Source organism: Hibiscus syriacus, unplaced genomic scaffold (genome assembly GCF_006381635.1).
Source record: "Hibiscus syriacus cultivar Baekdansim isolate YM2019G1 unplaced genomic scaffold, ASM638163v2 tig00116937_pilon, whole genome shotgun sequence".
In the NCBI taxonomy this organism is placed as follows: domain Eukaryota; kingdom Viridiplantae; phylum Streptophyta; class Magnoliopsida; order Malvales; family Malvaceae; genus Hibiscus; species Hibiscus syriacus.
The window spans coordinates 736,355-808,443 of record NW_024063475.1 but is presented as its reverse complement, the minus strand read 5'-3'; the positions used below and the strand labels follow the sequence as shown (position 1 = coordinate 808,443).

Here is a 72,089-nt window from a genome sequence, read left to right as displayed (position 1 = left end):
TCTTTATGGTTTTAAAGCAAGCTCCTAGAGCTTGGTATGAAATATTGTCAAAATTTTAATTGAAAAAGGTTTTCAAAAGGGAAGGTTGACACTACATTGTTTTTGAAGCATAATGGTAAAGATTATTAGTAGTTTCAAATTTATGTTGATATAATATTGGTTCTACTAATGATGTTCTTTGCCAAGAATTTTCTAAGCTAATGCAAAGTGAGTTGAGATGAGCATGATGGGGGAGCTCTCATTTTCTTGGGACTCCAAATCAGCAAAGAAAAGATGGCTCTTCATCAATCAAGCTAAGTACGTCAAAGATGCTCAAGAAGTTTGGACTGGAAAATGGGAAACCTCATGACACTCCAATGAGCTCTTCAACAAAGCTTGATTTAGATGAAGGAGGTAAATGTGTAGATGTTAAATTATATAGGTCAATGATTGGATCTCTACTTTATCTAACTGTAAGTAGATCGGATATTATGTTTAGTGTTTGCTTATGTGCTAGATTTCAATCATGTCCTAAAGAATCACATTTACTAGCTGTTAAGAGAATCTTTAGATACCTTAAAGACACTCCTAGTTTAGGACTTTGGTATCCTAGAGACTCTAGCTTTAGCTTGCATGCTTTTTCTGATGCGGATTATGGAGGATGCAAATTAGATAGAAAAAGCACCTCCGGTACTTTCCAATTCCTTGGAAATATGCTAATTTCTTGGTTTTAAAAGAAACAAAATTGTGTTGCATTATCTACCACTGAAGCCGATACATTTCAGCTGGTAGTTGTTGTGCACAAGTTTTATGGATGAAACAACAACTTTTTGATTATGTAATTGAAGTAGGTACCATTCCTATCAAGTGTGACAATACTAGTGCTATTTGTCTCACTAAAAATCCCATCCAACACTCTAGAACTAAGCACATTGAAATAAGACATCACTTCATTAGAGACCATGTCACTAAGGAATATGTTGTTCTAGAATTTGTTGATACTTGCACCAATTAGCGGATATCTTTACAAACCTTTAGACAAGGAACGATTTTGGACACTTAGGAGAGAATTAGTTTGACCAATCTATCTTCACTGAGTGTTTTAATAATTTTTAGCACTTTTAATAATAAAATGAAAAATGCTTATAATAGTAATTTTTGATTGCATTCATGCTATTAGTTAGGGGGTTTATGATTCTTGACGAAAAATTAATTTTATTCAAATATCTTTTAAGATTAATTGAATTGTTGAACATGATTAATTTTCAATATATGAGTTGCCAATACCACTAGAGGAAATTAATTTAGCATTTTGGATGTTTAAAATCGGATTTTAGCATTTTGGTGCAGAGGGAATCGATCCCCCCTTGAGGGAACCGATTCCCCCCATAGGGGAATCGATACCCCCTAGGGTTCTGGTTTTAACACGGGTATAACCCAATATTTGCTCAAACCTCTCTTATTCCTTCACGCCGTTTCTTCCCTCTACTCTCTCAAATCTCCATTCTTGCCTCAAATCAACGTTTTTAATCGGAATTCACTTCAAATATCATCCTCTAAACCTGTTGGAATCATCAAAAACGTGCAAACTTCATCTAATCTCACTCAAATCCAAAATCATTCAAGGTATTTTTCCAAAACTTCTTTTTATCAATTTATGAACATAGAACTAGTTTTAATTAGTTCTAGGTTGAATTTTTGATCGGGCATTGATTATTTAGTGATTAGAAACTAGATATTACAACTAATTTCATCAAAAACACAAGATTTTTTCAAAATTTTCTAAATTTTAGAAATAAAAAAATTAATTTTCAAATTATTGTGTTTTGATTAAATTATGTTGTTATTATGAAAACTATATATATATTGTTTCTCAAAACCATATTTTTCAAAAGTTTTCCAAAAACTTTGCCCATTAGGATTGATTTAGAGAACCTTGAAATATTGAGGACTCAATTGAGTTTTGGGATTGATTGAATTGCATACATGTGTTTACTAAATTGCAGGTTATCAATTCTATTCCGATTTCCTAAACCATGTCCAATCCTAAACGTACTAGGTCATCATCTAGTCGTTCACACCGTCAACCAAATCCACCTCCAAATCCTCCTCCTATTCCAGTTTCTAATCCTAATCCCATTGATCCTAACTTAACCATCCAAAATTCGTGTTTCAATCATCCTGGTCCTAGAAATCATCGTTTTTGGTATTATCAATATTTTGACTCTTACAAAATCCGGGAAGAACGTATTCCTTCTCGTCAAGCTATGTTAGCTATCAATTTTAAATATCTTCCTCTTTTACAAGAGTGGAAATTTGATAAACTCTTTGACCTTGAACCCATCGTTTACCATCAACTTGTTCGTATTTTCTATTCTAATGTCGTTTGTGTTAAAAACCAAACTGAAACCGAAACCATAGGAATTCGTTCCTACCTTCTAGGACAATTCTTATATATTGACTCGGCTTACATAGCCAATACATTCGGATTAGATAATGATGGTATTTCAAATGAAAAACAAGTTTTAGGATCTCGTTATAAAAGAAGGGATAGTGCAAGTGTCCTAGACCTTCATGAACATTTTCTTCATCTAATGATTTCTTGGTGGTTTCGACCATCCGGAGGTCGTTATTTTACTCTTATAGCCTTAGATTTTGGTGGTTACATTGTTTCGAAAACAATATTAAAATCAACCTACCTCAGATTATTTTTGCTGAAATTGTTGAAACCGTAAATCTTGTTCCTAACAAAAAACTCTGTTCATCTCTTGTTTACGGTTGCATTTTGAGTAATATGTTTTCCAAAGCTGGGCTTAGATTCGGTCTAGATGACGTTTTTCTCCTTAAGAAACAAATTAACCTTCTTTCCTTAACGAGATCAGGATGGATTAAGGATAAGGAAAGCGGTGAATGGTTTCGATCTTCTGCAAATTCTCCTGGAGCTAGTTCTTCACAAGCTCCACCCGAAGCTGACGAAGATCTCGAGCTTGAGCAATTAATGCGAGACATCGATGAAGCCGAAGATGAGCCTGAGCAGCCCGAGGAGCAGCCCGAAGAGCAAGCACAACAAACGCATCCAATGCCTCCATATTTCCAATCCTTTATGGAGACATTCGATTTTTGATACGCTACTATGGATTCGCGCTTTACTTCTATATAGTCCCATTTATCCACAATGAGAGCTCAACAATTAGAAATTCTTCGAGAAATACGTGCAAATAATGAAGCAACCAACGTACGTATTAATGACCTCACTAACGAAATGGCCGCTATGTGAGCTCATATTCCTCCTCCTGATCCGGATATGTGATTCAATGGTTTGCTTTGAACTCCAAACTTGTTGTTTTAACATTTTGAATATTTTGGAATGTTTGAATTTGTGGATTGATTGACTTTGAATTTGTTTGGATTTATGAATGGTTAGAAATTATCTATTTGGTGTGATTAAATTTATTCATGATTGCATCATTTACTTCATGATTAGATATATGACCAATTTTGCCATTTCACATTAATTATGAATATTGATTATGAAACTAATGGCTAACGTTTCTCTTGCTTGTGATCTTAGCAGCTTATATTATATATAATCAATTGGCTAAATGATTTCAAAACCTTGTTTAAATTCTTTAAAATGTCTTTTTGATTTAAAAAAAAAGGGAGAAGTGTGTTAAATGATAAATGGGAGAAGTGTTAAAGTAAGGGGGAGTAATTTCAAAACTTGATTTCAAAATCTTAAAATTACTAAAATGTTTTGTTATATCAAAAAGGGGGAGATTGTAAAACATTTGATATTTCGATATAACAAATTAAGTTAAATGAATTTAAGATTTTCCAAATGATTTTCTAAGTATATTCGATAGAATTATTCGAATATCAAAACATTACTCAAAATCTTTCAAAGATCATTTTTAATCCTTACTCAAAGTGTAAAATTAAGTTTTAATCTTAAAACAATTTTAAAATAATTTTACAAAGTATTTCAAACCATTTCAAAGCCAAAAATTCCAGATTGCTCAGAGGGAACCGATTCCCCCCTAAGGGGGTACCGATTCCCCCCTGAATGGTTTGGCTCCGAGAATTCCAGTATGCTCGGAGGGAACCGATTCCCCCCAGGGGGTACCGATTCCCCCTTGTATAACGGTCGAAATATTTGAAATTTACACTTAGGGAACCGATTCCCCATAGGGGGTGCCGATTCCCCCCACGCTCCAAACTGTTTTATTAATTGTTTTCACACTAAAACGGCTATAGGTGTATTTAAGCAAGCTAGAAGCCATTGATCAATAACAAGAAACATCAAGCAATTAGAATCAAGAGAGAATCAAAGAGAAAGCATCAAACCTCAAGTTTGAGCATTTCAAGCCTATTTTTCATTCAATATTCATTTTTCTTTCAAAAACACTTATTGTGCTAAATTGTATTTATTCTTGAGTGTTCTTTCTTTGTTCTAGAATTGTGCAAACATATTTGCCTTGTGAGGTTTTTCTTGTAAGTTTGCAAATTTGTATTTCTCTTTGAGAAAAGAGTGTTCTCAGAATTGGGATATTCTTGAGGGAGAGTTGTAAGGTTATCTCTTTGGCCTCAAAAGAAGAACAAATGGATAGCTAAGGTAGTGGACGTAGACTTTGGTTGATAAAGTCGAACCACTCTAAATCGCTGTGCAATTTCTTTCAATTTTCTGCAAAAGCTTCCACCAAATTTTTAATTGTCAATTCACCCCCCTCTTGGCCAATTCCGTCAATCAATTAACTCAACAGCCACCGATCACTTTAAAAAATATTTAGGTGGATCGGACACCATCTTACTTGATCCAAGTTTTACCAGAAATGTGTCAGATTCGGGAGTCGGTTACAGTCAATGAAGGATTAGCACTCTTGTACTACCCTTTCGGTACCAATTAATTTGTCGGGTGTCCTTAAGTGCAAAAATTAAAATTTTAAAATTTGATTCAAATTACGTCCCTCCGATTGGTAAGAATTTCTCTTAAATAAATCAAAGAAAAACATAAAAATAAAATAAAAATAATAAAATAAATAAAAAATAACAATAAAATCAAAAGAAAAAATAGAAAAAGAAATAAAAAGAAATCAAAGAAAAAATGATATAAAACAAAATAAAAAAATATTAAATAAATCAAAGGTCAAGAAAAAAATTAAAAAAAAGTACTAAAATAAAAACAATATGAACTAAAAAGAAATAATAATGATTTAAAAAAAATTAAGGTACTGAAATATGAAAAACAAATATTTAAAGAACTAAAATAATAAAATCGGGAATTTAAGGGTTCAAACAGGTATTAACATTTTTTTTGAAATTGAAACTGAATTGAATTAAATGAAAATCATAAAACATCCAACTTACGATTATACAATGACCAAATTGAAAGAAATAAAAATATAACTCTAGCGCTACAAATGAGGAACTCTTACATGACTTGTGTCCTAATTAACCCACAAATTCTATGAAACTAAAAAAAACCCTTGATTTTCACGTGAATTCACTTGGCTTTTTGTTTTTTCTTTTCATTTTCAGATATCAAATTCTTATCATGAACTTTTGATGGAAATGAAGTAAAGCAAAGCAAAAAAAGCTTAAATCACAACCATACATAGCTTCTCAATAAAAAGCTTAAACATTTTATGAATTGGAACAGCAGCATTGAAGCAATAAATATAAAAAAACAATCCTCTCAATACAAGAACTCGGTATCAAAGGGCACTACTGGCATTTGTTTGTGAGGGGAGATTAAGGAATTACCCAATGCAGTTTCAAGTCTCGTGAGATCAAAATGAAAATAAAGAGGAAGAGTATAATTCCACAATTTCACCTCTACTTTGCCTGAGGGTGAGAAGCAATGAACTCAATATCATGATTGATTGAACTGATCTTGTCTGCCTTGTTATCAAGTATTTCAAACCCAAAATCTTCTTCTAGGGCCATCACAACCTCCACAATGTCGAAACTATCTAACCCAAGATCCTTTTGAAAATGGGCAAATGGGCTAACCTTGGAAGGATCAACTTTCTGAAAGTTTTTTACGACGTAGAGGACATGATTGGTGACCTCAAATTTGTCAAGGAAGGAGCCCATGACCTCATCGGAGAAACCGCGTCGTATGATGTTGACGGTAAGGGTAAAGAGGCCGTTACGGGTAGGATTTGGGTTACGAAGCAGGGACAAGGACGTTGCGTTCACCCTCAGGTGCTTAAGCAAAGCTCCTCTTACCTCCGCCATTTCAGTAGATAACCCTCTTTTTTTTCTCTTCTCTCTGCTGGAAACTTTGCCCCCCTCCCATTTTCTTTTCCGTTCTCCCCTTTTATATGCTTTAAATGCCTCGATTTTTAGATGGTGGTTGTTTGTGGTTATGGATAATGGGATTATCCCTGGATTTTTTGGGGTTGGGTTGAATAAGTTATATTGTTGTTGATTAGGCACAGAGATTTCCGGGGATGGTGGCGGTATGCAGCTTGAACGGCGTTGGAACAGAGGAGATATGAAAGTTATTGGCAGTTGTTGGATTTCGGGTTTAAAAACCCTAATACTACCGGGTCGGATCTGGGTTTTGGACCGGTTTGGTTCTCATTCGGGTATGACAAAATTACGTGTCTACAGCTGCCTCTCTTTGCACATTTTTGTGTAACAAAAATAGGGCAAAGATTAAAAGACACAAATTTCGTCTGCCATGAATGTCTCATTAAGTTTAACGTAATCTGTTATGGGAATTGATTCCCATCATATCGAATATCCTCTGTCATAGAGTTTAAATCCGAGGCTATATTTTGTTTGTCAATTCGGTCTGAATGACTCTCTTGCCATGAGGTTGAGTTGAAGTGGAAAATTTTGAGCAAGATATCATTCGTCGTGAAGTTGAAATTGAGCTCAAAGCATTGGGAAGTAGTTCTTGGATTGTATTCTAGTCCAATATACTTTGTTGTGAAGCTGAAAATTTGACCTGAATGAAACAAGGTTTTCATTACTGTGTCACAAATAACTCATTCGTCGTGAAATTGGATCAGTCTTTTGGGTACGATATCCTTCGAAATCGTAAAGTGGCTTCTTGTTTCCAAATTGTAATCAACTTCAGTCTTCTTCTTAGTTTAAAGACCTTGGTTAAAGAATTTGACTGGAAAATAGTTCCTTGACTACACCATGTGGTCGATAGTCTCTTGAAATCGAACTCAAAAATCTTTGTTGACATATAACTTTTCTCGACTTAAGTTTTGCTGCCGGAAAGTGGTTTCTTATCACTAAGGCTCGGCTAACCCAGGTCATCTTCTTGACTTGAAAACCTCGGCTACCACCGGAAAGTATTGTGATTGATGTGTCATCGAGCTGAATGGAATCGAACTCGATAATTTTTTTGACAGATAACACTTCTTGCCTTGAGCTATGTTGTAAATAATGTGCCTTTGAGCTAAGTGTAATCGAACTCGAAGGTCTTTTGTTGGTAGATAACCCTTCTAGCCTTGAGTTATGCTGCAAATGATGTGCCTTTGAGCTGAGTGTAATCGAACTCGAAGGTCTTTGTGTTTCAAGAGAAACATTTGCAAAGGTTTTTTTTTGTTTCAAGAGAAACAATTTCAAAGGTTTTTTGTGTTTCAAGAGAAACTGTCTCCAGGGAGGCAAAATTTTGTTTCAAGAGAAACATATTCAAAGATTGGTGTTTCAAGAGAAACTGTCTTAAGAGAGACAACTTTGTTTCAAGGGAAACTGTCTCAAGAGAGATAAAATTTGTTTCAAGAGAAACTGTCTCAAGAGAGATAAAACTTAGTTCCAAAAGAAACTGTCTCAAGGGAGACGAAATTTGTTTCAAGGAAAACATATTCAAAGGTTTTGTTTCATGGGAAACTATCTCAAGAGAGACAAAATTTGTTTCAAGGGAAACTGTCTCAAGAGAGACAAAATTTGTTTCAAGAGAAACTGTCTCAAGAGAGACAAAACTTTGTTTTGAGTAAATTAGTCTCAAGCGAGACGCCATCTTGTTTCGAGAGAAACAATCTCAAATGCTATCGATAATCTGCTTGTTCCTGCATGTTAAAGAAATCATTTCAGAAGCTCTAAACATTGACTTAAGGAAGTCAAATATGTGGATGGCATGTTTGTTGTGACGCTAAATCACTTCATCGGGCACAATATCCTTCTTCGTGAAGTTGAAATTGTGGATGGCCCATTCGTTGTGAAGTTGAGCCTTGACTTGGATATCCTTCGTCGTGAAGTTAAAATCCAAGCTTGTATTGTTTTGAGTCCAATATCCTTCATCGTGAAGTTGAAATTGGCTCTAACTAAAACTGGGAAGCCCTTTCGCCGTGAAGTTGAGCTTTGAATTGGATATCCTTCGTCGTGAAGTTGAAATCCAATCTTGTGTAGATGGGCACGATATCCTTCATCGTGAAGTTGAAATCATGGATTTGTGGGCTTGATATCCTCCTTCATGGAGTTGAAATCGTGGATGGCCCCTTCGTCATGAAGTTGAGCCTTGAATCGGATATCCTCTGTCGTGAAGTTGAGATCCAATCTTGAGAAAGTTGGTTTTGAGTTGGATGTCCTCCGTCGTGGAGTTGAAATTCAATTTCAAACAAATTGTGTCGCTTCGAGTTCAATATCCTTTGATGTGAAGTTGAAATTGACTCTGAACGAGACTCAAAAAGTTTTTTTGTCAGCAGACAGTCGCCCTTTCGCTGTGAAGTCGAGCAACCACCCTCAACTTTTGAATTTTCTTTTGAATCGAGTATCTTTCGTCTTGAAGTTGACACTTGACTCTAAAAGTTGTAAAACATTATGTATGCTAAAAATGACAAATGTGATGTCTAAGATGCATGCAACATGAATTAATTCATTTTTTATCTCTTGGATGGAGCCTCATTCTTTGTCTTTTTGTTCCTGTATGTGGAGGAAAGGCCTTAAGAAGATCTAATAATTCACATCAGGATATTGAATCCCCAAATATGCCCCAACATTCGATATTGAATCTTCAAAGATCCCCCCATTGTTCCTCATTTCTTGCTTTAACATTGATTCTAAGCATGAGTTTTGTGTCTGAGAGCCACATGTCATTTACCAAGATCCACTCTAGAGAGATTGTCTTGCTTGAAAAAAAATGTTTTTCTTTCTCTTTTATTTTCAAAGTTCTGAAAATATCAATCAAAAGAGTTTTGAAAAATGTTTAATCAAAAGTTTTAAAAATATTGCCCCTTTCACGGTTTTACAATTGAGATGAATCATAAATTAGAGTTCATTGGATATCAAAGAATTAATTAGATTGTTAATCCTTCAATAAATTATAGTTATTTGACAAATGTCAAGATCAAAGCTATCTTTGGGAAATGGTTAAACAAGGAAAAAAAGTCTCAGGTTATTATATTTGGTCAACGGTTTGGCATTTTTGTTTATTTTATTCTCAATGGTTTCATGGGGTAGCTCGCATGCTCCTTTACTGGAAGTGTTCTCTGACTCCTAGCTTTCATGGTCACACTCAGACTGCGCGATGCCTTATCAAGGAATTTGTATATTTGAGCTGCCTTTCTCAGTTTTCAACTCGAATCCTCATTTGGTTTCAAGGTGTAATCAGAATCTACGTCTTGAACCCCTTTTTTCTCTATCATGCATTAAAGATTTTAGAAACTTTTTTAAAAATAAAGATTAATCCTGATGGGCGGGATGAAATCCGGAGATAGTCTCTTCTGTTTATAAATCCATGTATAATTAGAAGGGACTTTTAAGGCACGTAACGTAGGCCATGGTTCATGGTTATGAAAGAAAAGGATAAATAGGCTCAAACAAGTGTTTCAGGGTATTAAACCAATGATCAATTCATTATGATGCCTTCAATCCTGTCTTGCTCAATTTGAATATGCTCATATGTCTTTCTCTTGATTTTCTCTGGATGCTACATGAACTTCGAGTGACGGGATGAAATCCGGAGATAGTCTCTTCTGTTTATAAATCCAGTATAATTAGAAGGGACTTTTAAGGCACGTAACGTAGGCCATGGTTCATGGTATGAAGAAAAGGATAAATAGGCTCAAACAAGTGTTTCAGGGTATAAACCAATGATCAATTCATTATGATGCCTTCAATCCTGTCTTGCTCAATTTGAATATGCTCATATCTCTTGATTTTCTCTGGATGCTACATGAACTTCGAGTGAGGTAATTCTGGAATGATTGTGCTTGATCAATCTCATAATTTGAATCTCGATGCGACATTTGAATCGAGAGAATCTTTGCATATGCGTCTTGTTTTCTTTTTTCTTTATTTTTCCTTTATTTTTTTTTTCTTCTTTTTTATTTTCATTTTGATTTTACTTTGTTTTTCTCTTTTTTCTTCTTCTCTTTTTGTTCTTGATTGGATCTTCGCACTTGGCATTTGGCTCACCTTTTGGTATCTCCTTGGATTGATGTCTTCACTCATGTGAGCAGATTTTCCACCTTGCCCCCCAGTGTGGAGGGTGATCCTTGGTTAGGGTTGAATAAGAAGAAAAATACTATAGGCTCAAAAGGGGACACAAGGGATATATATTTTCTCCTGTTGTGAAGGGATAAAGAAATAAAGTCGTTCATCATTTTATACATGGAAGTCGTCACATAAGAGGTATCCCCAGGGGGATAGATTTTCAGGATTACATGAAAATAGTGTAATTAATGTATGATAGAGTTATTTCGAATTAATTCTTCTTTCTGTTTCTTGCTCTCAACATGGCTCAATGTTCAGGCTCCCTACGAGATGCCCCAAGTTGTGTCTTAGAAGAATGTTCATGTTCGAATGAACAACTCATTGTCGTGGGTTTTAATGGTGTAAAAATGTCAATTTTGAGTCTGAAAAGACAATGGTGTGACTTTATTGACTCAAATAAAGGTATGGGTATGACTTTTTATGTATCTAAAATATAAAAGCAATGTTCAAAATTTTTAAAGGGTGGTAATGTCAAAATCTGGTCTTTTGGTAATGATCATGAGTTATTTTGGGGTAAAGAATCAAGGTATTTTATTTTGGGGTTTTAGACAGGATAAAAAAGGTCTAATCTTGTCATATGTGTAAAATCCATGATTCTTGAAGAATTAAAAGAATCTTTAATTTATTCGATATTCAAAGAACTAAAGATTAAAACTCGTTCAATTATTCCACCTTAGAAGGTAGCATAAATTCAATCGTTTAAAAGATTAAGCAAACATGAAAGATCCAAGACGTGTTCAAACAAAACAATGCTCTAATTGTAAATGGTAGCTGCAATGCCCCCTTCTTCGATTGTCCATGCCCCTTAATCCATCAGGTTTTGGATTTCGCGCTTCAGTGCCTTACAATTCTCAGAGGAATGTCTGGAGCTTTCTATGTGGTAACTGCACACAGCTTCAACATCGTAGTCTTATGATATGGAGACTCTTTTCTCAGATCATCTTTCAGGCTTAGTCTTACAATCAGCTGATCAGGCTCCCACTGTACTGATTTCAGTTTTTCCTTTTAATTGTTAAAATTTTGCTTCCATATGGAGTCATATGGTTAAGACCACTTCATCGAGTCCTCTATGAAGAAATTTCATATTAATGAATTGCTTAAAAATGAAATGTAGATGCAAAATGTAAAAATTCATGAAATGTTTGAGGCATTGATCCGAAAATATGTATGTTATTATAAATAATCTTTATTGGGACAAAAGTGTTTTATCTTTTAAGAGACAAAAATATCAAAGGTATATTCTGACTAAATCCTCTAGGCCCCAAATGACTTCTAACAGGTTGACTAGTCTTTTACCTTTGTCTGTCACCGGTTGAATACCCTATCGAACCACTCTAGCTTCTCTGGCTAAACCGTGCAAGTGACAAGCTGATTTTTGCACTTGTTTCATGGAGTCTCGAATGATTGTATCTCTATATTTCATCCTTTGTTGTGCATGTTCCTAATGAAAATGCCATTGGAATCCTCCATCAAAGGGACTATCTGAAGTTCATTCGCTTGTTTCTTAAATTCGTCAATAATGGCCTCCAATTTCAGCTATCGCTTTGCCATCTTGTTCTTGTTGTCTTTGAAGGGACTTTTCAGGTCAGTAACCTTTTTCTCGTCTTACCCCTGCAACCTTTGCCAAACCATTTTCGAAAAGTGGACTTTTGATGTGCTTGGTGTAAATCTCGATCCATTCTGAGTTACTCACAATACAACAGAGTGGTATACTCATCGATTGTGGGCACCACGTCTTCTTGATTGAACATGACAGATAATTGCCTTGTAGAGTATCTCCCTTTTCCTTCTGAGTCTTTTCTGACCATAGTCGGACCTCTGTATTTTTTACCTCTTGTATTACAACTCCTTTGTCCATTAATGCAAACTATTTACATTTAACGAACATGATTTTATGGATCAACACCTCTTTTGTATGATGTAAATGATAAAAAATAAAGTAAAATAAAATAAAAATTAAAGGAAGAATGTTAGTAAGATAAGGATAATAGAAAAAAATAATAATGAAAATAAAAAGTCATACCCCACATGCTTATTATTCTTACCCAAACATGATCTCTATCCCGTAAGTTGATTTTGAACAAGTCCTAACCACATAAATTTCTAGTTCACATGTTTTGAACAGAAAATAAAGCAGGAAATAATTAAAATAGCCTAGGGTTTGAAATGAGGTTTTGGGGTGGGCTCTAATTCCTTGTCATACCCCGGTTTAGGTTCTAAAAAGGTACCCAAGTTCTCCTTGCTGGTGCCTCCTTGGGCTTGCCAAACCCTTAGTCCTAAGCTCATTACAAGCTCATGTGGACTAAGTTAAACTCGAGGGGATACTGTAACACCCTCAACCCGTATCCGACCCAAATACGAGTTTGGTGTGTCATATTGACTTTTCAAACTTTGACTCTTGACAAAATTCAAAGAATTTAAAACTTTCATTAAAATCAAAACTGTGTATTTACATAAATTGACCAAAATCGATCAGAGCATATTCAGCTCAATCAATTAGTACATGCCAACTATATTTAGATTAACCATACACATTTAAATCATCTATTTTCTGATCTAAAACTTTGTAAGGAAAAATGTTGACCTATCTTGCTCCTCTAAGCTCTTTACTCTTCTCACTTCTGTAACCTAAGTGTGAAACAATCACACGCTAAGTCGTTGACTTAGTGAGGCATAAAACATATAATAAAACTCTAACTCGTAATCATGCTTGAACAATTTCTACTAACATATCACATACAAGCATCATACCCACATATACATATAATAATTCCTACTATGCACCTTTCATATATTCATCTATATATATATATATATATCCACGCATACATATAATTATCTTCTTTCCTATCATTATCATATTATCACCTTTCATATTTCTATTCTCTTGTTTATAAGATCAATTAAGCTCATATCATATATCTTATAGCATATACAATAATCACTAACACACATATATCATATACATTGCATTCCATGTTATCTCTTATCAGCCCATGTGCACCTATGAGAACTGTAGATATGTGAGTCTATTGAGATTGTGCACCGCTATGCTGTCACCACAGCTCATATAAATATCCCGAAGGACCTATCCAGAGGTCACAAAGACCCCGATAACTATCCAGAGGTCATAAAGATCATCGGTAACTATCCAAATGTCATAAAGATCCTCGGTAACTATCCAGATGTCATAAAAATCCTCGGTAACTATCCAGAGGTCATAAAGATCCTCGGTAACTATCCAAAGGTCATAAAAATCCTCGGTAACTGTCCATAGGTCCCAAAGAACCTAGGTAAACTGTCCATATGTCTCGAAAGACATAGGTAAACCCTCGACTCTTGGCATGCCAACTATACCCCTAGCTCTCATATCACATAACATGGGCATTATCTTTATATCCTTTTACATATTCATGTAACCATATCATATCATATAAGCTCATGGTTTCATTCACATATACATGTAATCACGTAGTTCATGTCAATTCTCATATGAGTTCATATTTATATAAACATATGATTCACCTTCACGTATCCCATATACTTTCTCTTTCATATAGCTCATAATGTGTTCATATGATATGTAAATCATTGTCATCTCATCATGTTATCACATAAACATATAATCTTACAATACATACAAAAACACCTCAATACATATATTCACATATACCTATCATTTCATTATCCTTATTATTATTCTTATCATCACAATTAATCCCTTTTACTTACCATATTCATATCAATAACACATATACTCATGCACACATATAAATCATAACAAATACATACTTCTATGAATTCATGTTTCTCACTATTGGAAATAGACTTATCGCAAGTCTTATTTTCCATTGAACCTCATATACTAGAGAATGTGCACTCACCTGAGCCTCACTAAGTTCCAATCCACTTTTATGCTTTCATCTCTTTCGATTGAATCTTGACTTGATAATCGTTATGGGACTTGTTCGTGCTCAATATCTATATGATCATACATTGATACATATCAGTATCCAATTGATATACTCCAATCTATCATTTCTTAGACCAAAAGAAAGGTATAATTCTATTTCCCTTGAAGTGCATCGATGCATAAATTACATTCGATGTTTCCATTTTTAAGGGTGCATCGATGCACTTCCTGCGCATCGATACACACTGAACAATTTCTGGAAATTTACCCTTGATGCATCTGCGCACCTTGAATGTGCATCGATGCACAAAGCCCAGAAATCCAATTTATGCCCGAAAATCCCCTCTTTTCAACTTAATTACTTCATATATCATTCCATTTCGTATTCTTAACTTACTTACTCCTATTCAAACTCATTTATCTCGTCTTGAACCTTAATATCCTCTCCTCTTTATTAACTTCAAGAATTATACCAGATTTCCAACATGTTTCAAAACTCATTTTATCACTTCATATCTCTTAATTTAACCCTTGACAAGTCAAATTTATCTTCCAATTTGAGTAATGAAATCTATTTCAAGATTTCAACCAAGAACCCCCAAATCTTTAATCCCTCTTAACTCCATCATACTTTGATTTTAAGATAACTTAAGCTTTCCTTAAGCTTAGTTATCATCTAATAATCAAAACCTAACCTTAAAATTAACAATTAATCCATAAACAAAGAAACCCACCTTTGAGCTTGGAGATACGGGAGGAGGAAGAAGAAGAAAGAAAACTCTGGATAATTCTCCTTTTCCACGTGGTTCCTTATCTTATAAAAGAAATATAAAAATCTTACTTATCAATTGACCATTTTACCCTTTAATTCATTCCATAATTACTAAATAACCTTCATCATATTTCCAATAAATCATTGAACTATTCAATTATCCTACTTTAATCACCAATTTCTAAGACTTTACAATTTGGTCACCAACCCGGTATTGAGGATGTTACAGATACATTCCCTTATGCCCACACGCTGAATAAATTCACACGAAGACATAAGGTATTTGAATTTCGAAGGTTACTTGCTAGGCCTGTGCAGAGAATAAATTCTCAAGAAGGAGTCGCTTTCACCTCCACTTAAAAGGGTTCAGAGCTCGGGTATAGAGCCTTAGATGAAAAAAGCTTATTAGGCTGAAACAATTGAAAGAAAACGTCAGTACAACTATTTATTTGAAAAATAATAATCAAAGATAAAATATTGGAATCGAATAAATAAATTAAAATTTAAACTTGTAATTTTTCACTCAAAAAGACAACTGGAAATTAATTCCGGTCTGACTCACTTACATGTCCCCAACAGAGTCGCCAAGCTGTCGCAGCCGTCTTTCAGTTGGGCCCAGAATTGGACTTCGACTTAAATAATTAGGTTAGAGTCGCCACCGATCACTTTAAAAAACATTTAGGTAGATTGGACACCATCTTACCTGATCTGTGTTTTACCAGAAATGTGTCGAGTTCAGGAGTCGGTTACAGTTAAGGAAGGATTAGCACCCTTGTACTGCCCTTTCGGTACCAATTAATTTGTCGGGTGTCCTTAAGTGCGAAAATTAAAATTAAAATTTAAAAATTTTATTCAAATTACGTAACTCCGATTGGTAGGAATTTCTCTAAAAAAGGGGTCGAAAATGTTAATCAAAAAATAATAAATAAATGTTAAATAAATCAAAGAAAAAACATAAAAATAAAATTAAAATAAATAAAAAAAATAAAAAAATAAAAAATGAAATAAATAAATAAAAAATATTAAATAAATCAAAGGTCAAGAAAAAAATTTAAAAAAAAGTACTAAAATAAAAACAATATGAACTAAAAAGAAATAATAATGATTAAAAAGATTAAGGTATTGAAATATCAAAAACAAATATTTAAATAACTAAAATAATAAAATCGGGAATTTAAGGGTTCAAACAGGTATTAACATTTTTTTTGAAATTGAATCTGAATTGAATTAAATGAAAATCAGAAAACATCCAACTTACGATTATACAATGACCAAATTGAAAGAAATAAAAACATAACTCCAGCGCTACAAATGATGAACTCTTAAATGACTTGTGTGCTAAATTAACCCACAAATTCTATAAAACTAAAAAAACCTTGATTTTCACGTGAATTCATTTGGATTTTTGTTTTTCTTTTCATTTTTAGACATCAAATTCTTGGCGATTTGACTAAACTGACATATTTTCGTCGAAATTCTCTCTTTCTAACACCCTTTGACCAATATTTCCCGAAGTAGCACCCTTTCAGCTGAGGTGGCACAAAGGCGCATCCTCGAGGACGCGCTTTACCTGGGTTTATGTTGACTGAGATGCCACGGGTGTAAGGCGCATCCCTGGGGATGCGTTTTATATGGGTTCTGCTGAGTTAGATGACACACTGGTATATTTTTTTAATAATAAAGATTTTATTTTTATTGTTATTATAAAATATTAATATATTATGTAAAGTGTTTCGGCTATAATTTAAGAATTATCGAATGTATTTTTTAAATATGTGTTAAAGGTGGAGTGAATTTAGGTTTTAATGCTATATGTTTTAGGGACTTTGGCATTCACCCATTCCACGCGACATTAATCGGATGGAACAATAGATGAAAACCAACTTTGATCTTATTGTAGTTATAGGAAAAATGTATGAAATTATAATATTACACTTATGGTTATATATCTATTTTTTTATTTTTTTTATCGATCTATTAATTTTATCACTTAATTATTTAAATGTTATCAATCTAGTCATTTGTTATCAATATTTAACGAAAATATTGATGCTTAAGTTAATAAAATTAGTATAATTACACATATAATCTTCAATACTTACATATTTTATCAATTTAGTCTTACTTTTAATTTAATTTAATAAATTTATTCCTCCAATCAAAACATGAAATGTGTCATCGTATACATAATTTTTTTTATAACTTTTAATTTGTTAAATTTAATATTTTTTTCTACTTAGAAGGTGGAATTATTATAATATTTTAAAATTAATAATTAATTTTTTATAACAAATAATATTAATTATTATAATAAATAAATATCATAAAATAATTTTTTAAAAAAATTAAAAAAATTATTTAGGTGTACATACATTGAGAAATTATAGAAAATGCAATTACATTTAAATATTAGAAACAAAAACATTCATTTAAATAGAATATTAATTACATAAGGGTTAACGGTTATGTGACGATAAAAGAGCTGGACATTTTTTTCTATTGTGCCCAATGTTTCTACAATGCCACATCGTTTTTGTTCTGTTAACTTCTCCCGAATATCCATATCACAATGTATTTTTAGTAGATTTTGGACGACCTGAGTCCCTCAATAGCAATGGATCTGGTACAATTGTAAGCCAAGTTTGAATCTTATCTGGGTTTCTTTCGTTCCTATGGGCGGACACTCAAATTCATATACCTTGAATAATTGTGAAAGTTGGTATACGGGATCAACATAATTTTTGTAGTCCAAATGCGAATGTGAGCAAGCTACAATGGCATGAGAGCATGGATATTTGAGTGCTTGAAATAAACCACAATTACACCACCTCTCTTGCAGATTAACTCTGAAAGAGTTAGCTTTAATCCCTTACAGCGGACGTGACATTTTGGTAACACGAAACAATTCACGGGTGCGAGAAAAATTTGTAACCAACATCTCATTTGATGCAGCCACTTTTTTCTGTAAATCAGCTACTAGTCTTGGGTGGTAAATATGTCCATTTTGCATCCAAGTAAGAGCTTGTCCACTGAGCTTTACAAAGAGTTGACCCAAACGAAAATAAGTCATTTTGACCAACGCCGTGACTGGTAAATGAAGCTCCCCTTTTAAGGTTGAATTTATTGCTTTAGCCAAGTTGGTTGTCATATGACCATAGCGATACCCCCCGTCATACGCATTTGTCCATATTTCTTTGTTGATGTCCATAATGTACTCGCACCCCTTATTATTTTTGCCAAACAACTCTCGTAGCATAGACTCAAACCTTTGAGGTAAGAGTTTGTAACCTAAGCCATTAGGACTATGTAATAGTTAATATGAAGTATAAATAAGTAATATGAAAATGATAGAAAAATTGGGAAAAGTAACATACCCATCCGTACGACTAACTGACGTTCATCGTTCTTCTTGTATTTTCCGTAATAGTTTGCAGCAATATGACGGACACAAAAAGAAAGTACCATCAATTTGGACAACTGGTTTACAGTACTTGACTGCATTAATACACTGAGGGTAAGTCCAAAAGACATGGTAGAATTGGCAGCGATCGCAAACGAATCGATCATTCACATAATGATGTTGAGTTTCGAACTCAACAATTGTCCCGGGATTGAGTCTTTGCACAACATGAAACCAACTGGGCAGCTCATTGTAAGAGGAATCCTATTCTCCATGAAGTTTGCAAATGGCATTTTGTTTTACCAACCAAGCTTTTTTATAGGAGACGGTGTACCCATATTGTGACTTTATAGCAGAAATCAACACTGCAACAGCTATATGAGAGCTTTGCTTCACAATAGGTATGATTGCTTAGCAAATAATGTTGGAGTCCAAGTTGGGATGATCCTGGTTTATACCTTTTGTACAATACGTATAAGGATCGTTGTATCTGGTTAGTTCCCATAAGTTGTTCTTTTTATTCCTCTTTGATACACGAGCCATCCATTGACATCCGTTGTCACGTTGGACTCAGTAGCAGACATATTTCTCCGTGGTAGATCGATCAACTCGGGACTGAACTGAGTTACGAATATTGTAACTCTTTATTGCCATCATTGCTTCTTCCTTCGATGCGAACTTTATTCCAATATGTAAATCATTGTCGTTGACTGATGACTGAAGCCCATAGTTGCCAACATCAAGAAGATCCAGAAATTCAGGCTCATACATTGCATCATAATCAGCCCCATACATATGTGCAGGAAGTTCGGCTAGTGTTGTATTTATCAGAACGTCATCCTCATTATCGTCAGAATGTACGTTAAACTGTGGTGAGTTAGGTTCAACGAATAATCCCGTTTCAGCACCATCTGCACCTGGCTCCCGAAGAGGTTCTTCTGGTGGAGATGAGGGTTTCTCCGATAATCCAATGTTGAGGTCAAATAAGTTCCCTCTTATGTGTCCTCCCCTTGAACTTGAGGCCATTGTATCATGTGATGTGAATATACTGACGTCTTGATGGCATTTCCATATATAAGTCGAAAACATTAGCAGATGAATATCTGCCCCTTGAAGTAAGAGATGTTGACATATGGATTATTGGTGAAGCCACGTGGGTTGAGATCATAAGCAGTTGCTGATGAATGTCTTCCTATTGAACTTGATGGTATAGCATCTAGCATTGGATTCGCCATTAATGATGTGAATTCATTACAGATCAGTTGCGTCGCGCTATCAACTTGATCAGCTTGATATGCAATGCCAAAGTGAGAGGAATATGAGAGACCACGAGAAGTACGAACCTCAATAAAAGTGGCATACATTTCAATAAGAGATTGTGAACTCCCCATATGAGCATCAACCATCATAGAAACATCATCATCGTTGGAAAGTTGAAATGATGCATACGTGAGTCGAAAAGGTTCAGTAGGAAATCTATACTGAAATAAAGATAGTCTTCTCCGACCAGCTACACGAATCTTTAACAAAATTTTGTGATTAACTCCTCAAGAGTGATATTTCTCTTCAAGGTTAAGGGGATATAATGATCTGACTCAAAAACAATCCCCTCTTCAGCTTCCTTAATTTCTCCATCATATAAAACAACAGCAGAAAGACGACTCATTTTCAGAGAAATTTTGAGAAATTTTAAGTTTGTGAATATGAAAGCTTGTGAACTGAAGTTGGTTTTGAAAGTCCATAATACGTTGCATATAATAGTGTCTATAACCGGGGTACTATTCACGTGAAGGCGCGTTCCTGGGGGCACGCGTTCCTGGGGGCACGCCTTCCATTATTTTGTCAGATAATATGTTATCATTGCCCTATTATGTCACTCATGTCCCTCGGGGGTACTATTCATGTCAGTACCCAAAGTGGTGAAAGCGCGTTCCTTGGGGAGCGCCTTCGATTATTTTGTCAGAGAATATGTTATCATTGTCCTATTATGTCACTCATGTCCCCCGGGGAACTATTCATGTCAGTACCTATTATTTCTGAGGGGACTTAGAAAAGTGGTGAAAGCGTGTTCCCGGGGGCACGCCTTCGATTATTTTGTCAGAGAATATGCTATCATTGCCCTATTATGTCACTCATGTCCCTCGGGGAACTATTCATATCAGTACATATTATTTCTGAGGGGACTTGGCAAAGTGGTGAAAGCGCGTTCCCGGGGGCGCGCCTTCGATTATTTTGTCAGAGAATATGTTATTATTGCCCTATTATGGTCACTCATGTCCCTGGGGAAACTTCATATCAGTACCTATTATTTCTGAGGGGACTTGGCAAAGTGGTGAAAGCGCGTTCCCGGGGGCGCACCTTCCATTATTTTGTCAGAGAATATGTTATCATTGCCCTATTATGTCACTCATGCCCCCTGATAACTATTCATGTCAGTACCTATTATTTCTGAGGGGACTTGGCAAAGTGGTGAAAGCGCATTCCCGGGGGCGCGCCTTCCATTATTTTGTCAGAGAATATGTTATCATTGCCCTATTATGTCACTCATATCCCTCGGGTAACTATAGATGGATGGTGAAATCAAGTAAATTATAACTAAAATTTAAGTCCTTTTTGGAAGTTCAGCAAGTTAAGGATAAAAGTATACATATGGATAAATTTAAGTTCATAACTTAAATTAAAACGTTATGTGAAGTTTGAATAAATTGGATAAAATGTTATGAATAAATTGAATAAATGTGAAGTTATCAATTGGTTTTTTGAATATATTGGATAAAATGTTATGGATAAATTGAATAAATTTGAAGTGATAAGTTGGTTGTGACATTGAAATTGTATGGAATGAGCATCGACATGTTTTTACGAATAAATATAAAGTGATAAGTTGGTTTTAATGTATATGTTTTAATGTATATGTTAAGGATAAAATCATACGTATGGATAAATTTAATTTCAATTTAAGTACTGTGAACTATAATTGGAATATAACTTTTAATTTTGAATATAATTGGAATATTAAGTTGAATTTAATGTTAAATTTTGAATACCATAATTTGTATTTTAATTTTAAATTTTGAATACTATAATTTGTATATTAAAAACATTTAATGCTAAATTTGAATAAAAATAACATTAAAAATATTGTTCTAACAACCATGAAACATTTAAATAACATAACCAAATTACATAAATTTATGAAATATAACTATTTAAATAACATTAAAATACAACTGGATCACCGATGTCGTCTTCTCGAATGAGTTCCACATGGCGGTGGTTGCCTATTTTGCTGAGGATTTCTTCGTGGAACTTGTTCTTCAATCTCCTCATCTTCACTATCATCATCATCGGCATTTTCTTCGGCTGGTGTTGTAGATGACGCTGAAGGGCCTATATAAAATAATGACCCTGGAGGAGTGATACTAACAATCCCACCACTCATAGAAAATTGAGAAAAGTGTGAAAACATTGGCATCGATGTCTGTGATCCAGATGGATATTGAGGTGTCTATGGAGAAGGACCATCAGCCAAATAAGATGCATATGAACCATATGATGGATCATTAAACATAGTCGTATATGCACCTCCATATGGTGTCATAAAACCCTGCGGGCTAGGCATGTAACATGGCGGGCTAGGAATGTAACCCAGAGGGCTAGGAATGTAACCCTGCAGAGATGGCATATAAACTGGTGGGCTTGGCATATACCCCTGAGGAGATGGCATCTAAACTAGAGGGCTGGGCATCATCATCGGTGGATAGGGATGTTGTGGTGGGACTGATGCAGAATCGGTAGCGCCTTCTCTCCGTCCACGAGTCGGGGGACGATGATATTGAGACGGTGGACGTCTCTCTCGGCTCCTAGGAATGTTAACCCCTCGTGCTTTCACCGAAAGTAGAAACGGCTTTCCATTTTCATTAAACCATTCCATATAGTTATCTGTAACCATACGACCAGTTTCAGCGTAAAATTGTCGAGAGCCAAATGTGCATACCGGTTCTCCCAAAGTGCAATCCAATCTCTGTGTCTCACCACCCAGTTAACCTATTTCTTGCCTCGTCTATCAATGTTATGCATGTCGTCTAAATTCCTAGGTTCTCCAGGAATATATTGCATACAACCAAACTGACGGAGCACGCAATCAACTGGATGCCACTCAATAATAGCATAACAAATAAGAGGTACAATTGACATCCAAACCTCTAATGACCCACTTAGGTGGGGTGGGATGCAAGCCTTTACTTCATCGCTCGCATAAGGTATCCACTGAAACTAAAATATAAATATACAATTCAAATAAATATAATATTCTAATTATATCTAACATTTTAAATTAAAATATTCATATTTAAACAGATTTCAAAACATATCTCAGGCCCAACTTTTGTATCAATAAGTAAACGGATTTCCTCTAGTCCTGTAGGTATATCTCTATGGTTCTTTCTTTTCATCGACCACCTATGAAAATATATAAACTAAATACACCCTAATTAAAAATATTTAAACCAAAATTTAGTTCGAAAATTACCTCAATAAAAAGGGGAATACGTATGGTTCATTGACGATCGGGCATAAGAAAGGCATGCGGAACCACACCCATGATTGCAAAAGCAGAAGACATCCACCGATAGTAGTTTTCTTATAATTTGTTGCATGACACATTTCTCTAAAGAGAAATGCCAAAACTGCAGCGCCCCAACTATATCTTACAGCTTTATCAAAATTAATCAGATGCCACAACCACATACAATGCACCTGGTTGCAAGATTTGTCGGGCATCAATATTCCTCCAATGATTCGTAGAATATAAGTCCGAGCACATGCCTTTACTTCATCATCTGAAGCATTTTCATTCAGAACTTCAAAATTAGCTTTCAACCATGATAAAGTTATTCTACCTCCATTAAACTCTGGCGGAGTAGCTCCAAGATACTCCATGCACATTGACTGCCAATCACCATTCGCTATACCACACATAATATTCCCATCGATGGGAAGCCCCAGATGCATAGAGACATCCTCCAATGTAATTGTAGCCTCTCCACATGGAAGATGAAATGTGTGTGTCTCGGGCCTCCACCTCTCAATCAATGCAGAAATTAGGACAGGTTCGAGTTTGCAACCGTCAATAATTGTTGCAATATACCCGAACCCGGTAGAAGACAAATATGACAAAATAAGTTGTGGTGTCGGTATACGTGGGTTTTTAATAAAAGTCTCTAAAATACGATCAGTTTCCTAAATAGCATGCATTATAAAAATTTATAATTAATATAAATTCATTCTAAATTTAAATTAAAAATAATAATAAATATTAACATTAATTATAAAAAAATATTACCATATCACTAAAATGTCTGGAGATATGGTTTGCATCCAATCGCAGTAGCATTTCACTTTCCATTATAATTGTAGACAAAAAAATATATAATTAGCACAAAAAATAATTAATTAATAAATTTAAATAAATAATAATTATATAAATATTATTTTAATAAAAAAATAATATTTATATAATTATATTACTATAAAATATAAAAACTATTTTAAAAAATACCAACTTAAAAATAAATTTATTACCACTAATAATAAATTTAAAACTCAAATAGTTGGAGAATTTGAGTTATATAAGAGAGGAGAATATGATTTTGGTGTGAAGAATGAGGGGTTTGAGAGGGTTTATATAGGGGATGAGGAGGGGTAGTTAGGGGAAAAACGGATGGGCATTTATGGCATTTAATGGAAGGCGCGTCCCCGGGGATGCGCCTTACCCCCGTGGCATCCGACTCAGCAAAACCCCATAAAAGTGCATCCCTGGGGATACGCCTTACATGCGTGGCATCCCAGCAGTATAAACCCAGGTAAAACGCGTCCCCGGGATGCGCCTTTGTGCCACCTCAGCCGAAAGGGTGCTACTTCAGGAAATATTGGTCAAAGAGTATTAGAAAAGGAGAATTTCGATGAAAATGTATCAGTTTAGTCAAATCACCCAAATTCTTATCATGAACTTTTGATGGAAATGAAGTAAAGTAAAGCAAAAAAAAGCTTAAATCACAACCATACATAACTTCCCACTAAAAATCTGAAACATTTTATGAATTGGAACAGCAGCATTGAAGCAAAAAATATAAAAAACAATCCTCCTCAATACAAGCACTCGGTATCAAATGGAACTACAGGCATTTTTCTGTGAGGGGAGATTAGGGAATTACCCAGTGCAGTTTCAAGTCTCGTGAGAACAAAATGAAAATAAAGACGAAGAGTAGAATTCCACAATTTCACCTCTACTTTGCCTGAGGGTGAGAAGCAATGAACTCAACAACATAATTGATTGAACTGATCTTGTCTGCCTCGTTATCAGGTATTTCAAACCCAAATTCTTCTTCTAGGGCCATCACAGCCTCCACAGTGTCGAAACTATCTAACCCAAGATCCTTTTGAAAATGGGCAGTTGGGCTAACCTTGGAAGGATCAACTTTCTGAAAGTTTTTGACGACGCAGAGGACGCGATCGGTAACCTCATATTTGTCAAGGAAGGAGCCCATGACCTCATCGAAGAAACTGCGCCGTATGGCGTTGACGGTGAGGGTGAAGAGGCCGTTACGGGTAGGATTTGGGTAACGAAGCAGGGACAAGGACGTTGTGTTCACCCTCAGGTGCTTAAGCAAAGCTCCTCTTACCTCCGCCATTTCAGTAGATAACCCTCTTTCCTTTCTCTTCTCTCTGCTGGAAACTCTGTCTCCCCCCCCCCATTTTCTTTTCCATTCTCCCCTTTTATATGCTTCGAATGCCCGGTTTTTTATATGATGGTTGTTTTTGGTTATGGATAGTGGAATTATCCCCGGATTTTTTGGGGTTGGGTTGAATAAGTTATATTGTTGTTGATTTGGTGCAGAGATTTTCAGGGATGTTGGCGGTATGCAACTTGAACGGCGCTGGAACAGAGGAGATGAAAGTTGTTGGTAGCTGTTGGATTTAGGGTCTTAAAACCCTAATACTACTGGGTCGGATCTAGATTCTGGACCGGTTTGGGTCTCATTCGGGTCGGACGAAATTACATGTCTACAATAATATTTTGAATACTTTTTGTAGTTAATAATCATTTTATATATTTTATAGTTACAAATAGAAATGCTTAGATCAGATGTAAAATATTTTATGGCTTATCAACCGCATATGGTAACTTCTTTTGGTTAAGTTTCAGTTAATAATTATTTTTTATTAATTATTTAATATTATATTTTTTAACTTATTTATTTCAAATTAACAGGATGAGGATCGTATTCTTAAAGTGTTTATTTACAATGTGAAACAATCTCTTCTTGCTCACACTATGAGGTTTTTAATCTAGTTTGATTTGAGTGAGTCTCTCGATTGTTCGGAGATTGTAAATTTTAACCAACACTTATTTATGCACTCATCGAGAGGTTGAGACTAGAGATACATTTCATCTTCCCTGTCAGGAGCACACTATCGCTTGGGTAGACGATTCACTCTTGTTAGGACTCCTAGTTGATGAATGTATTGCGACTTTGTAGGAGTGTTGATAACCGGGATGCTCCGTGCTGAAACTTTCTTAAGAAAGTCCTATATCAGTTCAACGATAGTTGAATCTCATTAATATAGCTCTAACGAAACTTTAATGAGTTGGACGAAGACTGTTTCGAAGAGGAGACACAAACATTTGTAAATGCTTATATTTTACGGATCATAGGAGTGTTAGCATTAGTCCCCTAAGCATATTGTATGGACGTAATATTTTGATTATTGATTTCATTATTATTATTTGCGTGTAATTTTATTATTAATATTATTGAATAATATTGTTGATTATTCTAAATATTCCTAATCAATTATTATTGTGGGAACAATAGTAAAATAAGACTGGTATAAAATTTGATAGATATTCATGAGATGAATATGTGAAAGAAATTCAAATCAAATTCATATGTATTTGTTGATAACAAATATTGGATTGACTCATTTTGAGATTAATACATGGGTTAAAGTTATATACATATATATATATATATATATATTTCAAACAGTTTTGTTATTAAATCCTTAGACTTGAAGTTACTACAGTTCTCAACATGATGATTGTTATGTTTTGACATAATCAATCATTGTCCTTAATCGGAAAATTATAAAAGTTATGTTTGAACATGACATAAATCATGTAGTCAGATGTAAAAGATTAAGATAAAATTTATCCCTTTTATCATAAGAGAGATATCTTAGGGCCCCTGATGATTGAGACTGAGAAATGCATGGTCAGTTTTAAATAAGTTGATAGAGATCAAATTTAATTATTTAGTTAGATCAATTGAGTATCGAGAAACAGAAGATGGAGTGATATAAGGTTGACATTTTCTATGCCTTATATTCTATCAAGATATCGTGAGATAAAAGTATTAGGACATAAATTGCATAGGATCAAATATGATTTTATCTACTGTCAACGTTAATTGAACCTATAAGATCGCACCCTAAGAATGGATAAGAATGGTCGTGGTTATTACTATAAATGATAATTTATGATAATAAGATTATTTTAAATTATATTGTAAAATGTTATTTATTATTTGAATTTAAATAAGTTAAATTTGTATTCTTTTGATATAATATTTTATTTATTATTATTTCTTTATTTAATTTAGAAATAATATTAAATAAATTATGTAATTAAATAATATTAGGATTTGGATGAATTTGAATTTCTTATCAGATAAGAGATATGTTTTATATTTTTTTATTTAAAAGTGTTTTAGATAAATAATAATTATATTATTATTGAATTTAAAAGAGTTTTAAATTAAAAATGATAATAATAATAATAATAATAATAATAATAAAGAATTAATATTAACCCTAATTAAGTCATATATATATATATTTGTGTGCTTAGGGTATGTGGATAATTTTTCCGGTCATTAAAATCCAAAACCACAAAAATATAATTTCCAAAAAATTGGAACTAGCCTTTTCATTAATCGTTTTTGATTCAATCGCGTGTGAATACTTGTAGAGGGTGATCGTCTTTCAAAAAGACAGTACTTTAAAGATCAAAAGAAAATCAGAGACAACACAAAAGGATTTTCGAACCAGAGATTAAGGTAATCTCACGACTTTATTTACCGTAGTTAGTATGATATGCATGAGATCATAGAATGATCGAGTTTAAAAAAAAATCTATTGTGTTTTCCTTACCTCGATTTCCTACAAGGAAGAATATTGATGTTCGACAAATTCTACAACCAAATACATGAAATATTATTGCGTCACCTCATAGATTTTAGAGAAGTAAACATATTTAGTTGGAGATGAATGGTTTTAACATTTCTCTTTAGAGATATGTGTTGTGCAATCAACCCAAAAAAATATTATTGGTGGATTCTTATTTCTTTTACAATCTTGGACGTGGTATCACATGTCTCTTTTCTCTGTCTACGTATTGATGATCCATTTATATTTTCTCTCACACTTTAGTAGTCTTACTTTTTATTTGATGCGTAAAGAAGTATTATTTGAATAATAATTTTTTATATATAGTTAAAAGTATTTTCTCATGTTAAATAGATGGTCAACAACTTTAAGTCATCGCGATATCCTGGACAAACTTGGAGAAATCAAGTTATTGATCGAACAGAAATCACGATTAGAGGTATACTTTTAATAATTAAAATCTTTATATTATTATCATGATAACTAGAACCTCATTAATAAATGTTTTGGTAATAAAATTATTTTTTTATAGTTTCAATGGATGCCCTATTTAAATATAGGATTGAATGCTTGCATCCCATCTCAATTGAGTGGTCCATTGGACGTATGACATTCGAGTGACCTTGTGTTTTGTCATTTTTATTTCACACAGTTTATTTCAAGACTAACCATTGACTTAAACATTTTGCACAATATTGACAAATGAGGGGAAAAAAATGTTGATTGAGGGAGAAAGCACATCGAGTGTAGCAATGTGGGAGACACAATATTATCATATTCTCGATAGACATATCTTCCGGACCCTAATATAGAAGTTTCAAGTGATTACATGAGATAGTTCATACAACAAAGAGAGCTATATAGTTCATACAACACAGAGAGCTATATCTATTGTTTGATGAGGAACGAACTGAATCTATTCATCATTGTAGGGACAGACGTCCATTGACATAACATCATCGTCCCTCGACTAATTTAGGAAGAGTGAACCTTTTCGGCTCATCCACAACAACACCATTTGAAACAACACATCATACATCGTCGATGGTACCGAAGTAATACACATCATATTATGTTTCATTTGTGCCAAGTCAACCATAATTTTATTACACACTTGTAATAGCGAATCCGACATTTGACTCATATATCGTGCTTGACGGGTGCTACTCTTTCATTGTCACCGCATATATAGTCCAACCATTCCAACTGATGATGTCATTTTTTTTATGATTTTTCACAGTTCTCATTAAGAGGTGATATTGTTGATCGTACATCTTCACATTCGTTTCGTTATATCATTGTCGACACCGACAACACACATTGATGAGGACAAAATTGAACACAATGTCGGCAAAGATTATGAAAATATTGATGATGGCAGTCCTGTTAAAGAGAGATTAATCCGAAGAAATTCTACACGAAATAGATGACCACCATTATGTGAAACTCATTCATGAAGAACTCATCACTAAATAATATCATCTTTAATTTATTTATTTATTATTTTTATTATTATTATTATTATCTTCTTTTTGTAATACCACATTTTTTAATTATCGTAAATATTTTCGCAATGTTATAAAAATTTTGGTTTTATTTTTTTATGCCTTATTTTGATTTTTTTAAATTTTCTATTAGAAATACGTTTTTCCTATGAAAAGCATTTTTCATTTGTACATGTAAGTTACTGACTGGATTGTCACATTGAGAGAAGGTACATTTTATAAAAAATCATACTTACAATTAATCAAAAATAGATGTTGAAATGAATATTAATTTTCTTGTTGGGCGATATTTAGGTAAAAACTATGAAAATGTAAGCCAATTGGATCTTGGTGGGGCAAAAGTCCTTTATTGTGGTAAGACACTGCCTTTGGGATTTTAATGGATGTTTCTTCAATTGAGAAAATAAATTTGTATTTTTTTAAATAGTCTGAGATAATACAATATCGTATTTGTGTAACTGTTTAAACCTAAGATTTAAAAAAAAAAAACAATACTCCCCTTAATCTGTAAGACTACATATTAAGTGATACTTTTTTTTATAATTCTTTTAGTTTTAAATAATTTTACCATATGTTAACATCTCAATTGTCATGTCTCAGACGTGACAGTGTGACAAAAAAATAGCATATGAATATACAAAAAATGAAAGTTCAAGTATAAAATAAAGGCATAATGCCAAAATTAACCCCAACGTTTATCAAAATGGTTATTTTATCCCCTATTTTGTTTTTTGAATCATCTTGACCCCAACATTTCATCATTTTAGGAGGAAAAATCCTAATATTTAATAGAATAATCACTTTGTCCCTTGTTCTTTTTTTTTCTTGAAACATTTTAATCCTCAACATATCATTTTAGGTTAAAAATGACTCCTATTTGTAGCATTAATCGTGTATTAAGTAATAATTTTCATCTATTGAGAGAGTTTTTTTCCCCAAAGTGAAATACTAGGGGCTAAAATGCTCCAAAAAAAATAATAGGAACCAAAATGATCATTTTGATAAACATTGGGGGTTATTTTTAGCATTATGCCTAAAATAAATATCATTTAGGGGATTTCATTTTCAGGAACGAGCATTTAAGACTCAAACAAACTAACTAATAACACAATAAACTTATACTCTCAAGTGTGCGGAAAAAAGCATGAAGATGAACAAATTAAAAGAAAAAAACCAGTCAACCAAGAATATTAAATAAAAAGCAACAACAAAAGAAAAGCATTCTTACCTGGAGCGGCTGTTCTTCTGCTTGGCTTTCTCGATATGCGGTTTCAATTGCTTCTTTTCAGCAAGAATTTTAAGGAAGTTGAACAAGAAGGGTATGTAGTTGTGTTTCCTACGGATATTTTCAGTTCTCCACTTCTTGAATTTCTCCTCCTCCGTCAAAATTTTTCTCGGTGGCGCCCTCAATCCCTGAATTCACTTCAGAAAGTTGCTTGTTTAGTGCTTCAAAACTGGGTTTGTCTGTCAGTCTTTCGGTTTGTATGGTAGCCAGCTGCTGCAAGATGCGTTCCCTCTTCTTCTGGAGCTCCTTAAGTTCACCAGTGTACATCTCTTTCCTGTTCTGTATAACTGCCATGAGATTGAATCTTATTTCACTTTGGGAATATCTCTGTATTCGTTCTTGGATTATTGGTTGTACCAACTTCAACCATTCCATGTCACCTTGGCCAGAAGGGCACTTACCAAGGCTAATGGGTCCCTCCTTCAGCCCATCGAGTTCATAGAGTACTCCATCAACTGGTATGTAGCTAGTGAAATGGTAGACGTCGTCATCTTTCCCAGCAGCCTTCTGCTCCTCTGGAACAAAAGGTTCGGGCCTTGCAAAACTATTATGCGCGGCACGAATGGCTTCACTGTTATTTATAGCAAGACCCTTGAGTTCTGGAGGGAAGTTTTTAGTGAATTCTTTCAACTTTGATAGTTCTGGGCCAATGTCAATATCAGGGCAGTTCATGAGAATAGACAATATAGCTTGTGTGGCGCAAGCATTATTGATGACCTACAAAAAATGTAGAAAAAAATAATTTTAGAAGACTTTTGCAAATATATCAGACTGGATATTAGTGAATTGAATTGAAACCAACCTGGCTAGCGAAGAACAAATTAGGGTTTGGGTCCTTAATTACAAGACATTCATCTCTATCCCCCGGGCGCCATTTGAAAAGGAAAATCAACCCATACACAGGCCTATTATGGAAAGGGCAGTTATGAAGGAAGAAATTCAAACGTTGAAATGCGAAATGGCCAGTACCAAGCAAGAACTGACCTGAGATTGTTCAGAGAATCGAGATCCAATGAATACAATTCCTCTACCTGATAAGACACAATTCATCATGACAGTTTACAGAATGCAATGAAACACAAACTATAATAGTATATTACACATAAAATTAACTCAGACAAAAAATAATATGCACACAACCCCAAACACTTGCTCAAATAATAGCTGTACACAGGGTTTAATACAAGGGCACAAGACAACAAAATAGTAAAGGTAGGGGATACTGATGGCACTGGTTACAATATTATTCAATGCCTACATAACCTGATCCAATTAAGTAGGATCTAATTAAACAAGTTCATATAGCAGCTTTAAGGCATGCTAATGATTCATCAATGCAATGTTAGAGAGAGTTCATCACTTTTGGAAATCAAAGGCTATTACATTGGCTTCTGTATTGTCAAAGAAGTCCTTTCGATCCAAGGAATACACCCTTGGTGACTACTAAGACATTAAAGTATAATTTATCAGCTTATCAAAGAATTTGGTTTTCTGTTTTCTGGAATGGGCTTAGTTTTATGGTCCGTCGGGTATTGTTTCGGGTTTAGTTAAATTGTGAAGGTTTTAAATGGAGCTAATTTAACCTTAATATATCTCAAAGTTTATTGATTTCAAGAATCCCAATCCATTTGGACAAGAAAGTTAACAAAATCAATGGGAGCCTATTTATATTTCTCAGTGTTGCTAGAATACGTAGAGTTGATTTCACATAAAACGTTAAGCTATTAAGAGTTCTACAAGAACTAATTTGCTAATTTGAGTTTTCATTCCCTCCTATTACTACTCATCTCTTCCAACAGTAATTAACTAAGTTTTTACTGAACAAAGAACAACTTTACAGAACTGGAAGTTTATGGGGCTATGTTACAGGAACCCATATGCTTTTCACCCATATATAATTGACATAGTTATAAGGCTCCAAACGAATGCATAAAACAATCAACATACCTTCCACAACAATGAAAATGGCATGGCTTAAATAGATAAGTACAGAACACATACAAGGTAATTAACCTAGAATCTGATAGATTCATTTTTCATTAAAAGAACTTTGACAGGATCAGTATATATGCATCTAATATGACAATCAGAATATATCAAAAGCAAAGCTACAAGACAAACATAAGGATCCAAGTATGACAAAAGAAAAGTATTACTTGTACTCCTCTAACTTGAATCTGCTGTATAAGTTCTGTAAAAACACCTGGAGGATATGGCAGAAAACAAAATTGTTAAGCTTAAATCACAAAACATATCATTAAGAAAGCATGGCAGTCTAAAGTAAGAAATAAGAGTACTAAGACAATTAATTATTTGGTGCAGCAAGATTTTAACATTTTCAATCTTAACAGATATTCATTACAAGTCATATGCCAAAACGATAGTAGAACACAAGTTAATGCTGAAAGCGTCATACAAGTAGTGAAAATAATTTTTTTTTAAATAAAAAACTATCTCACAATCCAGTCTGAACTAGCCTTTGTTAAGCCTCTGTAAAGGTTATATGGCCACCAAAGGATTGATGATAGCCCTTGGAAAAATGTAAGTTTAATCTCTAATCACTGGCAACCAGTAAGGAGCATCTTTAAAAATCAGGAAGTGGCTAATAGCACTGTCATGAACTAAACATCAGTATTCTTTTTTTATTATTATTTTAAATTCCTCCAGGTATAACATGCATGTACTATATTGTACTTGGAAGATCATAAGCATCTAAAGAATAGAATACGACAGTCCAATCATCTAACACCATGAGAAAAAAAACCAGATACCAATGGAGCTTATGCTTGTTCTCTACAGGGATGATGCATAGGAGCTAATACCTCCAAGCATTATCCACAAAATTACCGAAAGAAGAGGTAAAAAAGTTGTATGCCTCTGAGGAACATTAGATAAGGCATTAATAGCAATCCTATAAAACAATCCTAACAAAATATTCACCCAAATCACCCTGCAATAGTCATTATACGATTATTTCTTCTATAATACACAAAATCATATTCCTTGCATTCTCTTTTAACTTCTTGTCCCTGGATTTTCCATCATTGACCATATAAATTAAAACTAACACCCCTTGCAGCACACCCACCCACCCACAGATTGAATCACACCATTTACTAGAAGAAATTACTAAAAGCATGTAACCTTCTCAAATATAGATTTCCATGAAACCTATAACATCCCCTATGCTTTGACGAATTATAAATAATATCTAAACTACAGAAAACCCTTTCCCCTAATTCCGAAAAAAAATGAAACTGTAAAAGGAAACAAAAAAAGAAAAACTTGAAGAAAATTTTCCTCTAGGATGGGTACCCACTTTTCCTAAGAATAGGCCTATAAACTCCCTCTGCTACAATTTTCAGAGAAGGAAATAAAATTCCCCATTCACTTATTCATTTCCCCTAAATATCTCTAGATCAATGAAGATATTATACACAAAAAACTAAAGAAAAATGAAAACAAAAAATTTCACCACCCAATTACATATACGACTGAGCCCTAAAGATTATCCCCTCTTAAAACTTTATCAAATGTACAAAAAATGAAATTGAAAACCTTGACGCAACACATAAAAAATAAAAAAACGAAGAAAAAATTAAATGAATAAGAAAGAAGCTCACCTTATAATTAAGAGTAATTCAAAAGCATAAAGATAAATTTTAAATAAAAAGAAGTAAGAGAGAGAATCAGAAAAGGAAATACCGGGATCGGATTCAATTGTGCACCAAGACATGATGAGAAATTCGAAGCTGAAACATACAAAACAGTAAAATGTTCAAAAAATTTGGCAAAAAACAGCAGAATGTAATAAATAATATATTCCCAAAACTCACCAAGTCTGATAGAGAAAGAAAGAGGAGCTTGTTCCTGGCTTGAGTCTTTCGTCTTCCTCAACCCTAATGGCTAAAGAGCTTGGTAAGGCTACTTCAGCTCTGTGCTTTCTAATCTATCAAATTAATCTCAAAGTATTATTTTTTAAAACTATTTTAGCTCTCAATATTTTATTTTAAAACAAAAATTCTACTAGTTTAAAATGTTAATAATTTATTGATTAATAGTTCCAATTACGTAGAAGTTTTTTATTTGTTCTAAAATGTATAAAAAGAATATGGATCAAAATGGGAAAGTTTTGGAGTGCACGTTGCAAACTAAAACATATACCGATATAGATTACTAATAAAATTATTTTTATTAAATATATGTGAAAAATATAAAGACTAATCTATAGTTAATCCTTTATTATAATTTAATTTAGGATATAATTAAAATATATTTTTTTATTAAAACTTATAATTATTTTAGAAATTTTTATTTGTTAGGATTATAACACTTAATTTATATAAGTTACATATTCATCCCAGCAGCAACCATCAAAATCTATTGACGAGGATCTTCTTCATGGCGGGAAAATTATGTTCTTCAACATATACTATCCTCGGAGAGCTATATCAAGAGTAAACTAATCTTTTTCTTCACCGAACGTCGCCTATCTCGTAGCCATTCTGCAATACTAACCTTGACATTTCCAGCTTCTTTTGACGTGGATAGACGTTGCCTACTCCATGTGTTTTCCATTGTCGGTGATCTGAACCAGTTTAATGAAATGAAAAGGCTTTATGCTCTATACAAGCTGACAGCATTTATTCGTTTCACCAAATGATAGAAAATTAATGTTAAAACCTTTTGCTTTGAATATAATAGAAATTTGAAACTCTAAACACTCAAACCCTCATTTTTCTTTTCAAGTTTTCAGAAAATAATACTAAATTGTCTTATCTTCTCCATGTTTTTTATTCAAGCTTTTTCACTCAATATTTTCAAGATCAGTCTCTTTGTAGTTTTCTAGGCTTGATTCTTTGTGGATTCTGTTAACAAGCATGTAGATTTTTTTTTGTTGTCTTCCTGGTTCCAAGATTTCGCCCTTGTTAATTCGGACAGACCCACCTCGTAAACCTGAGGGATTTTCTGCGTATACAAAGAATATAACTCGAGACATTGCTTAAGCGAACAAACATGTAGATTTTGTTACCCAGTATAAGCAGCATTTTGAGCATGATCTATATCCAGAACGTACAACAACTTTTCCAGTCACTCTTTCTAAACTGATTGAACGAGCGTAGCACTGGAAAAATATATTACAGAGCAATGTACCAGAAATCGCCATCCTCGTCTTCCAGGCTATCCAAATGCAACTTTGTTATTAAACTTCCCTAAATTTGTCAAACGAATGCACCTGATCACTATGTAAAGTTAGATCGATCGTGTTGGAGCTGATATACAAATTGTTAAAAGGCATGAAAGCAGCTTTCATTGCTTGACCCTGATTGGTTCTGATGGTTCATAACGTCGTTCCATTGTCCAGACATCTTTGACTCGTAATGCTAGAAGTTGTTATGTTTTGTTAATGGTCTTACACTACAGCAAAACTGAGTTTTAGCGGTGCTTTTTTAGTCTTATAGCGGCGTTTTTAAGCGCCGCTAAAAGTATTTGCGGCGATAGGAAAAACGCCGCAAGAAGCGCTGGCAATACCAGCGCCGCTAAAGTTAACGTCGTTTGAGAACAAAAAACACCGCAATAGGTCAATATCTATTACGGCGTTTTTTGAACAAACGCCGTAAAAGGTCGACATCTATAGCGGCGTTTTTGGAATAAACGCCGCAAAAAGTTATGATATATAGCGGCGTTTCTAGAAAAAAACGCCGCAAAATGTCAGATCTATAGCGGCGTTTTTGGATACAAACGCCGCAAAAGATAAGACCTATACTGGCGTTTTTAGAACAAACGCCATAAAAGGTCAGACCTATAGTGGCGTTTTTGGACACAAACGCCGCAAAATGTCAGACCTATAGCGGCGTTTTTGGACACAAACGCCACAAAAGGTCAGATATATAGCGGCGTTTTTGGATACAAACGCCGCTAATTACCATTCTTTAGCTAAGATTAATTGATATTTTTCATATTTCATTTTTGTTATACATCACCTAAATTCAATATCATGTAATTTTATATAAATTTTAACAACAAATAAATTAAAATTTATAAACATTAAAATAAATGTAATATGCTTTGATGTTCATTACATCGAAAATATTGAGTTCAAGTCCACATATGGAAAGAAAAATAAATTAGTATGCATATAATATAAGCTACAAATGGCATTTGGCTGGATTCCTGGCCTAAAAGCTATTCCAAATTTTCTTGGAGATTCAACTTCTGTAACTCCTCCCATTTTTCTTTGTCTGCAACCATTTTCAAGGCCATTTTCCGCACTGTTCCTGTGACAAGAAATGCTGCTTTAAGATTGGCACAACCTTCATAGCAAGCTCTACTTTACAAGAAAGGAAACCATCTACATCAATATCATTTATAAGAATTAGATCAATATTCAAATACAGTAAGATGAAACAAATAACTTGTCTCCATAATTGTTCATTTAAACAACATCAACCAGATCACCTTCACCAAAAGTAATATGTGGAAGTTAATAAAAATTTTAAACTAACATAGAAAAGGAATATATGGTTGTACCAAGCAGAAACAAAAACGTGGAAGCCAAGGACCTGCTAGTCTAGTACCACAATAGTGTTACCAACTCATTATACGACAAAATTACACCCAAAATCTCCATACTACTGCATTCACACTTTTACGAGAAGATTTAAAAAACAACCTCCGGGTTAAGATTATTTTCTTATTTTGACATACTGCCTGACCTAGTACCTCTTGGTAAGCCGGCCCTATTGCTAACTGCTAAATGAGCTTGATAGTACTTAGTTGCCAATGGTCTAATCCAGATAAATTGCTCATCAAATGAACAATTAGATTATACAGAACTAAATAAACAAAACCCCAAATGCCACACCCATGTTTTAATAGTAACCAGTTTAAACAAGGAAAAAACGCTAATAGGCATTTGGTAAAATAATATCATAGAGGACGTTGATCATATCATACCATCGCCAGAAGAGAAGCCTTGCACTTTTGCATGATAGTCTCCGACTGAATGCTAGAGATGACATCCCTACACATAAGAAAAGTTGTCAGGGGAAAGAAGTGCCAAGGAGCGGTAAACTGATCTAAAGAACAAAAAAAGTACGGGCATTGGAATTTCCTTTCTAATTTCCCTGCCTAATATAGTTTCTGGATAAACAAAAATGAGGTGGACTAATTAACACTGAAATGGACCTTCTGGTAATGATAGATATGCTAATCAACTATATCATATCACCTGCAGTTCACTCATATCCTCACCGTGATAAGAAATGACAAACAAGTGACAGTACAATTCCAAAATTGATGTGGGTTACAAAAGTTCACTACCAACTAACCTTGTCTTTGTCAAGCCAGCAGAAGAGCCTGAAATAATGAAGAATAATTTCAATTAATAACAATGACAATCAACAGAATTTTACCAAAATGAGAACAAAACAAAGCCAAAGATTTACCTAGTAGAACAAGATGAGAGAAGTTGCGGACATGGACAATTCCCCTCGGTTGAAGAAACATAATCTGTTCAACACTTAAATTTAATTATCGTGAGAATGGTTACCAATATGATAAAAATCCAAACATCTTCTACATAAATTAAAGGTTTAATAGCAACAAATAACGACATCAATAAAAATTCAAGAGAAACCGAACCACTAGCATGGTTATCGAATCATATTCCATTTCAACTGAACTATTTACCTCTTTTCCAACATTTGAAGACACTCTAGATGCTGAAACGCTCTGCCGAATCACCTGCAAGGACTTCCCTAATACCTGTAAAAGAAATGGAAAAAACAATTCAATAAAATCCAAGTGCTTTATCCTTTAGCTGAACAAACCACAATTAAAATAAAAAGAGATTAACAGTTCTAACCGAAGCTGATGAACCTCCGGTCGTAACTTTTCTCCTTAAAGCGCCCAACATCACCGCTGTCCAGAAGCTAAACGCAAAACTCAATAATCTAAAGGAGAAATCAAATAATAATTTAGAACATAATAGATAGTCAGATATAACTACGTGGATCTCAATCTAAACATTGAATACAAATGAAAAGGGCAATAATGAGAGGCGAAGAAAAAATTATATATGGAAGAGAGGTTTAACTTAAACCTGATTTCTGCAGACAAATATGAGAGTCCTCGAATACACTGTGATTTGCCAAAGAAAAAAGAAAATATCTAACAAGTTTTTTTTTGGTTTCTTTCTTCGACAGTGAGGGAGAGAAACAGTGAATATCATGCCAAATACCTCGCGATTAACAACAAAAATGGGGCAATGTTTTTCGATAACTTCATTCCAAACAGTTCTAGACTGAAGACAACTTTGCATTTGCAACCTTTTTTGTAGTGAGAATTTGTTTGAACGAAGCGTTGAGAAGAAGAGCCCCCCATTGGAGAAGAAGCAGCAGATGGATTTGAGTAAACGGCGGGAATGAAAAAATAGGTGAAGGGAAAAAAATGGAAAAGGGCTAAAGGGGTCTTAAAACTGTAAATTTGTGGTACAAACGCCACTAAAGTACGAGTCTTTTACGGCGTTTGTATAAAAACGCCACTAGCGTACGAGTCTTTTGCGGCGTTTTTTTATAAAAACGCCACTAAAGTACAAGTCTATAGCGACGTTTGTAAACAAAAACGCCACTAAAGTACGAGTCTATAGCGGCGTTTTTAAACAAAAATGCCACTAAAGTATGAGTTATAGCAGCGTTTTTATAAAAACAGCAATAAAGTATGAGTTATAGCTGCGCTTTTATAAAAATGCCACTAAAGTACGAGTCTTTAGCGGCGTTTGTATAAAAACGCCCCTAAAGAACGATTCTATGCCGGCGTTTGTGTAAAAACGCCACTACAATACTAATCTTTAGCAGCGTTTTTATACAAACGCCACTAAAGTAAGATCTTTTGCGGCGTTTGTATACAAACGCCTCTAAAGTTAGGTTTTTTGCGGCGTTTGTTCAAAAAACGCCGCTAAAAATGCCGCTATAAACCCATTTTGCTGTAGTGTTATTTTGTTAGTTTGATGTTGTTTTCTGGGCAGGGGGATCTCCATGATCATGAGAGTTTGGTTAAGGCTGATCCGGTTGATGCGATGATATCTGCTGTAGGTGAAATGCAGCTGAAAGATGAAGCTAAGATTATTGGTGTCATTAAAGAAGCTGGGAATGTCAAGATTAGTGTTGCAGGGCGGCTGCAAGCTGGACGACGTTTGGTGAAGAGAAAGACCAGTTTTCTCTTGATATAGCTCTTCGTTGGCAAGGTAGGTTGAAGAAAACTATTTTTCGACGATAAATAAGATCGTCGAGATTGATTTTGATGATTGTTGTTGGGATGAATATGTAACTTATATAAATTAAGTGTTCTAATCCTAAACAAATAAAAATTTCTAAAATAATTAAAATTTTTAATAAAAATATAATTTAATTATATTCACATTAAATTTTAAACTAAATAGTAATAAATGATTAATTATAGATAAGTTATTATATTTTTTCATACTTATTTAATAAAGATAATTTAATTAGTGGTGTGCATCGGTGTGTCACATTAGTGATGCGTTTCGATGCATGACGTGTGCTCTAGACTCATCCAAAATAATGACATTATTGATAGAACAAAAAGATTTTAAACTTTATCTAAAAAAATTAATGTTTAATCTTAAAGATAACATTTTTAAAATTTAGAACGCACGCTAATCAAACTTATTAAATTAATTGATAAAATAAGTCACTAATTAAAAGAATTAAAATACATCTAGGGTAAATACAAGACAGTATATGTTTAAAGACTCTTAACCAATTAACTATAAACGCTTATACTCATGTTGGTGCTCGAACCTATGACATCTAGGGAGAATAACAAGTCCCTTAAAGTTGGTTTATGCTATGTATAATATATATGGTTATAGAAAACTTTTTAAATTAGAATTAAATAGTATCATAATATTATAAATGTCATAACCATTTTTTTTTATAAAATAATTAAATATTATTTTAAAAACGATTGTGACTTTTATTTGAAAAAATTGGTGATTTATGAATTGATTTGGATTAAATTAAAAGGGAGTCGCCATCGATTTTTGGATTAGGTATGTCGAATACAAACGTTTTTTTAAAAACAATTTTAAGAAAAATCGTTTTTAAAGACAAAAATGGTCTGCGTTTACCAAAGATTCGATTTGATGGGTTCGGGAGTAGGTTACGCGTAGGGAAGAATCAGCACCCTACAGCGCCCAAAATTGGTATTGTGTCATTTACACGTTGTCGTAAATGGTAGAAATTATGAATCGAATATAAAGTTAAAATATGATCCGCTTATCAAACATTGATTAATTTTCTTCGATAATTAATTAGAGAAAATTCTTTAACTCGAAAAGAAATCTCGAAATTAACAATCCTCCATCGAGAAAGCTAACTCGACTATTTCTTATCAGTAAAAGAATTTTTCCTCATTGATTAAAAAACCGAATCGAATATAAAATGAAAATTAATCTTTACATAAAATAAATCGCTATTTAGTAACATGCATCGCATTATTCAACTTAAAATAAAAAGAATTTATTAGCAAAATAAAATCAATTTTATTTCAAGTTCACATTTGTTCGAATGTCGTATCAGATTACATCACTTCGATCAAGCGATGTTTTCCACGCCCATTCTACAAATCGTTGTTCTTGATAAAATCCAATTAATATGTTGAAATATATTATCAAACGAAAATGACTCGAAATGTATGAATGTATAAGTGTCAAATATAGTGTACAAGTATGTATGCCTACTTAATGTATACAACAATATATATATATATATATATATATATATATATATATATATATATATATATATATCAATATTTACCCAATATAATATAGTACATAAAATGGACTACTAATATAGTACATAAAATATATTCATCTACCATAATATATGAATATATAGTATAGCATGTAAATGGCCACCATAAAAACATGCAATCCTTAAGGCTAGAATAGAAATAAGGAATATATATATATATAGTAACCAGGAGGACTAAATAGTATTAATAATAAATAGAGAGACTAAACCATAACACTAATGATAATAGAAGCAACCATCGAAAATATTAAGCAATAAAGGTACCAAGAGTGAAAATATGCCATAAATAAAGTTTAAGACTAAAATGCAAATTATCAACAATATGAACATGATTCGAAAAGTCACAAAAACATGAACTGGAAGAGATTCATGACCAAAATGAAATACAAGTAAAATCAGATACTTAAAATAAAAACATATTCATTTCATGATCTAAATAAGAATCATGCAAATTACAAGGATTGTGTGAGCGAATATCCTTTTTCAAACTAAAACGCAACACCTTCCCCTCATCTCGGCTTTTGAATGGCGTCGTTTCATTAAAACCCAAAATAAGGTTTTCCTTATCTCCATTTAACCCTTTTATTCGCCCCTCTCAGCCGCATCTATCAAGGAAAGAAAGAGTCAAAAAGCTCTCTTAGGGAAAACTCCCTCATCGCTTACTCCAGTCAGCCACTACCATCATCACCGACAATGTGGAGTCCTCCAAAGCTCCTCTCGATAATGGCAGAATTTTATTCCTCAGATGGAGAAATATAGGTCTTCCAAACGGTAAGTTGATTTTCTGTTGGGGTTTTCTCTAGGTCTTTCTCCCTTCTCTCCCTCGAACACACTTTCTTTTTCCTTCTTTTTTTTTGTTTTTCTCTCATATTTTTCCTCTTCGAATCCCCTTTGTCCTCCTTGTTTTTTATTTCCCCGAATGTTTCTCTCAATCTTCCCTTTTTTCGTTTTCCCCCTTTCTTTCTAATTTTCTTATGATCCCTCCCTAGTTTTGAATCCTCCTATTTTTTTTGTTGATGGTTTATTTATGGTTTGATTTGGGTAGGTTGAATGATGATCTCTCGGGGTAGGATTATGGGCTTCTGAATATTGCTGATGAAATCCCCATTTTTTGGGATTTAATATATTTTTTAGTGGGTTTTGATTTGGTTCACTGTTTCTCTGACTTGGTAATTGTTTGATGCAAGTCTGGTTACTGTTCGGCTGGATTACTGACGAAGAAAAATCAGGATGCTTTTGGTGGTGGCTCACGTGCCGATTAGGGAACTGACAAGGCGGCGCGTGCATCACATGCGCCTGGGTGGATGCTGGAAGGCCAAGCGGTGGTGGTTGGATACCTTATCCTCTGATTTAGGATTAAAGTTTAGTTGGGCCTTGGGTCGGATCCGGGTCGGTTTGATAAGCTGGGTCTGGTGCTTGGATCTTGTAATTGGGTTGGCCTCCTGGGTTGCTGGTGTTGTATTTGGGCTTGGGGATTGGGCATGTAACAAAAAATTACAATGTAATTAGATATTGTATTAATAATAATATAATAATAATAATAATAATAATAAAATTAAATAGAAAAGACCCGAACAAAAATGGGGGTCTACAGCTGCCTCTCTTTGCACATTATTGTGTTAACAAGAATAGGGCACAAGAATAGGGCAAAGACGACAAGACAACACATTTTTGTCTGGTTCTCCCATTCTTTTGCTTAGAAATTGGATAAAGTTTGTTGTTGGGGACGATACTGCTCATATCCGATGAAGAGGTCTAATAGTCTAAGGGTGACACGGCTCCTATGTGATAAGGAGATCTGGTCAGGGGATGACACGGCTCATACGTGATGAAGAGTTCTGGCCATCTTTATTGATAAGGTAGATAACATGGTTCCTACATGATGAGGACACTGGTTATCTAAGGGTGACACGTCTCCTACGTGATGAGGAGGTTTGGTCGGGAGATGACACGGCTCAAACTTGATGAAAAGTTCTGGTCATCTTTAGGAAGGGTGATAACTTGATTCCTACGCGATGAGGACGGCTGGTTATCTAAGGGTGACACGGCTCCTACGTGATGAGGAGATTTGGTCTGAGGATGACACGGCTCATACGTGATGAAGAGTTCTGGCTATCTTTATTGATAATGTAGATAACACGGTTCCTACGTGATGAGGACGACTGGTTATCTAAGAGTGACATGGCTCCTACATGATGAGGAGGTCTGGTCGAGGGATGACACAGCTCATACGTGATGAAGAGTTCTAGCCATCTTTAAGAAGGGTGATAACTCAGTTCATACGTGATGATGACGGCTGGTTATCTAGGGGTGACACAGCTCCTACGTGATGAGGAGGTCTAGTCGGGGGATGGCACGGTTCCTACGTGATAAGGATGGTAGGCCATCTTTAGGGATAATGGTTTCAAGGGAAACCGGCTCAAATATTTTGTGTTTCTAAAGAAAATGCCTCAAGGGAGACAAAATTTGTTTAAATGGAAACGACTCAAAAATGGTTTTGTTTCAAGAGAAACAGACTCAAAGATTTTGTATTTCCAAAGAAACTGCCTCAAGAGAGACAAAATTTGTTTCAATGGAAATGATCTCAAATATGGGTGTTTTGTTTCAATGGAAATAGATTCAAAGATAGATGTTTTCAAAAGAGATTGTCTCGAGAGACAAAATAATTTTTTAAAGGAAACAAACTCAAAGATTTTTTTCTCAAAAGAAATTGTCTCAAGAGACAAAAATTTGTTTTCAGAGAAACAGACTCAAAGATTTTTGTTTTTAAAGAAACTGTCTCGAGAGACAATTTGTTTCAAGAGAAACAACTCAAAGGATACTGATAATTTGTTTATTCCTACTGGTAGAGGAAATGCCTTCGGAAGATCTTATCGTTCGCATCAGGATGTTGAATATGTAAAGATGCTCCAACATTGGATGTTGAATCTTCAAAGATGCCCCAGTATTTGATGTTGATTGCTTCAGCACTGATTATAAGCATGAACTTAATGTTTGAGAGCCACATGTTAGCTATCAAGATCCACTCAAGAGAGATTGTCTTGTTTGAAAAGCTTTTTATTCTTCTTTTATTTTCAAAAGTCTGAAAATATCAGTTAGAAGAGTTTTGAAAAATGTTTACTTAAAGATTTGAAAACATTGTCCCTTTCAAGGTTTTACAATTGACAAATCATAGAACAAGAGTTCATTGGATATCAAAGAATTAATTATATTGTTAATCCTTCAATAAATTATAGCTATTTGACAAGTGTCAATATCAATGTTATCTTTGAGAAATGGTTAAATGAAGAAAGGATAAAAAATGTCTCATGTTGTTGTGTTTGGTCAAAGGTATGGTATTTATTTGTTGTTCACTGATCGGATGGAGTAGCTTATGTACCCATATATTGGAAGTGTTTTTCGACTCCCAGCTCTCATGTTCTCACTCAGGTTATGTGATGCCTTATCAAGAGATTTGTGAGATCGCCTCTTGTGCAATAGTTGTGCATTCTTTATATTCCACCAGAGTGTACTCTTGCAAACCTCGACCTAAGATAAGTTACTTCTTTGCCCCATCAAATTTTGTCCCAAAAATTGGCTCACTTTGCTCCAGCTTCGATCTTGAGCTTCGGAGAGATATTCATTGAATTCCAAGATACTTCTGGAGAACTTATCTTGTTTGCAAATGTTTTTCTTCTTTTGGATTTTCTGAAAAATATCAAAAGAGTTTTGAAAAAATACTGCCTCCTTCTAAGTTTCACAATTGAAACAAATCATAAACAAGAGTTCATTGGATATCAAAAGAATCAACTGCTCTTTTAATCTTGGATAGTTGCAAATCTTTGAAAAATATCAAGATCGAAAGGTTGGTTTCAAGGTTATCTACCTAAACTCTAAGGTTTGTTTCATAGATTCAGTCACCTTGAAGATCATGGCATGCACCTCTTTCTTGGTTTGGCATTTTGATTGGAAACGGACAAAATGTCGCAACTAGCATGGTCAATTGCTAGACTCTTTAAAACACTTTGGTTTTAGTTCTCTGAAATCTTCCATTTATTCAAGCTTGGTAAACTCTTCTAGTCAAGGTAGTGCAGAAATATCGTTCTAAAAATGAGATTTCTGAGTGCTTGTGTGAGATCGACTATAACAGGTGTTCCTCAACTCCCTTAGTCCATATTTACCAAAACTCATTTATTTAGTAAATTTGATTTAATTTGCCAATGTTTAGCTAGTTGAATTCAGCTTTATATATATATATATATATATATATATATATTAATTGTCTTTTTTCAGCTAGCTGAAGGATTCATGTCATCACAAAGTCTTCGACTTGACAACAACAGTAGAGCATACACCGGACTGCCAAGTACTCGATCAATGTCATGGTTTGAATGTAATCTATTCATAAAGTTAGGGCTTTCGAGTTTCTTCTATAATCAATTGCTTTAGCGGAATAGCTCATTTTTATTGTATACATATAATATATATATATATAAATATATTTTGGGTATACGGATTCCATTTCTTAAGCTTGTTGAGGAAAACATGTTATATTCTCGGTGTTTGTTGAAGGTCAGAAAATTTCATTGTTAGAGTTTAATTTCCAAGCAACTGACCTAAACTAGATTCATCTACTTGACCATTCCATCTAAGAAGATTATGATCATCATTGAACGTCATTCACAGAAGTAAAAACCAATTAGTTTTGCAATCTCATGTGCTAGTTGCCCCATTTTGTCCGCTCCTAACACATACCTGAAAGTCAAACCCTTTGATTGACTCTTCATGTGAAGAGAAAACTAGCTCGGTCTCTGCAAGAGAAGGGTATATATTTTGGTGTATCTCTGGAGTAGGATCAAGGGGTCCTTGTTTTGCAGGGTTCAATCTTGTCATTTGTCAAAGAATTAGAACCTCAATTATTAAAAAGCTTTTAATTAAAATGATATTCAAAGAATTCAAGATTAAAATTTGCACAGTGTTCATTTCCTCATAAGGAAGCATTTTATCTAAAATGTTCGAACATCAAGCGACTTACAAACATTTAAACATAAGAAGAATAAAACAAAAACAAATTCAAACAAGATGACATGCATGAGAATGCAACAAAATTCTTGATGAATGCCCCAGCCGAATCCCGATCAGAATACCCTATTACACATTGAACGCCAATACCCCTGAATTGATCAGATCTTGGACCTTACGCTTCAATGCCCCACTATTCTCAGTGGTATGTCCTGAGCTTCCAATATGATAGTTGCATACAACGTTTATATCATGGACTTTAGGATATGGGGTTTCTCTTAGTTTGGATTGAATTGGAGTCACAAGGTTCTTCTAAACTGGCATTAGGAGCAATTCCTCATATGTCAATGGAATTGGATTGATGCGAGATGCCCTACATTGTTTATTCTGGTAGGAAGGTTCATGTTCAAGTGAATATCATGTACTCAATGCCTTAGGTTTTATTAGTAGAAAAATGTGGGTTTTACGTCTAAGAAGATGATGATGTGACTTTATTGGTTCAGCGAGAGCTAAATGTATGGCTTTTTGTGTATCGAAAAGGTAAAGGCAATGTTCAAAATCTCAAAGAGAGGTAATGTCAAATTTTGGTTCTTTAGTAATGACCATGAATTATTTCGGGTAAAGAATTGAGAGATTTTATTTTGGGGTTGGACATGATAAGAAAGGTATAATCTTGTCAAAAATCTATAATTCTTGAAGAATTAAAAGAATTTGTAATTCATTTGATATTCAAAGAACTCAAAATTAAAATTCGTTCAACTATTTAACCTTAGAATGTAGCATAAATTCAGTCATTAAGATTAAAAATATTTAAGCACGCATTAAATACAAAACAAAAACGAGTTCAAACAAAACAATGCTCTCGGTACAAATGGTAGATGTAATGCCCCTCATCTATCTTCGATTGTTCATGCCCTTGAATCCATCATATTCTGGATCTTGCGCTTCAATGCCTTACAGTTCTCAACAAAAAATCTAGAGCTTCCTATGTGATATCAACACCATGGACTTCAGGGAACAGGGACTCTATTCTTAGATCATTCTGGAAGGCTCAGCCCTACGATCAGCTGAACAAGCTTCTATCGTGCTGATTTCAACTTCTTGCTTCTATTCTCAACATGGTTAGGACCACTTCATCGAATCTTCCGCTGATTGATTCCATGTTTTTATGAATGGTGCATGTAAAAATGCTTAAAAATGAAATACAGATGCAAAATGCAAATATGCAAATGCAGATGCAAAAATGTTGATCCCAACGATGAATATCTTAGAATAATTTTCACCAGAAATAAAAATTTTCACATTACAAAACAATCCACTTTATAGACATGCCTTTGCTTAGATTGTGAGTTTAAAATGGATCACTGCTTCATCTCGGATCTTCTTCCTCGAAAATGACGCCCCTCAAGTATTCTATAATCCGATTTAATTAATGCCCCGACAGTGCTGAAGTTAGTGCATCGATCCTTAGTGGTTAACGATGGAATGATCGTAGATAAGGCTCTACTGCTGGACTGCTGGATTACTCCTCGGATTAGTGGATCATCACTTCAGTCTCGAATGTTGCACAATCTTCGGGCTCACTGCTTCATCTCGAATCTTTGTATTTTGGAACTAATGCCCCTCAATGCTCTATAAACTAACTATATTAATGCCTCGGCAGTGCTGAATGCATTGTGTCGCTCTTTGGTTGTTATTGTTGGAATGATCGTAGATAAGAATCTACCGAATATTGCACAATCTTTGAGCAAATCGCATTTTGGGTACTTTGAACTCCTTTTAGCCTTCAATGCATTTCTGTATATGAGACTGGTTGATTGAAAACTTTTACCTCTTCTTGTGAATATTTTCTCTTGAATATCCCATTGTGAATCAACACTTTTCGCATCATGTCATGACGATGCAATGTAATGCAAAGAATGATGAAAAAGTGACACAAGCAAAAGAAATGAGTTAGTACAAACAAAAGAGAAAAATGAGTTAGTACAAGCAAGATACTTGATACGATAAAAATGTTATTCGGAGATGAATAAAATACCTACCCAATCATGATATCTAGTCGATCATGCTTTCAATAGATAACAATCCTACCCGGACAAGTTTTCTACCCACAATGATTTATTTTTGAGAAAATGATCCTAACCGCGTGGTATCTAGTTCGCATGCTTTTATTCGAAAAATAAATATATTATACGAACTAAAAGCAAAAAATAAAAGGTTTAGAGTCGTTCTTCCTTCGTGTACACTTATTTTAGGTACCTACAGATGGAAAGAGGTTCGGTATAACTATACCTAAGGTGATCGTTCTATGGTTCACTATATGCATAGTTTTGGCTATAACAGGAAAAGGGTACTCGAATTGTCCTTGATATCGGTGCCCTCTTGGGCTGCCAGACCCTCGATCCTCACCCATTACAGGTTTCGAACGGAACAAGTTCAATTCGAGGGGATTCACTGCCTTATACCCATACGAGGAATAAATCCCTATAAAGGTATAAGGTATGTATCCCATGGGTTATTTGCTAAAAACTCATACGAAGAATAAATTCTTATAAGAGTAAAGCATTCACCCAGACTAATTTGGATCGAAGCTTGTGTCTAGAGCTTATGTTATGTCAATGTTCGTGATGTGTGTGAGGAGGAATGTACCTACTTTTGACTCAAAAATGAAAAAAACTCGACAAAAAACTTAGACAAAGCTGAAAAATAAAATTCAAATGTTAGTAAGAAAAATAAAAATGAAGCAATTAAAAACTTCAATAAAAGAATTAGCACCCCCACAGCGCCCAAAATTGGTACTGTGTCACTTACACGTTGTCGTAAATGGTAGAAATTATGAATCGAATATAAAGTTAAAATATGATTTGCTTATCAAACATTGATTAATTTTCTTCGAATTAATTAATTAGAGAAAAAATCTTTAACTCGAAAAGAAATGTCGAAATTAGCAATCCTCCATCGAGAAAACTAACTCGATTATTTCTTATTAGTAAAAGAATATTCCCTCCTCATTGATTTAAAAAAATAAATTAAATATAAAATGAAAATCGATCTTTGCATAAAATAAATCGTTATTTAGTAACATGCATCGTATTATTCAACTTAAAATAAAAAGAATTTATTAGCAAAATAAAATCAATTTTATTTCAAGTTCACATTTGTTCGAATGTCGTATCATATTACACCACTTCGATCAAGCGATGTTTTCCACGCCCATTCTACAAATCGTTGTTCTTGATAAAATCCAAATAATATGTTGAAATATATTATCAAACGAAAATGACTCGAAACGTATGAATGTATAAGTGTCAAATATAGTGTATAAGTATGTATGCCTACTTAATGTATACAACAATATATATATATATCAATATTTACCCAATATAATATAGTACATAAAATGGACTACAAATATAGTACATAAAATATATTCATCTTCCATAATATATGAATATATTGTATAACATATAAATGGCCACCATAAAAACATGCAATCCTTAAGGCTAGAATAGAAATAAGGAAAATAAATATACATATAGTAACCAGGATGACTAAATAGTATTAACAATAAATAGAGAGACTAAACCATAACACTAATGATAATTGAAGCAACATCGGAAATATTAAGCAATAAAGGTACCAAGAGTGAAAATATGCCATAAATAAAGCTTAAGACTAAAATGCAAATTATCAACAATATGTGCATGATTTGAAAAGTCACAAAAACATGAACTAAAAGTGATTCAGGACCAAAATGAAATACAAGTAAAATCAGATACTTAATATAAAAACAGATTCATTTCATGATCTAAATAAGAAATAATACAAATTACAAGGGTTGTGCGCGAATATCCCCTTTTTCAGACTAAAACGCAACACCTCCCCCTCATCTCGACTTTTGAACGATGTCATTTCATTAAAACCCGAAATAAGGTTTCCCTTATCTCCTTTTAACCCTTTCATTCGCCCCTCTCAGCCGCATCTATCAAGGAAAGAAAGAGCCAAAAAGCTCTCTTAGGGAAAACTCCCTCACCGCTCACTCCAGTCAGCCACCACCATCATCACCGACAATATGGAGTCCTCCAAAGCTCCTCTCGATAATGGCAGGATTTTCTTCCTCAGATGGAGAAACAAAGGTCTCCGAAACAGTAAGTTCATTTTCTTTTGGGGTTTTCTCTCGATCTTTCTCCCTTCTCTCCCTCGAACACATTTTTTTTTTCATTTTTTTTTGTTTTTCTCTCAGATTTTTCCTCTTCGAATCCCCTCTGTCCTTCTTGTTTTTTATTTCCCTAAACGTTTCTCTCATTCTCCCCTTTTTTTGGTTTTCCCCTCTCTTTCTAATTTTCTTATGATCCCTCCCTAGTTTTGAATCCTCCCAATTTTGTTGTTGATGGTTGATTTATGGTTTGATTTGGGTAGGTTGAATGATGATCTCTCGGGGTAGGGTTATGGGCTTCTGAATATTGTTGATGAAATCTCGATTTTTCGGGATTTAATATATTTTTTAGTGGGTTTTGATTTGGTTCACTGTTTTTCTGACTTGGTGATTGTTTGATGCAAGTCTAGTTACTGTTCGGCCAGATTACTGACGACGACAAATCGGGGTGCTTTCGATGGTGGCTCACGCGCCGATTAGGGAGTTGACGAGGCGGTGGGTGCATCACACGCGCCTGGGTGGATGCTGGAAGGCCAAGTGGCGGCAGCTGGATGGCTTATCCTCTGATTTAGGTTTAAAGTTTAGTTGGGCCTTGGGTCGGATTCGGGTTGGGTTGATTAGTTGGGTATGGTGCTTGGATCTTGTAATTGGGTTGGCCTCCTGGGTTGCTGGTGTTGTATTTGGGCTTAAGGACTGGGCCTGTAACAAAAAATTATAATGTAATTAGATATTGTATTAATAATATAATAATATAATAATAATAATAAATAATAATAATAAAATTAAAAAGAAAATATCAAGACAGAAACCGGGGTCTACATTAAATATTTATGATTGAATTAAAGTTTGAATCATAAAATATGATTCGTTAACTCAACTAACTCAAAAGTTTTTGATCTGATTTAACTCGATCGAATACTCACCCTAAGGCAACTACTTATGACCTGTGAACATATTTTAGACAGGTAACTCATAAAAGACCACCAAACTCAGCTAAATCCAGCACAATGATAAAAGTAGAATCACCACCGAAAGATGGATACAACACACATTCTTGCATGCAGACAAATTTAAATGATAATAGGAACTGAGAGAAACCTGAATAACCAAACATGCGAAGAGAACTGCCTGAATAACCAGCATCTGGTTTTTCCATTTTCCCATTTATTCCTTGCGTTAGACCCATATTTGCACTCTGAGTTGAAACCATGGCTGATGGAGCATCAATCCTGCTGGCATGGGTGGCGGCTGAGTACGATCATGTGTTCCAGTGAACAAAGATGAACCACCACTGTTACTGAATACATTAGGAAAATTGGATCTCATGGCATGGTGCATGTTCTCTTCCATCAGAGCTTTTCCTTTGTTCTCAGGGGCATAGCCGAATGAGCTCAGTGGCATTGTAAGATAAAGCTAAATCAATAGGAAAAATGTTGTGGAGCATTCGCATGCGATTAAACAAAAAAGAAAGTCACATGCCCAAATGGGAAAGAAACAATCTTACTCTGTGGCATGTGAGGTCCATTCGAATTAGAGATTGAATAAACTCCAGTAGGATGAATCTGATGTATGAGTTCCGCCTGTTGCTCAAGCTTCATGTTGAATTCTATTATTTGTTGCTTTATCATCAATCTCAGGTAATAAGCACGGAAGAATTCTGGATTCTGTTCTTCAAGTTTCTGCCAAACTGAGGCATGAAATTTTTGTATAAGGATATTTTCAGGAAAAAAAAACATTGAAATATGGTGCAAGTCTAAAAGATTCAATCATTGAATAGTAAACACACAAACATTTTGCAGATGTTAGGCTCGAACCAGAGAACTATAAGAATAAAAACCATCTCGTACACCTCCGCTGGCCGTTTATCTATAGAGATCTCCGATCTCGATTGTTGCTGTTCCTGCATCTGCTCAGTCTATTCACTCTCATCGTTGTTTTGGTGAAACCGCGAAGATGCTGTAGTTATGATTATGATTCAGTTGATGATGACGTAAAAATACAATACTTTAATATTTCTTTTAAATTTGAGTTAATCGAATTATATGTTCTTGAACTATGACCCTCATTTTAAACTGGTCCGTAAACTTTTAAATATTTTAATTTTATCCTTTAACTAGCATTCTAAATTAATCCTCAAACTTTTGAATATTTTAATTTTATCCCCAAACTATTACCTTCATTCTAAATAGGTCCCCAAACTTTTCAAACATTCAAATTTTATCCCAAACTATATGTATATAATAATCACATCCCTTGTTAATAAAATTGGTAGGTCAAGTTATATTATTATATGTTTGAAAAAAAATTAGGCTAAATTATGGTTGAAACTAATTGCATATTTGGATGGATTTGGGATGAAATTGGAATGTTTAAGAAGTTTAGGGACCAATTTAGACATAGGTTCATAGTTTAGGGATGAAATTGAAATTTCTAAAAGTTTAAGGTTCAATTTAGAATGAGTCATATTTTGGGGATGAAAATGGAATATTCAAAAGTTTAGGGACCAATTTAAAATGAGGATTATAGTTTGGGGACATATGATGCAATTACTCTTTAATTTTTGAATGTTTTAATAATTTTTTAAATTTTTTAAAAATAAATTAAATATGATTACAATTTAAAACATAAAAATAACAAAATAAAATTTGAATTTTTGATAAATTTTTATTATATTTTACATTATTTATGATATTGTTTAAGTTTTCAAAATTGAAAAATTCACAAGCAAAAGAAAATTTTAAAAAACATATAGAAGCAAACAAATTCTTGTTTTATAAAAATATCGAGAATTTAATAATAGATAAATATAGTTTATTTTAAATAAAAGGGATAGTTTATCTCTCTAATATTATGGATATCCATAAGTTCATATTATTTATGTCAATAAACAATATATTATTGCAATTATTAATCATATTTGAACATAAAAACAAATTTATTATCTTACTACAATTAAATAAAAATAAATAAATTGAGAAAATATAATAAAATATGAAAACACGCTTTTATATTCATTTTGAACTATACAACATTATATTTTAAAATATTATTTATTATTATATCACAATTAAATTTAAATAAATATAATCTGATAATTATTAAATTATTAGATGCATTTCAAATCATAATTTTATTATAATTTGAACTGTTCAAATTTATAAACAATTAATGTCTTGTTACTTTAAATTATTTCTTACATAAACCTAGGAAATCATTCATTATTATCATATTAAAATCATTTTTTTAATTACTCACTGATATCCGATCTATTGGTCGACTAATCTAAATTAAGTATTATAGAGGATCGTCTCAACTTGGCTTAACCTTCAGCCAAAGCAAGTATGCTAGCAAGAATAAAGTCGCGTGCATCTTTCACAAAGTTATATTCTCATGTTTAAACAATGACCTACACTAAATTATAACGACACCTTCCAGGGATAGATATAACACTAATGTAGGGACAAGAAATCCTCCGTTGGATCTAACGTGACTTCCGCTGACAAAAGCTCGTCACTCTAAAATAACGTTGCAATAAACACTTTCATGTCTACTACATCTAAATCCAAAGATTGAACACAAGAAACATAGATGTATAAAATGGCATTCATCAACGTTCATAAAGTATTCTCATACTAAAGAACTTAAGAGTAATCAATAGCATTTAAGTATAAAATAAAACCAAGAAGAAAAAGGAAAAGCGATTCCTAGTTACACCCGTCTTCTCTCTGATCTTATCTTTTGCGCCTACAACTTGCAACAGAAGCCGCTTCCACGACCAATGCAGCAGCATCCAGTCCACCTCCAAACACCTAGGGAGAGTTTAAGCCTCCATGGCCAAGGAGAAGAAAACTTGAAAATAGAGAAAAGAAAAGGTAGAAGATGAAGATGATAAAGAAGAATGAATTGTCTCTCTTCCCTTTATAACTCCTTTGCCAACTGTCCCTCCGTCCTCTAAACGTGAATTGCGGTACAAATAGTTAAAATAGAAAACAAGGTCATCGTCTTTTCATTCTTCTGGAAACTTAAGAAGCTTTTGCAGCAACATCATACACATGTTATGAAAAACCATTTAAAGTGCCAATGGTCCACTAATTTAAATCTAATCTACCATGCAATCCAATGATAGCAGAATGCAACGATAATTATATTAAAATGCAATGCAACGATAATTATATTAAAATGCAATGCAACGACATGCAATGCGGTGACAATGATGTTAAAATGTATAAAATAAGATCAAAACATTCATTAAACTGGGGTAAATCACATGCTTTTCTAAGTACTATCACTTCAATACTCATTAAGAGCAAAATTCTCTTTTTTTCCCTCCCGTAAGTAGAAATTGTTAAAAAAAACAACTAGTGTATAAAATACTATAACGTAGTAACTTAAAAAATTATAAAATAAGTTCAATTAGAGCTTTCGAAGTTAAAGTCTGCATTTAAACACTATTCATATTTTAAAGAATTTTAAAATTTTTATTTAAGTAAACTCATTAAGCAATTTTAGTGATAAAAGTGAGTGTTGTTCTCCTAGAGGTCAAGAGTTTAAGTAATTACATTTGTAGGGTGTGTATACATTGTCAATAACTAAAAAATATTCTGAAGAGATACTACATTGTAAATCAAATTTTGAAGAGTTTTAAAATTTTTATTTAAGTTAACTCAACAAGTGACTTTAGCAGTAAAAGTGATTATTATTCTCCTAGAGGTCACGAGTTTAAATAATTACATTTGTAGGGTGTGTATACATTGTCAATAACTAAAAAAGATTCTAAAGAGATACTACATTGTAAAGCATATTTGAAGTTTTAAAATTTTTATTTAAGTTAACTCATCAAGTGACTTTAGGTAAAATGATTATTATTCTCCTAGAGGTCACGAGTTTAAATAATTACATTTGTAGGGTGTGTATACATTGTCAATAACTAAAAAAGATTCTAAAGAGATACTACATTGTAAAGCATATTTTGAAGAGTTTTAAAATTTTTATTTAAGTTAACTCATCAAGTGACTTTAGTGGTATAAATGATTATTATTCTCCTAGACGTAACGAGTTTAAGTAATTACATTTGTACGGTGCGTATACATTGTCACTAAAAAAGATTCTGAAGAGATACTACAATGTAAATCATATTTTGAAGAGTTTTAAAATTTTTATTTAAGTTAACTCATCAAGTGACTTTAGTGGTAAAAGTGATTATTATTCTCCTAGAGGTCACGAGTTTAAGTAATTACATTTATAGGGTGTGTATACATTGTCAATAACTAAAAAAGATTCTTAAGAGATACTACATTGCAAATCAAATTTTGAAGAGTTTTAAAATTTTTATTTAAGTTAACTCATCAAGTGACTTTAGTGGTAAAAGTGATTATTATCTCCTAGAGGTCACGAGTTTAATAATTACATTTGTAGGGTGTGTATACATTGTCAATAACTAAAAGATTCTGAAGATACTACATTGTAAATCATTTTGAAGAGTTTTAAAATTTTTATTTAAGTTAACTCATCAAGTGACTTTAGTGGTAAAAGTGATTATTATTCTCCTAGAGGTCACGAGTTTAAGTAATTACATTTGTAGGGTGTGTATACATTGTCAAAAACTACAAAAGATTCTGAAGAGATACTACATTGTAAATCATATTTTGAAGAGTTTTAAAATTTTTATTTAAGTTAACTCATCAAGTGACTTTAGCGGTAAAAGTGATTATTATTCTCCTAGAGGTCACTAGTTTAAATAATTACATTTGTAGGGTGTGTATACATTGTCAATAACTAAAAAAGATTATGAAGAGATACTACATTGTAAATCAAATTTTTGAAGAGTTTTAAAATTTTTATTTAAGTTAACTCATCAAGTGACTTTAGCGGTAAAAGTGATTATTATTCTCCTAGAGGTCACTAGTTTAAATAATTACATTTGTAGGGTGTGTATACATTGTCAATAACTAAAAAAGATTCAGAGATACTACATTGTAAATCAAATTTTTGAAGAGTTTTAAAATTTTTATTTAAGTTAACTCATCAAGTGACTTTAGTGGTAAAAGTGATTATTATTCTCCTAGAGGTCACGAGTTTAAATAATTACATTTGTAGGGTGTGTATACATTGTCAATAACTAAAAAGATTCTGAGAGATACTACATTGTAAATCATATTTTGAAGAGTTTTAAAATTTTTATTTAAGTTAACTCATCAAGTGACTTTAGTGGTAAAAGATTATTATTCTCCTAGAGGTCAGTTTAATAATTACATTTGTAGGGTGTGTATACATTGTCAATAACTAAAAAAGATTCTGAAGAGATACTACATTGTAAATCATTTTTGAAGAGTTTTAAAATTTTTATTTAAGTTAACTCATCAAGTGACTTTAGCGGTAAAAGTGATTATTATTCTCCTAGAGGTCACGAGTTTAAATAATTACATTTGTAGGGTGTGTATACATTGTCAATAACTAAAAAAGATTATGAAGAGATACTACATTGTAAATCAAATTTTTGAAGAGTTTTAAAATTTTTATTTAAGTTAACTCATCAAGTGACTTTAGTGGTAAAAGTGATTATTATTCTCCTAGAGGTAACGAGTTTAAATAATTATATTTGTAGGGTGTGTATATATTGTCAATAACTAAAAAAGATTATGAAGAGATACTACATTGTAAATCATATTTTGAAGAGTTTTAAAATTTTTATTTAAGTTAACTCATCAAGTGACTTTAGCGGTAAAAGTGATTATTATTCTCCTAGAGGTCACTAGTTTAATTAATTACATTTGTAGGGTGTGTATACATTGTCAATAACTAAAAAAGATTATGAAGAGATACTACATTGTAAATCAAATTTTTGAAGAGTTTTAAAATTTTTTATTTAAGTTAACTCATCAAGTGACTTTAGCGGTAAAAGTGATTATTATTCTCCTAGAGGTCACTAGTTTAAATAATTACATTTGTAGGGTGTGCATACATTGTCAATAACTAAAAAGATTCTGAAGAGATACTACATTGTAAATCAATTTTGAAGAGTTTTAAAATTTTTATTTAAGTTAACTCATCAAGTGACTTTAGTGGTAAAGTGATTATTATTTTCCTAGAAGTCATGAGTTTATATAATTACATTTGTAGGGTGTGTATACATTGTCAATAACTAAAAACGATTCTGAAGAGATACTACATTGTAAATCATATTTTGAAGAGTTTTAAAATTTTTATTTAAGTTAACTCATCAAGTGACTTTAGTGGTAAAATGATTATTCTCCTAGAGGTCACAGTTTAATAATTACATTTGTAGGGTGTGTATACATTGTCAATAACTAAAAAATATTCTGAAGAGATACTACATTGTAAATCAAATTTTGAAGAGTTTTAAAATTTTTATTTAAGTTAACTCATCAAGTGACTTTAGCGGTAAAAGTGATTATTATTCTCCTAGAGGTCACGAGTTTAAATAATTATATTTGTAGGGTGTGTATACATTGTAAATAACTAAAAAAATTCTAAAGAGATACTACATTGTAAAGCATATTTTGAAGAGTTTTAAATTTTTTATTTAAGTTAACTCATCAAGTGACTTTAGTGGTATAAATGATTATTATTCTCCTAGACGTAACGAGTTTAAGTAATTACATTTGTAGGGTGTGTATACATTGTCACTAAAAAGATTCTGAAGAGATACTACATTGTAAATCATATTTTGAAGAGTTTTAAAATTTTTATTTAAGTTAACTCATCAAGTGACTTTAGTGGTAAAAGTGATTATTATTCTCCTAGAGGTCACGAGTTTAAGTAATTACATTTGTAGGGTGTGTATACATTGTCAATAACTAAAAAGATTCTGAAGAGATACTACATTGTAAATCATATTTTGAAGAGTTTTAAAATTTTTATTTAAGTTAACTCATCAAGTGACTTTAGTGGTAAAAGTGATTATTATTTTCCTAGAGGTAGTTTAAGTAATTACATTTGTAGGGTGTGTATACATTGTCAATAACTAAAAAATTCTGAAGAGATACTACATTGTAAATCATATTTTGAAGAGTTTTAAAATTTTTATTTAAGTTAACTCATCAAGTGACTTTAGTGGTAAAAGTGATTATTATTCTCCTAGAGGTCACGAGTTTAATAATTACATTTGTAGGGTGTGTATACATTGTCAAAACTAAAAAGATTCTGAAGAGATACTACATTGTAAATCATATTTTGAAGAGTTTTAAAATTTTTATTTAAGTTAACTCATCAAGTGACTTTAGCGGTAAAAGTGATTATTATTCTCCTAGAGGTCACGAGTTTAAATAATTACATTTGTAGGGGTGTATACATTGTCAATAACTAAAAAGATTCTAAGAGATACTACATTGTAAATATTTTGAAGAGTTTTAAAATTTTTATTTAAGTTAACTCATCAAGTGACTTTAGTGGTAAAAGTGATTATTATTCTCCTAGAGGTCACGAGTTTAAATAATTACATTTGTAGGGTGTGTATACATTGTCACTAAAAAAGATTCTGAAGAGATACTACATTGTAAATCATATTTTGAAGAGTTTTAAAATTTTTATTTAAGTTAACTCATCAAGTGACTTTAGTGGTAAAAGTGATTATTATTCTCCTAGAGGTCACGAGTTTAATAATTACATTTGTAGGGTGTGTATACATTGTCAATAACTAAAAAGATTCTGAAGAGATACTACATTGTAAATCATATTTTGAAGAGTTTTAAAATTTTTATTTAAGTTAACTCATCAAGTGACTTTAGTGGTAAAAGTGATTATTATTCTCCTAGAGGTCACGAGTTTAAGTAATTACATTTGTAGGGTGTGTATACATTGTCAATAACTAAAAAGATTCTGAAGAGATACTACATTGTAAATCATATTTTGAAGAGTTTTAAAATTTTTATTTAAGTTAACTCATCAAGTGACTTTAGTGGTAAAAGTGATTATTATTCTCCTAGAGGTCACGAGTTTAAATAATTACATTTGTAGGGTGTGTATACATTGTCAATAACTAAAAAGATTCTGAAGAGATACTACATTGTAAATCATATTTTGAAGAGTTTTAAAATTTTTATTTAAGTTAACTCATCAAGTGACTTTAGTGGTAAAAGTGATTATTATTCTCCTAGAGGTCACGAGTTTAAATAATTACATTTGTAGGGTGTGTATACATTGTCAATAACTAAAAAGGATTCTGAAGAGATACTACATTGTAAATCATATTTTGAAGAGTTTTAAAATTTTTATTTAAGTTAACTCATCAAGTGACTTTAGTGGTAAAAGTGATTATTATTCTCCTAGAGGTCACGAGTTTAAATAATTACATTTGTAGGGTGTGTATACATTGTCAATAACTAAAAAAGATTCTGAAGAGATACTACATTGTAAATCATATTTTGAAGAGTTTTAAAATTTTTATTTAAGTTAACTCATCAAGTGACTTTAGTGGTAAAAGTGATTATTATTCTCCTAGAGGTCACGAGTTTAAATAATTACATTTGTAGGGTGTGTATACATTGTCAATAACTAAAAAAATTCTAAAGAGATACTACATTGTAAATCATATTTTGAAGAGTTTTAAAATTTTTATTTAAGTTAACTCATCAAGTGACTTTAGTGGTAAAAATGATTATTATTCTCCTAGAGGTCACGAGTTTAATAATTACATTTGTAGGGTGTGTATACATTGTCAATAACTAAAAAAGATTCTGAAGAGATACTACATTGTAAATCATATTTTGAAGAGTTTTAAAATTTTTATTTAAGTTAACTCATCAAGTGACTTTAGTGGTAAAAGTGATTATTATTCTCCTAGAGGTCACGAGTTTAAATAATTACATTTGTAGGGTGTGTATACATTGTCAATAACTAAAAAAGATTCTGAAGAGATACTACATTGTAAATCATTTTGAAGAGTTTTAAAATTTTTATTTAAGTTAACTCATCAAGTGACTTTAGTGGTAAAAGTGATTATTATTCTCCTAGAGGTCAGTTTAAATAATTACATTTGTAGGGTGTGTATACATTGTCAATAACTAAAAAGATCTGAAGAGATACTACATTGTAAATCATATTTTGAAGAGTTTTAAAATTTTTATTTAAGTTAACTCATCAAGTGACTTTAGTGGTAAAAATGATTATTATTCTCCTAGAGGTCACGAGTTTAAGTAATTACATTTGTAGGGTGTGTATACATTGTCACTAAAAAAGATTCTGAAGAGATACTACATTGTAAATCATATTTTGAAGAGTTTTAAAATTTTTATTTAAGTTAACTCATCAAGTGACTTTAGTGGTAAAAGTGATTATTATTCTCCTAGAGGTCACGAGTTTAAATAATTACATTTGTAGGGTGTGTATACATTGTCAATAACTAAAAAGATTCTGAAGAGATACTACATTGTAAATCATTTTGAAGAGTTTTAAAATTTTTATTTAAGTTAACTCATCAAGTGACTTTAGTGGTAAAAGTGATTATTATTCTCCTAGAGGTCACGAGTTTAAATAATTACATTTGTAGGGTGTGTATACATTGTCAATAACTAAAAAGATTCTGAAGAGATACTACATTGTAAATCAATTTTGAAGAGTTTTAAAATTTTTATTTAAGTTAACTCATCAAGTGACTTTAGTGGTAAAAGTGATTATTATTCTCCTAGAGGTCACGAGTTTAATAATTACATTTGTAGGGTGTGTATACATTGTCAATAACTAAAAAGATTCTGAAGAGATACTACATTGTAAATCATTTTGAAGAGTTTTAAAATTTTTATTTAAGTTAACTCATCAAGTGACTTTAGTGGTAAAAGTGATTATTATTCTCCTAGAGGTCACGAGTTTAATAATTACATTTGTAGGTGTGTATACATTGTCAATAACTAAAAAGATTCTGAAGAGATACTACATTGTAAATCATATTTGAAGAGTTTTAAAATTTTTATTTAAGTTAACTCATCAAGTGACTTTAGTGGTAAAAGTGATTATTATTCTCCTAGAGGTCACGAGTTTAAATAATTACATTTGTAGGGTGTATACATTGTCAATAACTAAAAAAGATTCTGAAGAGATACTACATTGTAAATCATTTTGAAGAGTTTTAAAATTTTTATTTAAGTTAACTCATCAAGTGACTTTAGTGGTAAAAGTGATTATTATTCTCCTAGAGGTCACGAGTTTAAATAATTACATTTGTAGGTGTGTATACATTGTCAATAACTAAAAAGATTTGAAGAGATACTACATTGTAAATCAATTTTGAAGAGTTTTAAAATTTTTATTTAAGTTAACTCATCAAGTGACTTTAGTGGTAAAATGATTATTATTCTCCTAGAGGTCACGAGTTTAAATAATTACATTTGTAGGGTGTGTATACATTGTCAATAACTAAAAAGATTCTGAAGAGATACTACATTGTAAATCATTTTGAAGAGTTTTAAAATTTTTATTTAAGTTAACTCATCAAGTGACTTTAGTGGTAAAAGTGATTATTATTCTCCTAGAGGTCACGAGTTTAATAATTACATTTGTAGGGTGTGTATACATTGTCAATAACTAAAAAGATTCTGAAGAGATACTACATTGTAAATCAAATTTTTGAAGAGTTTTAAAATTTTTATTTAAGTTAACTCATCAAGTGACTTTAGCGGTAAAAGTGATTATTATTCTCCTAGAGGTCACGAGTTTAAATAATTACATTTGTAGGGTGTGTATACATTGTCAATAACTAAAAAGATTCTGAAGAGATACTACATTGTAAATCATATTTTGAAGAGTTTTAAAATTTTTATTTAAGTTAACTCATCAAGTGACTTTAGTGGTAAAAGTGATTATTATTCTCCTAGAGGTCACGAGTTTAAATAATTACATTTGTAGGGTGTGTATACATTGTCAATAACTAAAAAGATTCTGAAGAGATACTACATTGTAAATCATATTTTGAAGAGTTTTAAAATTTTTATTTAAGTTAACTCATCAAGTGACTTTAGTGGTAAAAGTGATTATTATTCTCCTAGAGGTCACGAGTTTAATAATTACATTTGTAGGGTGTGTATACATTGTCAATAACTAAAAAGATTCTGAAGAGATACTACATTGTAAATCATATTTTGAAGAGTTTTAAAATTTTTATTTAAGTTAACTCATCAAGTGACTTTAGTGGTAAAAGTGATTATTATTCTCCTAGAGGTCACGAGTTTAATAATTACATTTGTAGGGTGTGTATACATTGTCAATAACTAAAAAGATTCTGAAGAGATACTACATTGTAAATCATTTTGAAGAGTTTTAAAATTTTTATTTAAGTTAACTCATCAAGTGACTTTAGTGGTAAAAGTGATTATTATTCTCCTAGAGGTCACGAGTTTAAATAATTACATTTGTAGGGTGTGTATACATTGTCAATAACTAAAAAGATTCTGAAGAGATACTACATTGTAAATCATATTTTGAAGAGTTTTAAAATTTTTATTTAAGTTAACTCATCAAGTGACTTTAGTGGTAAAAGTGATTATTATTCTCCTAGAGGTCACGAGTTTAAATAATTACATTTGTAGGGTGTGTATACATTGTCAATAACTAAAAAGATTCTGAAGAGATACTACATTGTAAATCATATTTTGAAGAGTTTTAAAATTTTTATTTAAGTTAACTCATCAAGTGACTTTAGTGGTAAAAGTGATTATTATTCTCCTAGAGGTCACGAGTTTAAATAATTACATTTGTAGGGTGTGTATACATTGTCAATAACTAAAAAGATTCTGAAGAGATACTACATTGTAAATCATTTTGAAGAGTTTTAAAATTTTTATTTAAGTTAACTCATCAAGTGACTTTAGTGGTAAAAGATTATTATTCTCCTAGAGGTCACGAGTTTAAATAATTACATTTGTAGGGTGTGTATACATTGTCAATAACTAAAAAGATTCTGAAGAGATACTACATTGTAAATCAATTTTGAAGAGTTTTAAAATTTTTATTTAAGTTAACTCATCAAGTGACTTTAGTGGTAAAAGTGATTATTATTCTCCTAGAGGTCACGAGTTTAAATAATTACATTTGTAGGGTGTGTATACATTGTCAATAACTAAAAAGATTCTGAAGAGATACTACATTGTAAATCAATTTTGAAGAGTTTTAAAATTTTTATTTAAGTTAACTCATCAAGTGACTTTAGTGGTAAAAGTGATTATTATTCTCCTAGAGGTCACGAGTTTAATAATTACATTTGTAGGGTGTGTATACATTGTCAATAACTAAAAAGATTCTGAAGAGATACTACATTGTAAATCATATTTTGAAGAGTTTTAAAATTTTTATTTAAGTTAACTCATCAAGTGACTTTAGTGGTAAAAGTGATTATTATTCTCCTAGAGGTCACGAGTTTAAATAATTACATTTGTAGGGTGTGTATACATTGTCAATAACTAAAAAGATTCTGAAGAGATACTACATTGTAAATCATATTTTGAAGAGTTTTAAAATTTTTATTTAAGTTAACTCATCAAGTGACTTTAGTGGTAAAAGTGATTATTATTCTCCTAGAGGTCACGAGTTTAAATAATTACATTTGTAGGGTGTGTATACATTGTCAATAACTAAAAAAGATTCTGAAGAGATACTACATTGTAAATCAATTTTGAAGAGTTTTAAAATTTTTATTTAAGTTAACTCATCAAGTGACTTTAGTGGTAAAAGTGATTATTATTCTCCTAGAGGTCACGAGTTTAAATAATTACATTTGTAGGGTGTGTATACATTGTCAATAACTAAAAAGATTCTGAAGAGATACTACATTGTAAATCATATTTTGAAGAGTTTTAAAATTTTTATTTAAGTTAACTCATCAAGTGACTTTAGTGGTAAAAGTGATTATTATTCTCCTAGAGGTCACGAGTTTAAATAATTACATTTGTAGGGTGTGTATACATTGTCAATAACTAAAAAGATTCTGAAGAGATACTACATTGTAAATCATATTTTGAAGAGTTTTAAAATTTTTATTTAAGTTAACTCATCAAGTGACTTTAGTGGTAAAAGTGATTATTATTCTCCTAGAGGTCACGAGTTTAAATAATTACATTTGTAGGGTGTGTATACATTGTCAATAACTAAAAAGATTCTGAAGAGATACTACATTGTAAATCAATTTTGAAGAGTTTTAAAATTTTTATTTAAGTTAACTCATCAAGTGACTTTAGTGGTAAAAGTGATTATTATTCTCCTAGAGGTCACGAGTTTAAATAATTACATTTGTAGGGTGTGTATACATTGTCAATAACTAAAAAGATTCTGAAGAGATACTACATTGTAAATCATATTTTGAAGAGTTTTAAAATTTTTATTTAAGTTAACTCATCAAGTGACTTTAGTGGTAAAAGTGATTATTATTCTCCTAGAGGTCACGAGTTTAAATAATTACATTTGTAGGGTGTGTATACATTGTCAATAACTAAAAAGATTCTGAAGAGATACTACATTGTAAATCATATTTTGAAGAGTTTTAAAATTTTTATTTAAGTTAACTCATCAAGTGACTTTAGTGGTAAAAATGATTATTATTCTCCTAGAGGTCACGAGTTTAATATTACATTTGTAGGGTGTGTATACATTGTCAATAACTAAAAAAGATTCTGAAGAGATACTACATTGTAAATCATATTTTGAAGAGTTTTAAAATTTTTATTTAAGTTAACTCATCAAGTGACTTTAGTGGTAAAAGTGATTATTATTCTCCTAGAGGTCACGAGTTTAAATAATTACATTTGTAGGTGTGTATACATTGTCAATAACTAAAAAGATTTGAAGAGATACTACATTGTAAATATTTTGAAGAGTTTTAAAATTTTTATTTAAGTTAACTCATCAAGTGACTTTAGTGGTAAAAGTGATTATTATTCTCCTAGAGGTCACGAGTTTAAATAATTACATTTGTAGGGTGTGTATACATTGTCAATAACTAAAAAAGATTCTGAAGAGATACTACATTGTAAATCATATTTTGAAGAGTTTTAAAATTTTTATTTAAGTTAACTCATCAAGTGACTTTAGTGGTAAAAGTGATTATTATTCTCCTAGAGGTCACGAGTTTAAATAATTACATTTGTAGGGTGTGTATACATTGTCAATAACTAAAAAGATTCTGAAGAGATACTACATTGTAAATCATATTTTGAAGAGTTTTAAAATTTTTATTTAAGTTAACTCATCAAGTGACTTTAGTGGTAAAAGTGATTATTATTCTCCTAGAGGTCACGAGTTTAAATAATTACATTTGTAGGGTGTGTATACATTGTCAATAACTAAAAAGATTCTGAAGAGATACTACATTGTAAATCATTTTGAAGAGTTTTAAAATTTTTATTTAAGTTAACTCATCAAGTGACTTTAGTGGTAAAAGTGATTATTATTCTCCTAGAGGTCACGAGTTTAAATAATTACATTTGTAGGGTGTGTATACATTGTCAATAACTAAAAAAGATTCTGAAGAGATACTACATTGTAAATCATATTTTGAAGAGTTTTAAAATTTTTATTTAAGTTAACTCATCAAGTGACTTTAGTGGTAAAAGTGATTATTATTCTCCTAGAGGTCACGAGTTTAAATAATTACATTTGTAGGGTGTGTATACATTGTCAATAACTAAAAAGATTCTGAAGAGATACTACATTGTAAATCAATTTTGAAGAGTTTTAAAATTTTTATTTAAGTTAACTCATCAAGTGACTTTAGTGGTAAAAGTGATTATTATTCTCCTAGAGGTCACGAGTTTAAATAATTACATTTGTAGGGTGTGTATACATTGTCAATAACTAAAAAAGATTCTGAAGAGATACTACATTGTAAATCAAATTTTTGAAGAGTTTTAAAATTTTTATTTAAGTTAACTCATCAAGTGACTTTAGTGGTAAAAGTGATTATTATTCTCCTAGAGGTCACGAGTTTAAATAATTACATTTGTAGGGTGTGTATACATTGTCAAAAAAAAAGATTCTGAAGAGATACTACATTGTAAATCATATTTTGAAGAGTTTTAAAATTTTTATTTAAGTTAACTCATCAAGTGACTTTAGTGGTAAAAGTGATTATTATTCTCCTAGAGGTCACGAGTTTAAATAATTACATTTGTAGGGTGTGTATACATTGTCAATAACTAAAAAAGATTCTGAAGAGATACTACATTGTAAATCAAATTTTTGAAGAGTTTTAAAATTTTTATTTAAGTTAACTCATCAAGTGACTTTAGTGGTAAAAGTGATTATTATTCTCCTAGAGGTCACGAGTTTAAATAATTACATTTGTAGGGTGTGTATACATTGTCAATAACTAAAAAAGATTCTGAAGAGATACTACATTGTAAATCATATTTTGAAGAGTTTTAAAATTTTTATTTAAGTTAACTCATCAAGTGACTTTAGTGGTAAAAGTGATTATTATTCTCCTAGAGGTCACGAGTTTAAATAATTACATTTGTAGGGTGTGTATACATTGTCAATAACTAAAAAGATTCTGAAGAGATACTACATTGTAAATCAATTTTGAAGAGTTTTAAAATTTTTATTTAAGTTAACTCATCAAGTGACTTTAGTGGTAAAAGTGATTATTATTCTCCTAGAGGTCACGAGTTTAATAATTACATTTGTAGGGTGTGTATACATTGTCAATAAAAAAAGATTCTGAAGAGATACTACATTGTAAATCATATTTTGAAGAGTTTTAAAATTTTTATTTAAGTTAACTCATCAAGTGACTTTAGTGGTAAAAGTGATTATTATTCTCCTAGAGGTCACGAGTTTAAATAATTACATTTGTAGGGTGTGTATACATTGTCAATAACTAAAAAGATTCTGAAGAGATACTACATTGTAAATCAATTTTGAAGAGTTTTAAAATTTTTATTTAAGTTAACTCATCAAGTGACTTTAGTGGTAAAAGTGATTATTATTCTCCTAGAGGTCACGAGTTTAAATAATTACATTTGTAGGTGTGTATACATTGTCAATAACTAAAAAAGATTCTGAAGAGATACTACATTGTAAATCATATTTTGAAGAGTTTTAAAATTTTTATTTAAGTTAACTCATCAAGTGACTTTAGTGGTAAAAGTGATTATTATTCTCCTAGAGGTCACGAGTTTAAATAATTACATTTGTAGGGTGTGTATACATTGTCAATAACTAAAAAAGATTCTGAAGAGATACTACATTGTAAATCAAATTTTTGAAGAGTTTTAAAATTTTTATTTAAGTTAACTCATCAAGTGACTTTAGTGGTAAAAGTGATTATTATTCTCCTAGAGGTCACGAGTTTAAATAATTACATTTGTAGGGTGTGTATACATTGTCAATAACTAAAAAGATTCTGAAGAGATACTACATTGTAAATCAAATTTTGAAGAGTTTTAAAATTTTTATTTAAGTTAACTCATCAAGTGACTTTAGTGGTAAAAGTGATTATTATTCTCCTAGAGGTCACGAGTTTAAATAATTACATTTGTAGGGTGTGTATACATTGTCAATAACTAAAAAAGATTCTGAAGAGATACTACATTGTAAATCAAATTTTTGAAGAGTTTTAAAATTTTTATTTAAGTTAACTCATCAAGTGACTTTAGTGGTAAAAGTGATTATTATTCTCCTAGAGGTCACGAGTTTAAATAATTACATTTGTAGGGTGTGTATACATTGTCAATAACTAAAAAAGATTCTGAAGAGATACTACATTGTAAATCAAATTTTTGAAGAGTTTTAAAATTTTTATTTAAGTTAACTCATCAAGTGACTTTAGTGGTAAAAGTGATTATTATTCTCCTAGAGGTCACGAGTTTAAATAATTACATTTGTAGGGTGTGTATACATTGTCAATAACTAAAAAAGATTCTGAAGAGATACTACATTGTAAATCAAATTTTTGAAGAGTTTTAAAATTTTTATTTAAGTTAACTCATCAAGTGACTTTAGTGGTAAAAGTGATTATTATTCTCCTAGAGGTCACGAGTTTAAATAATTACATTTGTAGGGTGTGTATACATTGTCACTAAAAAAGATTCTGAAGAGATACTACATTGTAAATCATATTTTGAAGAGTTTTAAAATTTTTATTTAAGTTAACTCATCAAGTGACTTTAGTGGTAAAAGTGATTATTATTCTCCTAGAGGTCACGAGTTTAAATAATTACATTTGTAGGGTGTGTATACATTGTCAATAACTAAAAAAGATTCTGAAGAGATACTACATTGTAAATCATATTTTGAAGAGTTTTAAAATTTTTATTTAAGTTAACTCATCAAGTGACTTTAGTGGTAAAAGTGATTATTATTCTCCTAGAGGTCACGAGTTTAAATAATTACATTTGTAGGGTGTGTATACATTGTCAATAACTAAAAAAGATTCTGAAGAGATACTACATTGTAAATCAAATTTTTGAAGAGTTTTAAAATTTTTATTTAAGTTAACTCATCAAGTGACTTATTGGTAAAAGTGATTATTATTCTCCTAGAGGTCACGAGTTTAAATAATTACATTTGTAGGGTGTGTATACAGTGTCAATAACTAAAAAGATTCTGAAGAGATACTACATTGTAAATCAAATTTTTGAAGAGTTTTAAAATTTTTATTTAAGTTAACTCATCAAGTGACTTTAGTGGTAAAAGTGATTATTATTCTCCTAGAGGTCACGAGTTTAAATAATTACATTTGTAGGGTGTGTATACATTGTCAATAACTAAAAAGATTCTGAAGAGATACTACATTGTAAATCATTTTGAAGAGTTTTAAAATTTTTATTTAAGTTAACTCATCAAGTGACTTTAGTGGTAAAAGTGATTATTATTCTCCTAGAGGTCACGAGTTTAAATAATTACATTTGTAGGGTGTGTATACATTGTCAATAACTAAAAAGATTGAAGAGATACTACATTGTAAATCATTTTGAAGAGTTTTAAAATTTTTATTTAAGTTAACTCATCAAGTGACTTTAGTGGTAAAAGTGATTATTATTCTCCTAGAGGTCACGAGTTTAAATAATTACATTTGTAGGGTGTGTATACATTGTCAATAACTAAAAAAGATTCTGAAGAGATACTACATTGTAAATCATATTTTGAAGAGTTTTAAAATTTTTATTTAAGTTAACTCATCAAGTGACTTTAGTGGTAAAAGTGATTATTATTCTCCTAGAGGTCACGAGTTTAAATAATTACATTTGTAGGGTGTGTATACATTGTCAATAACTAAAAAGATTCTGAAGAGATACTACATTGTAAATCAATTTTGAAGAGTTTTAAAATTTTTATTTAAGTTAACTCATCAAGTGACTTTAGTGGTAAAAGTGATTATTATTCTCCTAGAGGTCACGAGTTTAAATAATTACATTTGTAGGGTGTGTATACATTGTCAATAACTAAAAAAGATTCTGAAGAGATACTACATTGTAAATCATATTTTGAAGAGTTTTAAAATTTTTATTTAAGTTAACTCATCAAGTGACTTTAGTGGTAAAAGTGATTATTATTCTCCTAGAGGTCACGAGTTTAAATAATTACATTTGTAGGGTGTGTATACATTGTCAATAACTAAAAAAGATTCTGAAGAGATACTACATTGTAAATCAAATTTTTGAAGAGTTTTAAAATTTTTATTTAAGTTAACTCATCAAGTGACTTTAGTGGTAAAAGTGATTATTATTCTCCTAGAGGTCACGAGTTTAAATAATTACATTTGTAGGGTGTGTATACATTGTCAATAACTAAAAAGATTCTGAAGAGATACTACATTGTAAATCATATTTTGAAGAGTTTTAAAATTTTTATTTAAGTTAACTCATCAAGTGACTTTAGTGGTAAAAGTGATTATTATTCTCCTAGAGGTCACGAGTTTAAATAATTACATTTGTAGGGTGTGTATACATTGTCAATAACTAAAAAGATTCTGAAGAGATACTACATTGTAAATCATATTTTGAAGAGTTTTAAAATTTTTATTTAAGTTAACTCATCAAGTGACTTTAGTGGTAAAAGTGATTATTATTCTCCTAGAGGTCACGAGTTTAAATAATTACATTTGTAGGGTGTGTATACATTGTCAATAACTAAAAAGATTCTGAAGAGATACTACATTGTAAATCAATTTTGAAGAGTTTTAAAATTTTTATTTAAGTTAACTCATCAAGTGACTTTAGTGGTAAAAGTGATTATTATTCTCCTAGAGGTCACGAGTTTAAATAATTACATTTGTAGGGTGTGTATACATTGTCAATAACTAAAAAAGATTCTGAAGAGATACTACATTGTAAATCATATTTTGAAGAGTTTTAAAATTTTTATTTAAGTTAACTCATCAAGTGACTTTAGTGGTAAAAGTGATTATTATTCTCCTAGAGGTCACGAGTTTAAATAATTACATTTGTAGGGTGTGTATACATTGTCAATAACTAAAAAGATTCTGAAGAGATACTACATTGTAAATCATATTTTGAAGAGTTTTAAAATTTTTATTTAAGTTAACTCATCAAGTGACTTTAGTGGTAAAAGTGATTATTATTCTCCTAGAGGTCACGAGTTTAAATAATTACATTTGTAGGGTGTGTATACATTGTCAATAACTAAAAAAGATTCTGAAGAGATACTACATTGTAAATCAAATTTTTGAAGAGTTTTAAAATTTTTATTTAAGTTAACTCATCAAGTGACTTTAGTGGTAAAAGTGATTATTATTCTCCTAGAGGTCACGAGTTTAAATAATTACATTTGTAGGGTGTGTATACATTGTCAATAACTAAAAAAGATTCTGAAGAGATACTACATTGTAAATCATTTTGAAGAGTTTTAAAATTTTTATTTAAGTTAACTCATCAAGTGACTTTAGTGGTAAAAGTGATTATTATTCTCCTAGAGGTCACGAGTTTAAATAATTACATTTGTAGGGTGTGTATACATTGTCAATAACTAAAAAAGATTCTGAAGAGATACTACATTGTAAATCAAATTTTTGAAGAGTTTTAAAATTTTTATTTAAGTTAACTCATCAAGTGACTTTAGTGGTAAAAGTGATTATTATTCTCCTAGAGGTCACGAGTTTAAATAATTACATTTGTAGGGTGTGTATACATTGTCAATAACTAAAAAGATTCTGAAGAGATACTACATTGTAAATCAATTTTGAAGAGTTTTAAAATTTTTATTTAAGTTAACTCATCAAGTGACTTTAGTGGTAAAAGTGATTATTATTCTCCTAGAGGTCACGAGTTTAAATAATTACATTTGTAGGGTGTGTATACATTGTCAATAACTAAAAAAGATTCTGAAGAGATACTACATTGTAAATCAAATTTTTGAAGAGTTTTAAAATTTTTATTTAAGTTAACTCATCAAGTGACTTTAGTGGTAAAAGTGATTATTATTCTCCTAGAGGTCACGAGTTTAAATAATTACATTTGTAGGGTGTGTATACATTGTCAATAACTAAAAAGATTCTGAAGAGATACTACATTGTAAATCAATTTTGAAGAGTTTTAAAATTTTTATTTAAGTTAACTCATCAAGTGACTTTAGTGGTAAAAGTGATTATTATT

General features: G+C 32.0%; 3 protein-coding genes and 1 pseudogene across 4 annotated transcripts; all 4 read right to left on the bottom strand.

Annotated features, from left to right (window-relative positions):
• Positions 1–5,811: 5,811 nt before the first annotated feature.
• Positions 5,812–6,252, bottom strand: LOC120188066 (acyl carrier protein 2, mitochondrial-like). The gene has a single exon (XM_039191602.1). It carries the CDS (start codon positions 6,214–6,216, stop codon positions 5,812–5,814), a length of 405 nt encoding a protein of 134 aa, XP_039047533.1. The 5' UTR covers positions 6,217–6,252.
• An 18,471-nt stretch (positions 6,253–24,723) lies between these two features.
• Positions 24,724–43,045, bottom strand: LOC120188065 (acyl carrier protein 2, mitochondrial-like). Of its 2 annotated transcripts, none has more exons than XM_039191601.1 (2): positions 42,208–42,218; positions 24,724–25,255 (listed from the first exon to the last, which is right to left on the bottom strand). In XM_039191601.1, exon 2 carries the CDS (start codon positions 25,209–25,211, stop codon positions 24,807–24,809), a length of 405 nt encoding a protein of 134 aa, XP_039047532.1. In that variant the 5' UTR covers positions 25,212–25,255; positions 42,208–42,218; the 3' UTR covers positions 24,724–24,806. The 2 variants fall into 2 exon arrangements, with proteins under 2 accessions (XP_039047532.1, XP_039047530.1); XM_039191599.1 differs by lacking the exon at positions 42,208–42,218 and adding an exon at positions 43,041–43,045 and having other exon boundaries at positions 24,727–25,255.
• Positions 30,450–34,504, bottom strand: LOC120188064 (annotated as a pseudogene).
• On the bottom strand, positions 36,792–38,683 carry LOC120188003. Its single transcript, XM_039191570.1, has 8 exons — positions 38,642–38,683; positions 38,405–38,492; positions 38,230–38,304; positions 37,986–38,049; positions 37,869–37,896; positions 37,495–37,561; positions 37,261–37,342; positions 36,792–36,889 (listed from the first exon to the last, which is right to left on the bottom strand). Exons 2-8 carry the CDS (start codon positions 38,453–38,455, stop codon positions 36,792–36,794), a joined length of 465 nt encoding a protein of 154 aa, XP_039047501.1. The 5' UTR covers positions 38,456–38,492; positions 38,642–38,683.
• Positions 43,046–72,089: the final 29,044 nt, after the last annotated feature.

What these genes read in the sequence shown, in the direction of transcription:
- LOC120188003 (XM_039191570.1), bottom strand. Translation starts at nt 38,455, where the DNA reads ATGTTGGGCGCTTTAAGGAGAAAAGTTACGACCGGAGGTTCATCAGCT. An exon ending in CCGGAGGTTCATCAGCTTCG is followed by an intron (nt 38,305 to 38,404) that starts GTTAGAACTGTT and finishes TTTCTTTTACAG; the next exon opens with GTATTAGGGAAGTCCTTGCA. An exon ending in GCTGGCTTGACAAAGACAAG is followed by an intron (nt 37,562 to 37,868) that starts GTTAGTTGGTAG and finishes TCTTATGTGTAG; the next exon opens with GGATGTCATCTCTAGCATTC.
- LOC120188065 (XM_039191599.1), bottom strand. Translation starts at nt 25,211, where the DNA reads ATGGCGGAGGTAAGAGGAGCTTTGCTTAAGCACCTGAGGGTGAACACA.
- LOC120188066 (XM_039191602.1), bottom strand. Translation starts at nt 6,216, where the DNA reads ATGGCGGAGGTAAGAGGAGCTTTGCTTAAGCACCTGAGGGTGAACGCA.